Genomic DNA, 72,089 nt, shown 5'->3' with positions numbered 1-72,089 from the left:
TAAAAATTTATGCACCCAATGACAGGGCTGCAAGATACATAAAACAAACTTTCACAGAACTGAAAAGTGAGATAGACACCTCCACAATTATAGTAGGAGACTTCAACACACAACTCTCGGAGAAGGACAGAACTTCCAGTTAGAAGCTCAATAGAGACACAGAAGACCTAATTGCTACAATCAACCAACTTGACCTCATAGACTTACACAGAACACTCCACCCAACTGCTGCAAAGTATACTTTTTTTTCTAGCACACATGGAACACTCTCTAGAAGAGACCACATATTAGGTCATAAAACAAACCTTTGCAGAATCCAAAACATCAAAATATTACAATGCATCTTCTCAGAGCACAAGGCCATAAAAGTGGAAATCAGTAACAGAAAAATTAGGGAAAAGAAATCACATACTTCGAAACTGAATAATACCTTCCTGAAAAAAGACTGGGTTATAGAAGACATTAAGGAGGGAATAAAGAAATTCATAGAATGCAACGAGAATGAAAACACTTCCTATCAAAACCTCTGGGACACAGCAAAAGCAGTGCTCAGAGGTCAATTTATATCAATAAATGCACACATACAAAAAGAAGAAAGAGCCAAAATCAGAGAACTGTCCCTACAACTTGAACAAATAGAAAGTGAGCAACAAAAGAATCCATCAGGCACCAGAAGAAAACAAATAATAAAAATTGGGGCTGAACTAAATGAATTAGAGAACAGAAAAACAATTGAAAGAATTAACAAAGCCCAAAACTGATTCTTTGAAAAAATTAACAAAATTGATAAACCATTGGCCAAACTGACTAAAGAAATACAGGAAAGGAAAAAAAAAATAACCCGAATAAGAAACGAGATGCCCCACATCACAACAGACCCAACTGAAATTAAAAGAATCATATCAGATTATTACGAAAAAGTGTACTCTAAAATTTGCAAACCTTGAAGAAATGGATGAATTCCTAGAAAAACACTACCTACCTAAACTGACAATCAGAAGAACAACTAAATAGACCCATAACAAAAAAAGAGATTGAAACAGTAATCAAAAAACTCCCAACAAAAAAAAGCCCTGGCCTGGACGGCTTTACTGCAGAGTTCTACCAAACTTTCAGAGAAGAGTTAACACCACTACTACTAAACGTATTTCAAAGCATAGAAAATGACAGAATACTACCTAACTCATTCGATGAAGCCACCATATCCCTGATACCAAAACCAGGTAAAGACATCACAAAAAAAGAAAATTACAGACCTATATCTCTCCTGAACATAGATGTAAAAATCCTCAACAAAATTCTAGCCAGTGGAATTCAACACATATCAAAAATATAATCCACCACGACCAAGTGGGATTTATACCAGGTATGCAAGGTTGGTTTAATATTAGAAAAGCCATTAATGTAATCCACCACATCAATAAAACGAAGACAAAAACCACATGATCTTATCAATTGATGCAGAAAAGGCATTTGACAAAGTCCAACACCCATTCATGATAAAAATTCTCACCAAAATAGGAATTGAAGGAAAATTCCTCAACATAATAAAGGGTTATACAAAGCCAACAGCCAACATCACTCTAAATGGAGAGAGCCAGAAAGCATTTCCCTTGAGAATGGGAACCAGACAAGGATGCCCTTTATCACCGCTCTTATTCAACATTGTGCTAGGAGTCCTAGCGAGAGCAATTAGGCTAGACAAAGAAATAAGGGGCATCCGGATTGGCAAGGAGGAAGTAAAATTATCTCTATTTGCAGATGACATGATCTTATACACAGAAAACCCTAAGGAATCCTCCAGAAAACTACTGAAACTAATAGAAGAGTTTGGCAGAGTCTCAGGTTACAAGATAAACATACAAAAATCCCTTGGATTCCTCTACATCAACAAAAAGAACATCGAAGAGGAAATCATCAAATCAATACCATTCACAGTAGCCACCAAGAAGATAAAATACTTAGGAATAAATCTTACCAAAGATGTAAAAGACCTATACAAAGAAAATTGCAAAGTACTACTACAAGAAACTAAAAAGGACCTACTTAAGTGGAAAAACATACCTTGCTCATGGATAGGAAGACTTAACAGAGTAAAAATGTCTATTCTACCAAAAACCATCTATACGTACAATGCACTTCTGATCCAAATTCCAATGACATTTTTTAATGTGATGGAGAAACAAATCACCAACTTCATATGGAAGGGAAAGAAGCCCTGGAGAAGTAAAGCATTACTGAAAAAGAAGAAGAAAGTGGGAGGCCTCACTCTACCTGATTTTAGAACATATTATACAGCCACAGTAGTCAAAACAGCCTGGTACTGATACAACAACAGGCAGATAGACCAGTGGAACAGAATTGAGAACCCAGATATAAATCCATCCACATATGAGCAGCTGATATTTGACAAAGGACCAGTGTCAGTCAACTGGGAAAAAGATAGTATTTTTAACAAATGGTGCTGGCATAACTGGATATCCATTTGCAAAAAAATGAAACAGGACCCATACCTCACACCATGCACAAAAACTAACTCCAAGTGGATCAAAGACCTAAACATAAAGACTAAAATGATAAAGATCATGGAAGAAAAAGTAGGGACAACGTTAGGAGCCCTAATACAAAGCATAAACAGAATTCAAAACGTTACCAAAAATGACAAAGAGAAACCAGATAACTGGGAGCTCCTAAAAATCAAACACCTATGTTCATCTAAAGACTTCACCAAAAGAGTAAAAAGACCACCTACAGATTGGGAAAGAATTTTCAGCTATGACATCTCTGACCAGCGCCTGATCTCTAAAATCTATATGATTCTGTTAAAACTCAACCACAAAAAGACAAACAACCCAATCAAGAAGTGGGCAAAGGATATGAACACACACTTCACTAAAGAAGATATTCAGGCAACTAAGAGATACATGAGAAACTGCTCTCGATCATTAGCCATTAGAGAAATGCAAATTAAAACTACGATGAGATTCCATCTCACATCAGCAAGGCTGGCATTAATCCAAAAAACACAAAATAATAAATGTTGGAGAGGCTGCGGAGAGATTGGAACTCTCATACACTGCTGGTGGGAACGTAAAATGGTACAACCACTTCGGAAATCTATCTGGTGTTTTCTTAAAAAGTTAGAAATAGAACTACCATACAACCCAGAAATTCCACTCCTCGGAATATACCCTAGAGAAATAAGAGCCTTCACACAAACAGATATATGCACACCCATGTTTATTGCATCTCTGTTTACAATAGCAAAAAGCTGGAAGCAACCAAGGTGTCCATCAACGGATGAATAGTTAAAGAAATTATGGTATATTCACACAATGGAATACTACGCATCGATAAAGAACAGTGACGAATCTCTGAAACATTTCATAACATGGAGGAACCTGGAAGGCATTATGTTGAATGAAATTAGTCAGAGGCAAAAGGACAAATATTGTATAAGACCACTATTATAAGATCTTGAGAAATAGTATAAACTGAGAAGAACACAAACTTTTGTGGTTACGAGGGGGGGAGGGAGGGAGGGTGGGAGAGGGTTATTTACTGATTAGTTAGTAGAGAAGAACTACTTTAGGTGAAGGGAAGGACAATACTCAGTACACGGAAGGTCAGCTCAACTGGACTAGACCAAAAGCAAAGAAGTTTCTGGGATAAAGTGAATGCTTCGAAGGTCAGCGGAGCAAGGGTGGGGGTCTGGGGACTATGGCTTAAGGGGACTTCTAAGTCAATTGGCAAAATAGTTCTGTTATGAAAACATTCTGCATCCCACTATGAAATGTGGCATCTGGGGTCTTAAATGCTAACAAGCGTCCATCTAAGATGCATCAATTGGTCTCAACCCACCTGGATCAAAGGAGAATGAAGAACACTAAGGTCACATGATAACTATGAGCCCAAGAGACAGAAAGGGCCACATGAACCAGAGACTTACATCATCCTGAGACCAGAAGAACTAGATGGTGCCCAGCCACAACCAATGACTGCCCTGACAGGGAGCACGACACAGAACCCCTGAGGGAGCAGGACATCAGTGGGATGCAGACCCCAAATTCTCATAAAAAGACCAGACTTAATGGTCTGACTGAGACTAGAAGAATCCTGGTGGTCATGGTCCCCAAACCTTCTGTTGGGGAAGGGACTGGACAATCGTTTGGAGAGAGATGGTGATGAAGAGTGAGCTACTTGTATCAGGAGGACACTTGAGACCGTGTTTGCATCTCCTGTCTGGAGGGGAGATAGGAGGGTAGGGAGGGTTAGAAACTGGCAAAATTGTCATGAAATGAGAGACTGGAAGGAGGGAGTGGGCTGACTCATTAGGGGGAGAGTAAGTGGGAGTATGGAGTAAGGTGTATATAAGCTTATATGTGACAGACTGACTTGATTTGTAAACTTTCACTTAAAGCACAATAAAAATTATTAAAAAAAAAAAAAAGCTACCGTATGATCCAGCAATCTCACTCCTTGGAATATATCCTAGAAAAATATGAGCCTTTACACAAACAGGTATATGCACACTCATGTTCATTGCAGCACTGTTTACAATGGCAAAAAGATGGAAGCAACCAAGGTACCCATCAACAGATGGCATATGATATATTCACACAATGGAATACTACACATTGGTAAAGAACAGTGATGAATCTTTGAAACATTTCATAACATGGAGGAATCTGGAAGGCTTTATTTTGAGTGAAATTAGTCAGTTGCAGAAGGTTAAACATTGTATAAGACCACTATTATAAGAACTCAAGAAATAGTTTAAACAGAGAAGAAAATATTCTTTGATGGTTACCAGATGGGGGAGGATGGGAGGGTGGGAGAGGGGTATTCACTTATGAGATAGTAGACAAGAACTACTTTAGGTGAAGGGAAAGACAACATACATACAATACAGGCGAGGTCAGTACAACTGGACTAAACCAAAACAAAGATGTTTCCTGAATAAACTGAATGCTTCGAAGGCCAGCGTAACAGGGGCTTGGGGACCATGGTTTCAGGGGAAATCTAAGTCAATTGGCATAACAAAATCTACGAAGAAAACATTCTGCATCCCACATTGGAGGGTGGCGTCTGGGGTCTTAAATGCTAGTTAGCGGCCATCCAATATGCATCAATTGGTCTCAGCCCACCTGGACCAAAGAAGAATGAAGAACAACAAGCCCAAGAGACAGAAAGGGCCACATAAACCAGAGACTACATTGGCCTGAGTCCAGAAGAGCTAGATGGTGCCAGCTACACCTGATGACTGCCCTGATAGGGAACACAACAGAGAACCCTGGAGGGAGCAGGAGAGCAGTGGGATGCAGACCCCAAATTCTCATAAAAAACCAGAGTTAATGGTCTGGATGAGACTAGAAGGACCCCAGTAGTCATGGCTCCCATCCTTCTGTTGGCCCAGGACAAGAGCCATTCCCAATGCCAGCTCTTCAGACAGGGACTGGACTGGACAATGGGATGGAGAGGGATGCTGGTGAGGAGTGAGCTTCTTGGATCAGGTGGACACTTGAGAGTATGTTGTCATCTCCTGTTTGAAGGGGAGATGAGAGGGTAGAGGTGGTTAGAAGCTGGTGGAATGGACAGGAAATAGAGAATGGAGCGAGGGAGCAGGCTGTCCATAATGGGGAAAGCAATTGGGAGTATATAGCAAGGTGTATATATATATATATGTATATTTTTTTTTTTTTAGCAAGGTGTATATAAGTTTCCGTGTGAGAGACTGACTTGAATTGTAAACTTAAAGCACAATAAAAATTAAAAAAAAAAAAACCCGAAAAGAAAATACCATGGTTTGGGTGAGGTGCACCTTAGTCTTCAAGGTGACATCCTTGCTTTTCAACACATTAAAGAGGTCCTTTGTAACTTCATCCATCTCATTTTTTATTCAAGTTATTTGCTGCTTCTTCTGTTTTTCTTTTGTCAGTTTGGCCAGTGTTTGTCAAATATTTTGATATTTTGTAAGAACTAATTCTTGGCATGGTTGATTCTTTCAATTGTTTTTCTCTTCTCTATGTCACTTATTTCTGCTCTATGCCTTCGTGATTTTCTTTTTTTCTGGTGCCTGTGTGCTCTTTTTGCTGCTCTCTTTCTATTTGTTCATTTAACTTTGGCCCTTTCTTCTTTTTTGATTTTTGTATTTATTGCTATAAATTCACCTCTAACTACTGCTTTTGCTGTGTCTCAAAAGTTTGATAAAATGTTTCTTCATTGTTATTTATTCTCTGAATTTTTAAATTCTCTCCTTGGTTTTTTCTATTACCCAGTAGTTTTTAAGCAAAGTGTTGTTCAGTTTCCTGGATTTCTTTTTTTTGTTTTTTTTTTTCCCTTTGGTGTTTCTGTTATTGATTTTCTACTTTTATGTCATGATCAGAGAAGATGCTTTGTATTATTTCGATGTTCTGGATTTTGTTAATGCTTGCTTTGGAGCCTAAGATGTGGACTATTCTAGAGAATATTCCATGTGCATTAGGAAACAATGTATAATTTGCTGCTGTTGGGTGGAATGTTCTGTCTATGAGGTCAAATTGGTTGATTATGGCGTTTAGAACTTCTATGTCTTTTTTTTAGTTTTTTTTCTAGATATTCTGTCCTTCACCAAATGTGGTTTGTTGAAGTCTCCTACTGTTATTGTAGAACTCTCTATTTCTCTTTTCAATGCTATTGGGGTTTGTTTTATGTATATTGGAGCTATGTCATTGGATATGTATGTATTTATTATGTTTATGTCTTCCTGGTATATTGATCCTTTAATCACTACATGGTGTCATTCCATATCACTTATGGTGGAGTTTGCTTTAAAGTCTATTTTGTCATAGATTAATATTACCACTACTGACCCAGACCATGGTATGTTCAATCACATCATATGCATGTGAAAGCTGGACAATGAATAAGGAAGACCAAAGAAGAATTGACACCTTTGAATTGTGTTGGCAAAGAGTATTGAATATACCATGGACTGCCAAAAGAAAGAACAAATCTGTCTTAGAAGAAGTACAACCAGAATGCTCCTTAGAAGCAAGTATGGCGAGACTGCATCTTACATACTTTGGACATGCTGTCAGGAGGGATCAGTCCCTGGAGAAAGACATCATGCTTGGCATGAGTACAGGGTCAGCGGAAAAGAGGAAGACCCTCAACAAGGTGGATTGACACAGTGGTTGCAATGATGAGCTCAAGCATAACAGTGATTGTAAGGATGGCGCAGGGCCGGGCAGTGTTTTGTTCTGTTGTGCATAGGGTCACTATGTGTCGGGACCGACTCAAGGGCACCTAACAACAACATGAGTTTATTGCTGTTCTTTTTTTATATTTGTGTGTGTGCATATGTGTGTGTGTGTGGTGTTGATGATTTCTTTGTTCCATTTAATTTTCTGTGCTGAGTTCTTTTTGTTTCATTTTGATGACTAGGTTTGTTAAATTTCTTTGCAGTCTCTTTGAAATTTACCTTTATTTTTCTAAGTCAAACCAGTCCATTTCTTGATATTACCCCGACTTCCTCTCCACGTGGAAGTTCTTACTACACGGTTTATTCCCTCTTTTTTGTTTTGATATTGTTGTCATTTGCATATTGATGTCTCTGGTTCCCTGTTTTCAGCCTTTTAGCTTTTTTTTATTTTTGACAATATCCTATCTGGTTTGGTATCTCGTTGATCTGTCCTGTGTCTTAGTCTTGGATTGTTGTCTGATGTTGATTTCCTAACTGGAGGATTCCTTTTAATATTTCTTGTAATTTTGGCCTTGTTTTTACATATTCCTTTAATTTCTGTTTATCTGGGGATGACTTTAGTTCACCATTGTATTTGAGACACAATTTTGCTGAATATATAATTTTTGGCTGGCTTTTTTTTTTTTTTTCTTCAAGGCTTTGTATACTTCATCCAATTGTTCTTGCCTGCGTGGTTTCTGCTGGGTGATTAGACTTGGTCTTTTTTTTTTCCTTTGTAGTTGACTTTCCATTTTCCCTAGCTACTCTTGGGATTCTTTCTTTGTCTTTGGTATTGGTAAGTTTGATTATGATATCTTGGTGACTTCTTTTGTAATCTATCCTGTAAGGGGCTCATTGAGCTTCTTGGCTAGATATCTTCTGGTCTTTCATGATATTAGAGTTCTCTGCCAGCAAATCTTTGACAATTTTCTCTGTGTTTTCCATTATCCACCCCCCATTCTGGTACTTTGATCACTCCTATATTCTTCTTCTTGATGCCATACCACATAATTCTTAAGCATTCTTTATTTTTATTCATTTTTTTCTGATTTTTCCTCAAATTGGTGTCAAGAGATTTATCTTTAATTTCACCAATTCTGACTTCCATTGTCTCAATTCTTCTAAGACATTTTATTGAGTTTGTCTAATCCTGAAATTTTATTGTAAATCTTTTGGATTTCCAGTTGCTGTTTTGTATGGTTTCTAGTAGCCTGTTTATTCTGTCATTTGTTCTTGTATTGTTTTCCTTAGTTCTTCTAGTATTTTGTCTGTGTGTTCCTTGGTTTAGTCTGTTTTCCCTAATCTGGTTCTTGATCTTTTGGAGAACTCAGTATATTAGTATTTTTAATTCTTTATCAGGTTGTTCCATTGCTTTATCTTCCTTCAGAAGGTTTTCTGGTTCTTTATTTTTGTTTCTTCCTGGAGGCATCTTGTCCTGCTTCTTTATGTGTTTTGATATTGACTATTCTCTGAAGCATCAAAAAGTTATTATATTTATTTACTTATTGTATGTTTATTTACTGTGTCCTGAATTTTTGTTTTGTTTTGTCTTGATATATCCATGTAGGCTGGGCATGTGTGCTACTCTGATCATTAATCCAGCTATGTTGAAGCTCTCACTTCCTGTCTCTAGTTTGGTGGAACATTTACTAGGTGTGTGATCCTGGGATTCTGTTTACTGCTTTTGCAGGGCTACTGGGGATTCAGGCAGTGCTTTTAATGAGATGATGTATCTGTCCTGTTGGTCACCTGGCTGTGAGTGTGGGGGGTGTTCTCCCTAGTAGTTGGGTTGTGTGTTGTATGTGTCTTCCACTGCTTGCCATATGGTTGGGCAAAGGTGCCTGGGTTGTTGGTCACCAAGTTTGTGGTACAGAGATTGTCACCTACAGTCCTGGTCAGGGTTTCATGGGGTTGTTTGGAGCAGACACAGGTCTCTGGTTACAGTAGGGAGCAATGTAGGGGGCAAGGCAAGAGGCTGTTGGCTACCCCTGGACGTCCGAATGGACAGTTTACCCCTACCCGCTAGACTGCATAGTGAGGGGGGTGTAGTGCAGCTGGTCCTTGGGATCCCTGTGCCATTGGCTGGAGGGATTAGGTGGTACCACTTGTTCTTAGGCCCCCATTATGGGCATCGGGATGGAGTGGATGGTATTGCCGGCCCTCAGGCCCCTGATATGGGTGATTGATGTCCCTTCTAAGAGGGTGGGTGGTTTTGAATGCCACAGATCTGCAGCTCCCACTTGGCTGCTATAGGTGAAAATGTGCTTCAGCTGGAAGCCCTGCCCACTTTGTCCTAATGAGGGTATATTGTGCTGGGTTGGCCAGTAAGGCACTGGTGCATGTGATCGGTGGGGGTGAAGGTTGCTGCAAGTCTGTGGAGCCTCTATGTCAGTGGCTGGGCTAAGGGGCAGATGCTTCAGACTGGGCTGAGAGCTACAGGCTTAGGGGGTAGGGCAAGGTCGAACGTCACAAATCTGCAGCTCCCACTTGGCTGCTGCCAGTGAAAATGGGCTTCAGCTGGGAACTCTGTTTGCCTTATGCCAATGTGTACGTGTTGTGCCAACTCGGCTAGCAAGGCACTAATGCAGATAATTGGAGGGGGTGGAAGTTTCTGCAAGCCCATGGACCCCTTGTGCCAGTGACTGGGTGAAGAGGTAGGTGTCTCTGGACTAAGGCTGTTAGTTCTTGGCTTAGTGGGGATGGCAGTGTTGAATGCCACCAGACTAGTACTGGAGCAGGGAGAGGGACTGATGAGGATGAGGAGTGCTTTGTGGTGAGTGGGGCAGTGGTACATGTGATTGTTGGGAGTGTGCACTTAGATTTCACATGTCTGGTGTCAATCCTGTTTGATTCTGGAGGTGTGTGCAGAGTTTCTCTTGCCTATCTGCACCACATGAAGTGAGTCGGCTTGCTGCTGCTTGCCTCTATATGTCTGTGCTGTGCTGGTTCTGCTAGCAGGACACCAGCGATCTGTAATACCCTGTTTCCACTGTTTTTGAATTCTCTCTCCTTCTCCCTGACACTCAGTTTGATTCTTCAGCTTTTTCTTTTATATTTAGGGTTCCTAGATTAAGCATTTAGCTACTAATCAAAGGTTGGCAGTTCGAATCTACCAGCTGCTCTTTGGAAACCCTGCAGGGATGTTCTACTCTGTCCTATAGGGTCACTGTGAGTTGGAATCGACTCAACAGCAATGGGTTTGGTTTAGATTGTCACATATATCCACATGTTTTTTCATGTCTTTGTTGTAAGAGAGACGACAAGGAGTGTCTGATTATTCCTCTACCTTGGTCTCACCTCCTCTCATTGGACTTCTTAATCATATGCCCATTTTTTTAGCCTAATTATTCCTGTCTCCTCTTTTATGAGATGCCAGCCAGATGGAATTAGAACCCACCGTACTCCAGTTTGAGCTCATATTAACTGATGATGTCTCCAAACAAGGTCACATGCACAGGTAATAGGGATTAGGTATTCAACATATTATTTTGGGAAACCCAATTTGATCCATAATAGCAAAATATATTGGAAATCTCCAATGGAAAATGATATAGCACAGGTGGAATAATAATTTATATTGTAAGAAACAGAAATATACAAAAAAACTTATTTAAAAGAAACAAAAGTCTCTCTGGTAAGTTGTAGGCCACAAACTTCGCTCTTACTAACTTTCGTCTTATAATTTTGATGCACTATACATTTTTTTTTTTATACATTATTTAAGCATTTTTACAAGGCTATCAGGATTTTAGGGTTATATTTGCATTGTTTTCTTCTAAACAATGAAAAAAATATTGTGCTAATCTGAAAAATATAAAAGAACTACAAATTTTAAGAAAGATAATAACACTCCAAAATTAACAGGTTTCAGAGAATTTTGCCTGTTGTAAAAGGTATTGTTAAAAGCCTTAGAGTCTCACATTTCAGAAGTGATGAAGGCAGCTAGTTATTAAAGTTTAATAAAGACAGCATGATTTGGGAAATGGGAGAAACATAATGAAGTTAAGAAATTTTACCAGAGTAAAGCTGCTTGGATATCTCAATGTAAATTAAAAATAAGGCTGGGAGTACTTTCCTTTTTTGTACAGGTAATATTTCTCTCACTATATACCTCGTCTGTCTAAATGACTCGCCAACTAAACATTGGCCCTATTATAGTGATACACTTGAAATGGCAATGCAAATTCTCTTTCACATCCTATGTTTTTATTACAAAGATAAAAATAAATGCCAAATCTTTCAATTCTTAGCATAACCATTCAGTCACTAGTTGACAAAAGTTATTTATTTTTATAAGTACCTTTAAAGTTAACTACACCAAAATATGGATCTCCTGGCTAGCTCAAGTGGTTAACATAATTTGCTGAAAAGTTGGAGTGTCGAGTCCACCCACAGGCACTAGGAAGAAAGGCTCGGTGACCTACTTACCCAAAATCATCCACTCAAGCCCTATGAATAACAGCTCTGCTCTGACACACACATGGGGTTGTCACGCATCAGAATAAAATCAATAGCAACTGATTTTATACTAAAATATATACACCTACTTCTCACTTAACTACATGTTTAGATTCCAAATATCAGGTCATTATGTAAACATGAGAAATATGAGGAAATGAAGGGTGACCACACAGATTACAAAATTACATCATTTTTTTACATAACTGCTGAATTACATTATTACATAAATGCCAAACCACTGAGAATCATGGCCCAGCCAAAATGACACATAACCTTAACCATGCACCTTGGTGTTCATAACTGCCACACATACATCATTAATGTGCAAAGCAGTCAGATAGTAGATTTTTTACTATTGTTGTAAATGTGAAATGCCAGATAATGAAAGAGTTGATAAATGAGGCATAGGTGGAAAATGTAAAAGTAAGGGAAAATAAAATGTTGCTGTATGAAAGAAAGAATAATGAAAATAGTGCCCCCGAGTAAGCTCTTGTTGTTGTTAGGTGGTGTCGAGTCAGTTCCGACTCATAGCAACACTAAGCACAACAGAATGAAACACTGCCAGGTCCTGAGCCATCCTTACAATTGTTATGCTTGAGCTTATTGTTCCAGCCACTGTGTCAATCCACCTTATTGAGGGTCATCCTCTTTTCCGCTGACTCTGTACTCTGCCAAGCAGATCCAGGGACTGATCCCTCCTGACAACATGTCCAAAGTATGTAAGACACAGTCTCACCATTCTTGCTTCTAAGGAGCATTCTGGTTGTACTTCTAAGACAGATTTGTTCGTTCTTTTGGCAGTCCATGGTGTATTCAATATTCTTCGCCAACACCACAATTCAAAGGCGTCATTTCTTCTTCGGTCTTTCTTATTCATTGTCCAGCTTTCAAATGCATATGATGCGATTGAAAATACCATGGCTTGGGTCCGGCACACCTTAGTCTTCAAGGTGACATCTTTGCTCTTCAACATTTTCTAGAGGTCCTTTGCAGCAGATTTACCCAATGCAATGTGTCTTTTGATTTCTTGACTGCTGCTTCCATGGCTGTTGATTGTGGATCCAAGTAAAATGAAATCCTTGAAAACTTCAATCTTTTCTCCATTTACCATGATGTTGCTCATTGGTCCAGTTGTGAGCATTTTTGTTTTCTTTATGTTGAGGTGCAATCCATACTGAAGGCTGTGGTCTTTGATCTTCATTAGTAAGTGCTTCAAGTCCTCTTCACTTTCAGCAAGCAAGGTTGTGTCATCTGCATAATGCAGGTTGTTAATGAGCCTTCCTCCAATCTTGATGCCCCGTTCTTCTTCATATAGTCCAGCTTCTCGTATTATTTGCTCAGCATACAGATTGAATAGGTATGGTGAAAGAATACAGCCCTGACGCACACCTTTCCTGACTTTAAACCAATCAGTATCCCCTTGTTCTGTCCGAACAACTGCCCATTGATCTATGTAAAGGTTCCTCGAGAGCACAAGTAAGTGTTCTGGAATTCCCATTCTTCTCAATGTTATCCATAATTTGTTATGATCCACACAGAGAATGCCTTTGCATTCCATTTTCAGTCCATTTCAGCTCACTAATGCCTAGGATATCTATGTTTATGCGTTCCATTTCATTTTTGACGATTTCCAGTTTTCCTAGATTCTTACTTCGTACATTCCAGGTTACCATTATTAATGGATGTTTGCAGCTGTTTCTTCTCATTTTGAGTCGTGCCACATCAGCGAATGGAGGTTTCAAAGGCTTTACTCCATCCACGTCATTAAGGTCGACTCTACTTTGAGGAGGCAGCTTTTCCCCAGTCATCTTTTGAGTGCCTTCCAAACTGGGGGGCTCATCTTCCAGCAGTATATCAGACAATGTTCCGCTGCTATTCATAAGGTTTTCACTGGCTAATGCTGTTCAGAACTAGGCTGCTGGGTCCTTCTGTTTAGTCTGTCCTAGTCTGGAAGATCAGCTGAAACCTGTCCTCCATGGGTGACCCTGCTGGTATTGAATACCAGTGGCATAGCTTCCAGCATCACAGCAACATGGAAGCCCCCACAGTACGACAAACTGACAGACACCTAGGGGGAGTAAGCTCTAACAACATGAATGTTTTTGTAATAATTAAATATTTAGTTCTATTTAAAATCACCAAAAAAAAAGAAACCAAAGCCATTTCCATCGAGTTGATTCCAACTCATAGCAACCCTATATGACAGAGTAGAACTGCCTGATAGAGTTTCCAAGGAGCGCCTGGCAGATTTGAACTGCAGACTCTTTGGTTAACAGCTGTAGCGCTTAGCCACTATGCCACCAGGGTTTCCATTAAAATGAAGGTATAGATAATATTATTACCATTTCTCCAACACAAATTCAACCTAGAATAAAATTATATCATTAGAATCATGACACTGCTTTAGCATTTGTACTTTTACACAGTATTCAGTACTGCCTTTTCAAAACGATAATATACCAAAATCAATTTGGCTTTATTATGGGACTGCAAGATTTCTTTAAATATTTAAAAAATCAGTCACAATAATTTTCCCTTAAACAGACTAAAGAGGGAAAATTTGAAAACATCCAAATAGATGCAAAATAATTATTTGATTAAATTAAACACCTCTTCATGTTAAAACAATTTAAAGAAGAAGAAAAAGTCCTTTTAGCACACTGAGGAGAGACGTATCTGTTGAACGGTAGCTACACAAACTTCAGCGAACATTATAAACAAGAATAATACGGCTGGAGTTTTAAAGGATTGAGGGAAAAAGTATTTAAGAAGAAAAGAAAAAAAAAAAGTAAAATACTCTACCCAATGCCGTCGAGTCGCTTCCGACTCTCAGCGACCCTGTAGGACAGAGTAGAGCTGCCCCATAGAGTTTCCAAGGAGCGCCTGGCGGATTTGAACTGCCGACCCTTTCGTTAGCAGCCGTAGCACTATAGTTTGTGATTTTGTATGTATGAGACACCAATAAAATTACATGTTACATTTATACTGTAATTAACAAGCAAATTTAATAAGTTAATTGGGTAAAAAGATAAATAATCATAAATTGTAGTTTCATATTCAGGAACAAATGATAAAGAAATCTTCATATGCTACTTACCAAATAATATGTCTAGCTTCAGATAGTGTATATACTGAGGGAATAATCTAACAAAATGTGTCATTCCTCAACACACGAAACTGCACTGTTGTCCTTAGGTGCTGTCAGGTCGGGTCAGATTCACAGTGATCCTGTGTACATCAGAACAAGTCACTGCCGGGTTCTGGGCCATCCTCACAATTGTGCCTGTGTTTGAGCCCATTGTTGCAGCCACTGTGTCACTCCATCCTGTCAATTCCTCCTTTTTGATGACCTCTACTTTGCCAAGTATGATGTGCTTATCCAGTGACTGGTCCCGTCTGATAACATGTCCACAGTACGTGAAACAAAGTCTTACCACCCACGCATCTAAGGAGCATTCTGGCTGTACTTCTTCCAAGACAGTTTTGTTCGTTCTTCTGACAGTCCATGGTATAGTCGATACTCTTCAGCAAAACTGTAATTCAAAGGCATCAATTCTGCTTTGGTCTCCCTTATTCATTGCCAGCTTTTGTATACATATGAGGTGGTTGAAAATATCATGGCTTGGGTCAAACACACCTTAGTTTTCAAAGTGACATCTTTATTTTTAAAACTTGTAATAGGTCTTTTGCAGCAGATTTGCCCAATGCAATATGTGCTTTGATTTCTTGACTGCAGCTTCCATGGGTATTGACCGTGGATCCAAGTAAAATGAAATCCTTGACAACTATAATTTTTTCTCCATTTTTCATGATGATGCTTATTGGTCCAGTTGTGAGGATTTTTTCTTTTCTTTATGTTGAGATGTAATCCATTCTGAAGGCTGTGGTCTTTGATCATCATTAAGTGCTTCAAGCCCTCTTCACTTTGAACAAGCAAAATTGTGCCATATGCATATTGCAGGTTGTTAATGAGTCTTCCTCTAATTCTGATGCTGTGTTCTTCTTCATATAGTCCAGCTTCTTAGATTATTTGCTCAGCATACAGATTGAATAAGTATGGTGAAAGGATACAACCCTGACACACACCTTTTCTGATTTTAAACATGCAATATCCCCTTATTCTGTCCGAATGACTGACCCTTGGTCTATGTGCAGGTTCTGCATGGGCACAATTAAGCATTCTTGGATTCATATAAAACTATATAACACTATAGATAAATGAAAGACTGTATCATGTTCATGGAAGAAGATTACATTGTATAAATACATGATTCCACCCAAATATATATTTAGATTCAACGCCAGTATGATCAATATCTCTGCAGATGTTTTATCTCAAGTTTGCCAATCTGATTCTGAAAAAAAAGAGAAAAAGAAAATACAAAAGTTCAAGTATAGCTAACATCTTTGAAGATGAAATACAAAGTTGGAAGATTGTTAATAGGAGTCATCAGTCCTACGAATGGCAGTAGTTAAGAGCTGTTTCATAGGTGAAAAATGAAATAGAAAATTGAAGCAAAATTGGAAGTCCAGAAACGGATCAATTATATTAACTTACCTGAGGAGGCCTGGTAGTGCAGTGGTTAAGCATTTGGCTGCTACCTGAAAAGGTCAGCAGTTCAAACCCACCAGCTGCTCGGCAGAAAAAAGATGTGGCAGTCTGCTCCCATAAAGATTACAAGGATCCTTATGAGTTGGAATCAACTCAGCGGCAGGGTTGTGTTTTTTCACATGATTGATGAGAAAGGTGATACTGAAATGAAGTGGTGCAAAAATAGGTCAACTAGGGTTAACGGGGTATTCAGAGTAGAAAAAATATATAAATCTAGACCCGTATTTTACATCATACATAAAATTTTATCTAAGATACATTGCACACCAAGACATAAAAGGTAAAACAATACAACTTTTAAAATAAACAATAGGAGAAAACCTTCAGCATATTGATGACAAAAGTTTCATGAACATAAAACAAAAGACATAACTAAGAAAGTGATAATATAAAATACAAAGTAGGAAAATATATCTGCAATACTTACTGTGAACAGTCATTTTCCCAAATTCACCAAAAAACATTAAAATAAGTTCGACTTGATTAGTCAACAAAGAAATACAATTTAAAATCACTCCATGCAATTTATAGACCTGTCTGAGCTTTGTCTGAAAAGTGGCTTTGGGAGTGCTTTCAGTTCTGGATTAGCAGAGCGTCTGGCAGACATAGTCTCTGTGTTTCCTCCAGTCTCTGCTTTTTTGTGTGTGTGAATTTCAGCACTTTTCTACATTTTTCTCTTGTTCTGTCCAGGGCTCTTTGTTGTGCTCCCTGTCAGAGTGGTTGGTGGTGGTAGCCAGGCACCATCTAGTCTTTTTGGGTTCAGTCTAGTGGAGCCTCTGGTTCATGTGGTCCTTCAGTCTTTTGCACTAATATGTTCCTCATGTCTTCAGTTTTCTTCATTCTCCTTTGCTCTGGACAGGATGGCACCAATAGTTGTATCTTAGATGGTCTCACGCAAGCTTTTAAGACCCCAAAAGCTACTCACCAAAGTAGGATAGAGAATGTTTTCTCTATAAAGTATCTTATGCCAGTTGACCTAGATGATCTCTGAGGCTATGGTCCCCAACCCCCAGCACCAGATACTCAGTCCCTCAATGTGTTTGGATGTGTGTAGGAAACTTCTATGCTTTTGCTTTGGTCCAGTCATGCTGATTTCCCCTATATTGTGTGTTGTCTTTCCCTTCACCAAAGTTGACACTTGTCTACTATCTAGTTAATGATTTCCCCCTTTCCTCCCTCCCCACCCTCCTAATCATCAAATAATTTTTTTTTGTCGTTCTGTGTGTAAACCTTTTCTTGGGTTCTTATAATAGCGGTCTTATACAATATTTGTCCTTTTGTGACTGACTTACCTCGTTCAGTATAATGCCCTTCAGATTCATTCATGTTGTGAGATGTTTCGAGGATTCATCATTGTTCTTTAACACTGCATGATATTGCATTGTGTGTGTGTACCATAATTTGTTTATCTATTCATCTGTCAATGGACATTTAGGTTGTTTCCATCTCTTTGCTATTGTGAATAGTGCTGCATGAGTGTGCATATGTCTATTCATATGATGGCTCTTATTTCTCTAGGATATATTCCCAGGAGTGAGATTGCTGGATCATATGGTATTTTTATATCCAAATTTGTAAGGAGGTGCCATATCATTTTCCAAAATGGTTGTACTATCTTACATTCCCACCACCACTGCGTAAGTGTTCCTATCTCCCTGCATCCTTTCTAATATTCGTTATTTCATGCTTTTCGCATTAGTGCCAGTATTGTCAGGATGAATTGGTATCTCATTGTAGTTTTGATTTTCATTTCTCTAATGGCTGTTGGGTTACTATGAGTCAGAAATGACTTGATGAAAGCAGGTTTGGCTTTTGTTTTTTTTTTTTTTTATTTTTTTTATTTTTTTTTTAATTTTTATTAAGCTTCAAGTGAACATTTACCATTCCAATCAGTCTGTCACATGTAGGTTTACATACATCTTACTCCCTTCTCCCACTTGCTCTCCCCCTATTGAGTCAGCCCTTACAGTCTCTCGTTTCGTGCCAATTTTACCTTCTTCCATCTCTCTCTATCTTCCCATTCCCCCTCCAGTCAAGAGTTGCCAACACACTCTCCCGTGTCCACCTGATTTAATTAGCTCGCTCTTCATCAGTATCTCTCTCCCCCCCACTGACCAGTCCTTTTCATGCCTGATGATTTGTCTTCGGGGTTGGTTCCTGTCCTGTGCCATCAGAAGTTCTGGGGAGCATTGTCTCTGGGATTCCTCTAGTCGCAATCATACCATTAGGTGTGGTCTTTTAATGAGAATTTGGGGTCTGTATCCCATTGGTCTCCTGCTCCCTCAGGAGTTGTCTCTTGTGCTCCCTGACAGGGCAGACATCGATTGTGGCCGGGCACCAACTTGTTCTTCTGGTCTCAGGATATTGTAGGTCTCTGGTTCAAGTGGCCCTTTCTGTCTCTTGGGTTCTTAGTTGTCGTGTGACCTTGGTGTTCTTCCTTTGCCTTTGCTCCCGGTGGGTTGAGACCAATTAATGTATTTTAGATGGCTGCTTGTTGGCATTTAGGACCCCAGGTGCCACAATTCAAAGTGGGATGCAGAGTGTTTTCATAATAGAATTGTTTTGCCCATTGATTTAGAAGTCCTCTCAAACCAAGTTCCCCAGACCCCAGCCCCTGCTTCGCTATCCTTTGAAGCTTTCATTTTATCTCGGAAACCTCTTTACTTTTAATCCTGTCCAATTAGGCTGACCTTCCTTGTTTTGAGTGTTGTCTTTCCCTTCACCCAAAGCAGTTCCCATCTACAGATTGATCAATAAAAAGCCCTCTCCCTCCCTCCCTCCCTCCCTCCCCCCTTTGTAACCACAAAAGTATGTGTTCTTTTCCGTTTTTTCTATTCCTCAAGATCTTATAATAGTGGTCTTATACAATATTTGTCCTTTTGCAACTGACTCATTTCGCTCAGCATAATGCCTTCCAGATTCCTCCATGTTATGAAATGTTTCAGAGATTCGTCACTGTTCTTTATCGATGCGTAGTATTCCATTGTGTGAATATACCACAATTTATTTACCCATTCGTCCGTTGATGGACATCTTGGTTGCTTCCAGCTTTTTGCTATTGTAAACAGAGCTGCAATAAACATGGGTGTGCATATATCTGTTTGTGTGAAGGGTCTTGTATTTTTAGGGTATATTCCGAGGAGTGGGATTTCTGGTTTGTATGGTAGTTCTATTTCTAACTGTTTAAGATAACGCCAGATGGATTTCCACAGTGGTTGTACCATTTTACAATCCCACCAGCAGTGTATGAGAGTTCCAGTCTCTCCGCAGCCTCTCCAACATTTATTATTTTGTGATTTTTGAATTAATGCCAGTCTAGTTGGTGTCAGATGGAATCTCATCGTAGTTTTAATTTGCATTTCTCTAATGACTAATGATCGAGAGCATTTTCTCATGTATCTGTTGGCTGCCTGAATATCTTCTTTAGTGAAATGTGTGTTCATATCCTTTGCCCACTTCTTGATTGGGTTGTTTGTCTTTTTGTGGTTGAGTTTTGACAGAATCATGTAGATTTTAGAGATCAGGCGCTGGTCTGAGATGTCATAGCTGAATATTCTTTCCCAGTCTGTAGGTGGTCTTTTTACTCTTTTGGTGAAGTCTTTAGATGAGCATAGGTGTTTGATTTTTAGAAGCTCCCAGTTATCGGGTTTCTCTTCATCATTTTTGGTAATGTTTTGTATTCTGTTTATGCCCTGTATTAGGGCTCCTAGGGTAGATCCTATTTTTTCTTCCAAGATTTTTATCGTTTTAGTCTTTATGTTTAGGTCTTTGATCCACTTGGAGTTAGTTTTTGTGCATGGTGTGAGGTATGGGTCCTGTTTCATTCTTTTGCAAATGGATATCCAGGTATGCCAGCACCATTTGTTAAAAAGACTATTATTTCCCCAATTGACTGACACTGGTCCTTTGTCAAATATCAGCTGCTCATACGTGGATGGATTTATATCTGGATTCTCAATTCTGTTCCATTGGTCTATGTGCCTGTTGTTGTACCAGTACCAGGCTGTTTTGACTACTGTAGCTATATAATAGGTTCTGAAATCAGGTAGGGTGAGGCCTCCCACTTTCTTCTTCTTTTTCAGTAATGTTTTGCTTATCCGGGGATTCTTTCCTTTCCATATGAAGTTAGTGATTTGTTTCTCTATTCCCTTAAAGTATGACATTGGTATTTGGATTGGAAGTGCGTTGTATGTATAAATGGCTTTTGGTAGAACAGACATTTTTACTATGTTGAGTCTTCCTATCCATGAGCAGGGTATGTTTTTCCATTTAAGCGTGTCCTTTTGAATTTCTTGTAGCAGAGTTTTATAGTTTTCTTTGTATAGGTCTTTTACTTCCTTGGTAAGATTTATTCCTAAGTATTTTATCTTCTTGGGGGCTACTGTGAATGGTATTGATTTGGTTATTTCCTCTTCGGTGTTCTTTTTGTTGATGTAGAGGAATCCAAGTGATTTTTGTATGTTTATTTTATATCCTGAGACTCTTCCAAACTCTTCTATTAGTTTCAGTAGTTTTCTGGAGGATTTCTTAGGGTTTTCCATGTATACGATCATGTCATCTGCAAATAGTGATAGCTTTACTTCCTCCTTACCAATCTGAATACCCTTTATTTCTTTGTCTAGCCTAATTGCCCTGGCTAGGACTTCAAGTACGATGTTGAATAAGAGCGGTGATAAAGGGCATCCTTGTCTGGTTCCCGTTCTCAAGGGAAATGCTTTCAGGTTCTCTCCATTTAGAGTGATATTGGCCGTTGGCTTTGCATATATGCCCTTTATTATGTTGAGGAATTTTCCTTCAATTCCTATTTTGGTGAGAGTTTTTATCATAAATGGGTGTTGGACTTTGTCAAATGCCTTTTCTGCATCAATTGATAAGATCATGTGGTTTTTGTCTTTTGTTTTATTTATGTGATGGATTACATTAATGGTTTTTCTGATATTAAACCAGCCTTGCATACCTGGTATAAATCCCACTTGATCAGGGTGAATTATTTTTTTGATGTGTTGTTGGATTCTATTGGCTAGAATTTTATTAAGGATTTTTGCATCTATGTTCATGAGGGATATAGGTCTAAAATTTTCTTTTTTTGTAATGTCTTTACCTGGTTTTGGTATCAGGGAGATGGTGGCTTCATAGAATGAGTTGGGTAGTATTCCGTCTTTTTCTATACTTTGAAATACCTTCAATAGTAATGGTGTTAAGTCTTCTCTGAAGGTTTGGTAGAACTCTGCAGTGAAGCCATCTGGGCCAGGACTTTTTTTTGTTGGGAGTTTTTTGATTACCATTTCAATCTCTTTTTTTGTTATGGGTCTATTTAGTTGTTCTACTTCTGTATGTGTTAGTTTAGGTAAGTAGTGTTGTTCCAAGAATTTATCCATTTCTTCTAGGTTTTCAAATTTGTTAGAGTACAATTTTATGTAGTAATCTGATATGATTCTTTTGATTTCATTTGGTTCTGTTGTGATGTGGTCCTTCTCGTTTCTTATTCGGGTTATTTGTTTCCTTTCCTGTTTTTCTTTAGTCAGTCTAGCCAATGGTTTATCAATTTTGTTAATTTTTTCAAAGAACCAGCTTTTGGCTTTGTTAATTCTTTCAATTGTTTTTCTGTTCTCTAATTCATTTAGTTCAGCTCTAATTTTTATTATTTGTTTTCTTCGGGTGCCTGATGGATTCTTTTGTTGCTCACTTTCTATTTGCTCAAGTTGTCGGGACAGTTCTCTGATTTTGTCTCTTTCTTCTTTTTGTATGTGTGCATTTATCGATATAAATTGGCCTCTGAGCACTGCTTTTGCTGTGTCCCAGAGGTTTTGATAGGAAGTATTTTCATTCTCGTTGTTTTCTAAGAATTTCCTTATTCCCTCCTTGATGTCTTCTATAACCCAGTCTTTTTTCAGGAGGGTATTGTTCATTTTCCAAGTATTTGATTTCTTTTCCCTAGTTTTTCTGTTATTGATTTCTAGCTTCATTGCCTTGTGGTCTGAGAAGATGCTTTGTAATATTTCGATGTTTTGGATTCTGCAAAGATTTGTTTTATGCCCTAATATGTGGTCTATTCTAGAGAATGTTCCATGTGCGCTAGAAAAAAAAGTATATTTTGCAGCAGTTGGGTGGAGAGTTCTGTATAAGTCAATGAGGTCAAGTTGGTTGATTGTTGTAAGTAGGTCTTCCGTGTCTCTGTTGAGCTTCTTACTGGATGTCCTGTCCTTCTCCGAAAGTGGTGTGTTGAAGTCTCCTACTATATATGTGGAGGTGTCTATCTCACTTTTCAATTCTGTTAAAATTTGATTTATGTATCTTGCAGCCCTGTCATTAGGTGCGTAAATATTTAATATGGTTATGTCTTCCTGATCAATTGTCCCTTTTATCATTATATAGTGTCCTTCTTTATCCTTTGTGGCGGATTTAAGTCTAAAGTCTATTTTGTCAGAAATTAATATTGCTACTCCTCTTCTTTTTTGCTTATTGTTTGCTTGATATACTTTTTTCCATCCTTTGAGTTTTAGTTTGTTTGTGTCTCTAAGTCTAAGGTGTGTCTCTTGTAGGCAGCATATAGATGGATCGTGTTTTTTTATCCAGTCCGTGACTCTCTGTCTCTTTATTGGTGCATTTAGTCCATTTACATTCAGGGTAATTATAGATAAGTAAGTTTTTAGTGCTGTCATTTTGATGCCTTTTTATGTGTGTTGTTGGCCATTTCATTTTTCCACATGCTTTTTTGTGCTGAGACGTTTTTCTTAGTAGCTTGTGAGATCCTCATTTTCATAATGTTTAACTTTGTGTTTATTGAGTCGTTACGTTTTTCTTGGCTTTTTTCTTGAGTTATGGAATTGATATTCCTTTTTGTGGTTACCTTTTTATTTACCCCTATTTTTCTAAGTAAAACCCTAACTTGTATCCTTCTATTTCGCCTTGTATCACTCTCCATCTGGCAGTTCAATGCCTCCTATATTTAGTCCCTCTTTTTGATTATTTTGATCGTTTAGCTATTGATTTCCATGATTTCCTGTTGTGTGTATTATTTTGTTTATTTATTTATTTTTTAGAATTAGTCTTAATTTGTTTGTTTTTGTGCTTTCTCTGTTTGAGTTGCGTTGATATCAGGACGTTCTGTTTTGTGACCTTGTATTGTGCTGGTACCTGATATTATTGGTCATCAGGCCAAACAATCTCCTTTAGCATTTCTTGCAGTCTTGGTTTAGTTTTTGCAAATTCTCTAAACTTGTGTTTATCTGTAAATATCTTAAATTCTCCTTCATATTTCAGAGAGAGTTTTGCTGGATATATGATCCTTGGTTGGCAGTTTTTCTCGTTTAGTGCTCTGTATATGTCGTCCCATTCCCTTCTTGCCTGCATAGTTTCTGCTGAGTAGTCTGAACTTATTCTTATTGATTCTCCCTTGAAGGAAACCTTTCTTTTCTCCCTGGCTGCTTTTAAAATTTTCTGTTTGTCTTTGGTTTTGGCAAGTTTGATGATGATATGTCTTGGTGTTTTTCTTTTTGGATCAATCTTAAATGGGGTTCGATGAGCATCTTGGATAGATATCCTTTCTTCTTTCATGATGTCAGGGAAGTTTTGTGTCAGGAGTTCTTCAACTATTTTCTCTGTGTTTTCTGTCCCCCCTCCCTGTTCTGGGACTCCAATCACTCGCAAGTTATCCTTCTTGATAGAGTCCCACATGATTCTTAGGGTTTCTTCATTTTTTTTAATTCTTTTATCTGATTTTTTTCCAGCTATGTTGGTGTTGTTTCCCTGGTCCTCCAGAAGTCCCAGTCTACATTCTAATTGCTCGAGTCTGCTCCTCTGACTTTCTATTGCGTTGTCAAATTCTGTAATTTTATTGTTAATCTTTTGGATTTCTACATGCTGTCTCTCTATGGATTCTTGCAACTTGTTAATTTTTCCACTATGTTCTTGAATAATCTTTTTGAGTTCTTCAACAGTTTTATCAGTGTGTTCCTTGGCTTTTTCTGCATTTATCCTAATTTCATTCGTGATATCTTTAAGCATTTTGTAAATTAGTTTTTTATATTCTGTATCTGATAATTCCAGGATTGTATCTTCATTTGGGAAAGATTTTGATTCTTTTGTTTGGGGGGTTGGAGAAGCTGTCATGGTCTGTTTCTTTATGTGGTTTGATATGGACTGCTGTCTCCGAGCCATCACTGGGAAACTAGATTTTCCAAGTAGTCAGCTAAAAAAAAATGCAGTCAGATCCCTATCTGAATTCTCTCTCTGGCTCCGGGTATTCGGATGTTAATGGGGTCGCCTGGGGAGGGTGGGGGAGGGATCTGAGAGCTAGGAGTGTAGCACCACAGAATATAGAGCTGAACACCACGTTCACGCTCCGCCCCCGTTTGCCAAAATCCGGGCTGGACGGGTCCCTGGCTAGGACACTGCTTTCCTTGCTCGGAAACCAGTCCCTTCCTCCTGGGGACTTCCTCCGGTGCGCGGCACCGCTCGTGGGCACTGGGTGGGCGTTTCCCGCACGAACGGGTGGGCCCGCCCCCAGGGTCTATTCAGGCGATTATAATTAGATCCCGCGGTCACGCCCCGCCTGTGCGCGCGCCCAAATCCCAGCGGGATGACTTCCGGGTTGAGACGCTGCTTTCCCTGTTCGGGAACCAGTCACTTCCTCCCCGGGACTTCTCCTTCCGGAGCGCCACACCTCTCGTGCGAACTGGGTTGGCGTCACCTGCACGGCCAGGTGGGCCCGCCCCCTGGGTCAATTCAGGGCAATAAAAATGGACTCCGTGCTCACGCCCCGCTCGTGCGCGCGCCCAAGCCCCAGCAGGACGGAACCCCGTCTGGGACGCTACTTTCTGTGCTTCGGGACCAATCAGTTCCTCCGCACGGCCAGGTGGGCCCGCCCCCTGGGTCAATTCAGGGCGATAAAAATGGACTCCGCGCTCACGGCCCGCTCGTGCGCGCGCCCAAGCCCCAGCAGGGCGGCACTTTGTCTGGGATGCTACTTTCTGCGCTTTGGGACCAATCAGTTCCTCCCGGGGACTTCTCCTTCCAGTGTGCCGCACCTCTCGCGCAAACTGGGAGGGCGTCACTCGCACGACCAGGTGTTCCCGCCCTCTGGGTCAATTCAGGGTAATAAAAATGGACCCCGCGCTCATGCCCCGCCCGCGCGCGCGCGCGTGCCCAGATCGCAGCGGAATGGCTCCCCGTCTGGGATGCTGCTTTCCCTGTTGTGAGACCAGACACCTCCGGGGATTTCTCCCTCTGGTGTGCCGTGCCACACGCGCGGACTGGGTGCGCGTCCTCCCGCACGAACGCGTGTGCCCCGCCCTGGGGTCACTCCAGGGAAACACAGCTGACCCCCCCCCCCGCGCGCGCCCCGTCGGCTTCTCGCCTAACTCCCGGCGGACAGCAGGGCACCCCAGCTGGGACGCTGTTCTCCCCCCTCTCAGATCAGTCACTGCCTCCCGGGTGTTTCTCCCTCCGGCTGCGCCCCTACGCCGCCCGCGCCAAGCTGCTAGGCTTCCTCCCGGGATGGGTTCGGGGGGGAAGGGGTGGGCCCCCTTTCTGTGCCGTCTGCCCCCCTGGGCTCTGCCCCAGATCGAGCTCCGAAGGTCACCTGCCTGGTGCGCTGGCTCCTAGTTCTGAAAACAGTCGCTGTCTGCCCGTATTTGTTCGTCCTCCGTCTCTAAGTCTGTGCTTGTTGTTCAGAGTTCATAGATTGTTATGTATGTGATCGATTCCCTTGTTTTTCCGAGTCTTTGTTGCAAGAGGGATCCGCGGGAGCGTCCACCTAGTCCGCCATCTTGGCCCCCCTCCCGGCTTTTGTTTTAATGGCTAATGTTTATGAGCATTTCCTCATGTTTATCTCTAAACATGTTTATCTCTAGGACGCATAAATGTCTTCTTTAGTAAAGTGTCTGTTCATATCTTTTATGCATTTTTTAATTGGATTGTTTGTCTTTTTATTATTGAGGTGAAGTATTTTGTAGATTTTAGAGATTAGACCCTTGTCGGATATGTAGTAGTCAAAAGAAAAAAAAAATTTTTTTCCCCCCAGCCTGTAGGTCCTCTTTTTACTCTTTTGGTGAAATCCTTTGATGTGCATAAGTGTTTAATTTTTAGGAACTCACAGTTATCTAGTTTCTCTTCTGGTGTTTGCATTATTAGTTATGGTTTGTATACTATTTATGCCATGTATTAAAGCTCCTAGTGTTGTCCTTATTTTTTCTTCCATAACCTTTATCATTTTAGGTTTTATGTTTATTGATCCATTTTGACTTAGTATTTGTATATGGTGTTAGGTATGAGTCTTTTTTTCATTTTTTTTACAGATAGACATCCAGTTATGGCAGCATCATTTGTTAAAAAGATTGTCATTTTCCCATTTGAAAAACTTTGGCCTTTTGTCCAATATCAACTGCTCATAGATGAATGGACTTAAGTCTGGTTCCTCAATTCTGTTCCATTGGTCTACGTGTCTATTGTTTTACCAGTACCAGGCCATTTTGGCTACCATGGCTGTATAATAGGCTCTAAAATCAGGTAGTGTGAGGCCTCACATTTTGTTGTTATTCTTCAGTAATGCTTTCCTTACCCGGGCCTCTTCCCTTTCCATATAAAATTGGTGATTTGTTTTTCTATCTCATTAAAGAATTCTGTAAGAACTTGGATCTGGATTGCATTGTGTCTGTAGATCACTTTGGGTAGTATTGTCATTTTCACAATGTTGAATCTACCTATCCGTGAGCATAGTATGTTTTCCACTTATGTAGGTCTCTTTTGGCTTCTTAAAGGAGTGTTTTGTAGCTCTCTTTGTATAGCACTTTTATGCCCCTGGTTAGATTCATTCCTAAGCACTTCATCCTCTTGGAGGCTATTATAAATGGTATTGATTTGGTGATTTCCTTTTCAAAGTTCTCTTCGTTGGTGTAGAGGAATCCAACTGATTTTTGTGTATTAATCTTATATCCTGCTACTTTGCTGAAAACTTCTACTAGCTCCTGTAGCTTGTTTGTAGATTCTTCGGGGTTTTCTGTGTATCACATCATATCATCTCTAATGAGGATAGCTTTACCACTTTGTTACTAATTTGGATGCCCTTTGTTTCTTTTTCTAGCCTTCTGGCTCCTAGCTAGGATTTCCAGCACAATGTTGGATATGAGTGGTGATAAAAGGCATCCTTGTCTGTTTCCTGTTTTCAGAGAGAATGCTTTTAGTCCCTCTCAGTTTAGAACGATGTTGGCTGTTGGTTTTGTTTAAATGCCGTTCACTAGGTTGCAAAATTTCCCTCCTATTTTGCTGGGAGTTTTTACCAGGAATGGGTGTTTGTCAAATGCCTTTTCTGCATTGATTCAGATGGTCTGGTGATTCTTTGTTTTATTTATATGACGAATTACGTTGATTGATTTTCTGATGTTGAACCACCCCTGCATACCTAGTATGAATCCTCATGACATATTATTTTTTAATATGTTGTTGAATTCTATTGGCTAGAATTTTGATGAGAATTTTTGCATCTGTTTTCACAAGGGATGTTGGTCTCTAGTTTTCTTTTTTTGTGATCTCTTTTCCTTGCTTTGTTCTCAGGGTCATGCTGACTTCATAGAATGAGTTTGGGAGTATTCTTTCCTTTTCTATGCTCTGAAGCAGCTTGAATAGTATTGGTGTTAGCTTTTCTCTGAAAATTTGTTAGAGTTCTCCAGTGAAGCCACATGGGCCAGGGCTCTTTTTTAGGGGGAGATTTTTTTTATTACCTCGTCAATATCATCTTTTGTTATGGTTCTGTTTAGTTATTCTACCTCGGTTTGTGTTAGTTTATGTAGGTAGTGTGTTTCTAGAAATTTGTCAATTTCCACTAGGTTTTCAAATTTGTTGCAGTACAGTTTTCCTTAGTATTCTGATATGATCCTTTTTATTTCAGTTGGGTCTGTTGTGATATCTCCTGTCTCATTCCGTATTTGACTTTCTTTGCTTCCTCTCCTATTTTTCCTTTGTTGGTTTGTCCTGTGGTTTGTCAATTTTGTTGATCTGTTGAAAAAAACTTTTGGTCTTATTGATCTTTTCAATTGTTTTTATATTCTCCATGTCATTTATTTCTGCTCTAATCTTCATTATTTCTTTTTTTCTGGTGCCTGTATGCTCCTTTTGCTGCTGTCTTCCTATTTGTTCGACTTGTAGGGTTAATATTTTCATTTTAGCCCTTTTTTTCTTTTTGGATGTGTGTAATTATTGCTATAAATTGACCTCGAAGCACACTGCTTTTCCTGTGTCCCAAAGGTTTTGGTAAGGTTTTCATTCTCATTTTATTCTATGAATTTTTTATTCCAAACCCTGTTTCTTCTATTGCCTAATATTTTTTAAGCAAGGTGTTATTCAGTTTCTATGTATTTGTTTTTTTTTTTCCTTGCTGTTTCTGTTATTGGTTTCTACCTTCATAATATTATGATCAGAGATTATGCTTTGTACTACTTAAATATTCTGGATTTAAGGCTTGCTTCATTCCCTAAAATGTGGTCTATTCCGGAGTATATTCCATGTGCCTTGGTAGAGAATGTATAATTTGCTGCCTTTGGGTGAAATGCTGTGTATATGTCTATGAGGTCAAGTTGGTCAACTGTGACATTTAGATCTTCCATATCTTTATTGAGTTTCTTTCTAGATGTTCTGTCCTTTGCCGAAAGTGGTGTGTTGAAACCTCCTACTATTATTGTGGGACTATTTCTGTTTTCCATGCCAATAGATTTTCTTTTATGTATTTTTGAGTCTTGGTATTGGATATGCATATGTTTATTATGATTACGTCCTCCTGGTGTATTGACACTTTGATCATTGTATAGTGTCTTTCATTATACTTTTTGGTGAGTTTTGCTTTAAAGTCTATTTTGTTAGATATTAATATTGCCATTCCTGCTCTTTTTTGGTTATTATTTGCTTGATATGTATTTTTTCCATCCTTTCATTTTTAGTTTGTTCATATCTTTGTGTCTAAGGAGTGTCTCTTGTAGACAACATATAGGTGAATTTTTTTTTTATTTTTTTAATTCCTTCTTCCACTCTCTGTCTCTTTAATGATGTGTTCAGGACATTTATATTCAGTGTAGTTATTGATAGGTATGAGTTTACTGTTGTCATTTTTTTTTTGGTGGTGTTTACGTTTTCTTCTGCTTAATTTTCTGTGCTGAGTTCTTTTTGTTTATGTGTTTTCATCTTTTTCCTTATTGTTGATTTTTTGTTTGCTGAGTATTTTTGTTTTTCTTCTTTTTTATTTTGATGACTAGGTTTGTTAACTTCCTTTATGATTACCTTGAAATTTACCTTTATTTTTCTAAGTTTAAACCAGTCTTTGTTTCTTGATATTGCCTCGACTCCCTTTCCATATGGAAGTTCTGTGAATACACTGTTACTCCCCCTTTTTTGTTTTGATGTTGTCACCATTTACATATTGACTTCCCTGGTTCCCTCTTTTCAGTGTTTTAGTTTTGACTTTTGTGACTTCCTTATCTGGGTTGATAACTGATTGATCTGTCTTGTGTTCTAGTCTTGATTTTTTGTCTGATATTGTTGGTTCTCTAGCCGAAGGACTCCCTTTAATATTTCTTGGAATTTAGGCCTGGTTTTTTACATAATCCCTTAATTTCTATCTATCCGAAATGACCTAATTTTGCCATTATAGTTGAGAGACAACTTTGCTGGATATATGATTCTTGGCTGGCAATTTTTTTTTTTTTCCCTCATGTCTTTATGTATGTCATTCCGTTCCCTTATTTCCTGCATGATTTCTGCTGAGTAATCAGAACTTAGCCCTGTTTCTCTTTTGTAGGTGACTTTTTGTCTATCCCTAGCTGCTCTCAGGATTCTTTCTTTGTTTTAGTTTTGACAAGTTTGGTTATGATATGTCTTGGTGACTTTCTTCTGCTGGTCTCTCCTGTGTGGTGTTTATTGAGCTTCCTGGATAGAAATTTTCTTGTCTTTCTTGATATTAGGGAAGTTTTCTGCCAAGAAATCTTTGACAATTCTCTCTGTGTTTTCCATTATACCCAACCTCTTCTGGTACTTCAATCACTCATAGATTTTTTTCTCTTGATATTAGCTCATTTAATTCTTAGGATTTTTTCATTCTTTTTTTTTTTTTTTTCTTTCAGATTTTCCTCAAACAAGTTGGTGTCAAGGGTTTTTCTTAACTCTCACTAATTCTGACTTCCATTGTCTCAATTCTGCTCTTCTTTTGAGTTGTCTATTTCTAAAATTTTATTGTAAATCTTTTGGATTTCTAGTTGCTGTTTCTGTGTTGCTTTTAGCAGCCTGTTCATTTTGTCATTTTGTTCTTGTATTGTTTTCCTGAATTCTTCTACTGCTTTGTCTATGTGTTCCTTGCTTTGGTCTGTGTTTTGCCTGATTTCCTTCTAGATCTCTTGGGATGCTCTGTATATTAGCATTTTTAATTATTTATCAAGTAGTTCCATTTCTTATCTTCCTTCAGGAGCTTTTCTGGTTCCTTATTTTGGTTGCTTGTTGGAGTCATCTTGTCCTACTTCTTTATGCACTTGGATATTGACTTTTCTCTGAGGCATCTACAAGTTATTATATTTATTTATTGTATTTTTGTTTACTACATCCTGAGTTTTTTTTAATTTATTTTTTGATATGTATGGGTAGGCTGGACATATGTGCTGCTCTGGTTGTTAATCTTGCATCATTGAAGCTCTCACCTCCTCTCTCCAGGTGGTCTGAGCAGCCACTAGGTATGTGAGCCCAGGTGTCCCTTCACTGTCCTTGCAGGGGTGCTGATGATTTAAGTGTTTTTTTCTGGTGAGGTGATGAATCTGCACACCTGGCCATGGGTGCAGGGGGTATTCTTCCTGATCATTGGGTTGGGTGTTGCCTGTGTGCTCTGCCACTTACTGTTTGATCATGGCGCAGATGGTTGGTCACCATGTGTGTAGTGCAGAGACTCTCACCTATAGTCTTGGATGACAAGGTCTGTGTGGGGGTGTTCAGAGCAGGCACAGGTCTCTGGATTCAGTAGACAGCAATGTGTGGGGCAAGGCAGGGGCCTCTCGGCTGCCCCTGGGTACCTGAATGGATGGCATGCCCCATCTGCTAAAAAGCATAGTAGGGGGGGTGAGGGCAGTGCAACTGGTCTTTGGGTGCCCAGTGCCATTTTCTGGTGAGATTGGGGGTCACTACTAATCCTCAAGCACCTGTCATGGGTAGCTGCATGAAGTTGATGGTACTACTGTTCCTCAGGCACCTGGTGTGTGTGGGTGAGTCCCCTTTTTAGGGGTGGGATGGTGTCAAATGCCATAAATCTGAAACTCCAACTTGGCTGCTGTCAGTGAAAATGGGCTTCAAGTGAAGGTTAAGGGCACCGCAAGTCTGAGAATCTGCTGTGCCAGTGGCTGGGTGAAGGAGCAGATATCCCCATACAGGGCTATGAGTTCTTGGCTTAGGATTGGTGTGGGAGTGTGAAGAGAGATGGTCGAGGAAAAGGGAGTGTTCCTCAGCCATGAGGCTCTGGTCGGGGGAAGGGTTATGATGCCTGCTTGGTGGTTTGGAACTCGTATTTAACTTTCACAGGTCTGGAGTTGCTCCTGTTTTGTTCTGGAGGTGTGTACAGATTTGCTGCAGCTTCACTGCACCAGGTGAGGGGAGTTTCAGCTTGGGATGTTGCTGCTTGCTTCAGTCTGTGTAGGATGCTGGTGATCCCATGATCCATAATTCCCCATTTCCACTGTTTTTAATTGTCTCTCCTTCCACCTGTCGCTCAGTCCAGTTCTTCAGCTTTGTCTTTGACGGTTAGATTGTCATATATGTCCTATTCACTTGATTTTTCCAGTCTTTGTTGTAAGAGGGACAACAGGGAGCATCCTACTCTTCCACCATCTTGGCCCCACCTCCTCATGGAAATGTTGTTTCTTGATCTAGGTGTTGATTACATGGTGCATTCACTTTGTAAAAATACATTAATCTGTACACTTAAATTTGTGTTCTTCAATACAAAGAATTTGCTCAAAAATAGAACCCTTCTTTGGTGTATTTTAATTTCTGGTTAATATAAAGTCCTGTAGTTGCAATGACTTATTATGATGTTATTTCATAGTGTAACTTCTGAGGTTGTAGAAAATGTGTGTTAATTGAAGCTGAGGAGTACTGCCAGGTTTGACTGCTATAGGACATCCTGGAGTTTCATTAAAGGTAGATCACCCAAATATGTTTAGTATCTTCAGTTTCAAAAACTATCATTGCTAATTACAAGAAGGCTGAATTCTCATCTTCTATCTCACAAAAATTATCACTTGTTTTTCATATATAGATGCTCACTAAATGAAGAGAATTTTATTTGAACTCAATTTTATTGAACTCAATTTAGGGACCTTCACTATTGTTCTCCTCAGACTATGTCTATCAAGTAAACCATTAAGATATGTGATGCAATAAACAAGAGTCAATCAGCTCTCTGGAACAATTTTCTGGGCTTAAGAATAATTACTCTCTTCTTACAAATACTCAATATGCAATTTTTAAAAATGATATTAATAAATATACCTTCCTATTGTTATTTTTTATAGTTGGGAAAAAAAAAAAAAAAACAGTTAACAAGTATTTGACTGCTAACTGAAAGGTTGGGGATTTGAACCTACCAGCCAATATACAGGAGAAAAATGTGTCAGTCTGCTTCTGCAAAAATTACAGCCTAGGAAACCCTATGGGACAGTTCTACCCTATCCTAGAGGGTCCTTATGGGTTGAGTATGTATGTATGTATGGATATAATATATTTAACTATCACTCTGGGTATAGAGTTCTTCCTCAGGTCATACTGAGTCTAGTGAAACTTCAATAGTTAAAAATACTTATCCCTGAATAATATTGATATTGAGTATATTACCACTTTTCTCTGTACTGGATTTTTGCTAGATTCCAGTCATGTATTTAATCAAACATTAAAGTAAAAATGAAGAGAAGACAAGAATAAAAAGTGACAAGGAAGCATGTATTAAAAAAATATTCCCGTTAAAGTGGGTGTTTACATCCATTCAAGGAAATAATAACACTGTAGCAGACACATAAATAATTCAGTCAACTTACAAAGATTTGAGAAGGTTTTCATCCTAATGACATTGTTTCATTCTTACCAAAATTAATTCAATTAAATCCACATGAATCAATTGTAGGTACCCAAACTGAAATGCGATGATTGCTTTAAATGATTTCCAATACATCAAATATTATTATATTAGGATATGACAGTTATTCTGTGCTTCATTGGGTTACATAATACCATTTTGAATATAACCCCATATTCTATCTAATGTAAAATGATGAATCAGGAAATAAAATGACATGGACTCATTTTCTTGTAGGTCTTAAATTAGATTTCTCTGTCCACACAAAAGGAAGCAAGAAAGCCAAAATGGCTTCCAGGAGAACTGTCTAATTCATGTCAATGTGTAATCATCAACTACTGTCCCTAGTTGATTACAGGCAGAAGCATCAGATTTCTCTGTAAGAAATGACATGAATGAGATAGCTTTTATGGGAACAGCATTTATCTGGCTTTCTATTAGTTTGTTCTGATTGTGATACTGTCATAAACATTCTGTCAAATTTCGAGAAATCTGAATATTGCATATATCATATGAAAACACCATTGACACTGGCTGTGGTTCCATTATAATATATATTAACTGAGGGAAAAAAATCAATGGAAATGTATAAAAAGACTATAGCAATATTTGGATAACTGAGTTGAATGTGGCGGAGCATATATTCTACAATTTTATGAACACAGGAAATAGAAAACTAAATTTTTTTTTGCTATTTAAAGAGAAGAGAATATGTTTTATACAGTTTAAAACTCATGGTGGTATCATGGATACTGAATATTAAATTATATTCCAATATGACAGGATTTAAAATCTCATCAATAGAAAAATGTTAATTTTTAATTATCTAAGTAGGGACAGGAGGCATCTTAAAGTGCATATATCTAAATATGTTATAGATAATTTTTTTTGAAAGTTGTGTCAATGAATTTCTGGTGCTGAAATATTAAAAGCCTTCACTTAAACAAAACACTACATTTAATAAGTGAAAAAATAAGTTGGGACCAACATACTTTAATTCAGCTAATCCTATGCATTTCTCATATACACCTTCTCACGCTGCACATCATTGTGTGTTAAGGTTCTATCAACCTACAAATGTGACGAAAATAGATGGATATTATCAAAAAGTTACTTGCAGAGACCATAGACAATGGTGACAAAAATGCCATGATTGTATCAACCTCTATATAGTTTACCTAGAAGGTAGAAATAACACTGAACATTAGATTAACAAGATTTTTGGTACAAGTTGAAAAAGCAAAAAGAAATTTAAACCATTTATCATGATCTTTATGCTATAAAACTTGAATGCATATCTTTAACAACTTCCCTAATGATTTACAAATCATCATGTCAAAGTGTTTCATATACTTGTCATCAGAGAAGGTATTTATGGATTTCAATCCCTAAAATATGTTTTAAGAATATCTAAGTGTAATTAAAGACCAAAAGAAACAGGTGTACCACATGTATATAATAAGAAGTGATACACCAGTGTCTATCTTCTAGTTGGAATATGCTTTATATAATATAATTATGCTGACAATTAAATAGCCAATATTTAATTATGCACCTATTAGCCAGAAAAATTAATACTATTTTTAGCATATAGAATGCTGTTAGCCCCAGTGTTTTGACTGTTCTCCAAGACAGATAATGCATTCTGTCCAGAAAAATCCCTGCTGTGGCTTCAAACTGATAATTTTTTCTTCACTGCACTGAAATATAACTGATGGAGAACCTACAATGACCAACCTAAGGATAACTTTGCTGGGGATGGTTAAGGCTAATGTCCTGCTTTTTGCCTTAAACAGGTGGTTCTTTTGAATAAAAGACATTGGGAAAAATTGAAGCACTTATTATAACTATTTTATTGAAATTGATATTTTGCTATAATGCTTAATAAAGATGTTGAAAAAAAAGTAACAAGAGGCTTCTACAATACATTATCACAGGAGATTCAATTTTTCTTAATATTTTTGTGTTGTCTTAAAGGCATATTAACCTGCAGAACTGCCAAGAGTTAACTCCTCTCGAAGTTTTTTTCTTTTGAAGTTGCATTAAACTTTGAAACTGATGGGCTCATCAGTTTGTTGATTCAAGTGATTTCATCCATCATCTATGTGAAGCCATCAGGGAGATATAACAGGTTTGCAGAAAAATGCATCCATGTTGAAAATCTTAAACATATAGACACACTGCCTACCTTTTTACTCGTATGCCCTATGCAGAGAGACAGAATAATGGTTCTTCTGCACATCAGTTTAGCAAAGGAAATTAGCCATGAAAAACAACTTGCTTATTATTGTGTCTCAGATATTTCATTTGCTACTTATATAGGAAGATTTTTTCTCCTGTTCTTCCTCAAGTGTGTTGATTTTTCATTTTTGTCTAATATTATCACATGTACTCCTCATTTATTGAGTATCTCATTATCCGACATTTTGCATTTATGGCAATACTAAAAAATCTACTGTTCAACAATTTTGCGCGTTAATGACGTATGTCTAGCAGAAACAAATGCCAAGGTGCGAGGTGAGAGTAATACTGGCTGTGGATTTTAAGGTGATGATTCTCAGTGGTTTGGCAGCTATGTAATGATGTAATTTGGCAGGTATGTAATAATGTAGTCATTTTCCCTTTTGGGGTCTGATGTGATCATTCTCCATTTTTGCATAGTGCCAATTTTCACATAATGACCGGTCTTTGGAAGCTAACCATGCCAGTAAGTGAGGAGTGGGTGTACTTTCCCTCTCTTTCTCTTTTTCTCATTCTGCTTTCGTCCCAGTCATTGGCATCTAAAAAGAAAGCTTAGATATACTTTTGATTATTTCTTTACCTAGTTGGTTTGCATTTATCATTTCAAGGAGACTCTCAACAAGCTTGATAAGTCATAGTACTTATGTATAAGGTTCCAAAACAAATATTTTTAGCTATTTCCCAGAAATTGTTCTTTCTCTTAGGACTTTATAAACAGGCACTTAGATTAAGCTCCATGAAATTATGACTACAATAATAAACTAAGTCCAAGTTTTAGAGTCAAAATGAATCCAACATATTTAACTGTAAACCAAAAACCAACCCACTGCTATCGAGCCGATTTCGACTCATAGCAACCCTATAGGACAGGGTAGAACTGCCCTATAGAGTTTCTAAGGAGCACCTGGTGGATTTGAACTGTGGACCTTTTGGATAGCTGCTGTAGCTCTTAGCCACTATGCCACCAGGGTTTCCATTTAATTGTAAACATACCAAAATCTCTAATTTATAAAAATAACATGAAAAAATATTGCAACTGATTAATGTGAACCAGAAGTGAAACTATATATTCTATACAACTATTAAAACTATTATTTCCAACTGAAACCAGTATTTCATTTTGAAACTTGCTAAAAAAAAAAAAGTTCTGTTCAATTTAACATAATTATTGATTACATATTAAAATCCAGGGGTAGTTTATAGGTCAATAATAAAAAAAAGTTTTATGTATAAGTTCATTCATGTTGGAAATGTTCCAATGTTATAAAACTAAGCCTATATTTTAATATTCATTAATATTATATATATATGATTATTTTATATATATAATCAATTGGAGCCCTGGTGGTGCAGTGGCTAAGAGCTCGGCTGCACACCAAAAGGTCGGCAGTTCAAATTCACCAAGCGCCACTGCTTGGAAACTCTATGGGGCAGTTCTGTTGTGTCCTATAGGGTCACTATGAGTTGGAATTGACTCAACAGCAATAGTTTTATATATAACTGAGATACATATGTATCTATATATCTATAAATCTATAAATCTATATATCTTCGTATATGATGTCATTTTTGTGTGCTGTCTAAAAAAAAAAAATTTTTTTTTTTTTTTGTCTAGTCTATTCGGATACGATGCTACCGTATAGGACAGAGTAGAACTGTGCCATAGGGTTTCTTAGGTTCTCATCTTTACAAAAGCAGATCTCCACCAGGTCTTTCCTCCTGTGAAGGGGCTACCAAGTTCAAATTGTCTACCTTTCAGTTAGCAGCCAAGCACTTAGCCATTGTGCCACCAGGGCTCCTCCGCTCTCTCTCTCTCTCTCTCACACACACACATCTTATATGTATCTCTTTATTTCATTCTCTATTGGTTTCAGTCCAATTTAATTTAACAAAAAATTGTGAATCAAGGTTTATTAATAAGGACAAATAACAGTTTAAAGAATATAAGCTGAGAAAAATAATTAAGGAATATAGATAAGCTTTTTCTTTCCTTTAAGCATCACAGTTTCTTTTTTTGCAAATGTATTATTCAAAATGTCATTGGAATACAAAGGAGAAATTGTAAAGGTTTTAATGAAAGATAAGTTAAAATGATTTTATACTAACAACAGTTGACAAATCAATAGAAGTTTTTATTTTATTTTTCCGTAGTAATGTTTCAATGCAGTATAAAACTTCTTGAGAGAGTAGGTTTTCTCTCTCAAAACATTTGCATTCAAATACTAAGAAATTTTTTTGTTGTTTGACCAAAGGCCAAAGAGGCAGAAAGGATGAAAAGGGCATTTGCTTTTGTGCCCTCTATATTAGGTGCTCTTATTCAAAAATATTAAAATATAATTGTCAATCAAATGATCTATGCATAGTCCATGGCAATTAAATATTTTTATAACCACTTTTAATCCATCTTGAATGAATCCCAATGTGTACTGAAATAAAGGTAAATATCTCTCCAAAAATCAGAAATATTATCTGTTCATCCTTTGTTATCCTATTTAGCTAAATTTTGTGACCATTCAGTTATATATGTGTACAACACCTATACAAAATGCTACAGTATAGAATCCCGGTGTATCATAACAAAAAGAGTGGGATAAACAGGAAGTATGTACAAGTTAGCAATCAATTATGATATTTTGTTGCCATGGAGGCTGTGGGATTTCTATATATTAGGAGATTGTTGTGAAAGAAAGAAAGTGTTGGAAGCATCTCTAATTCCTCTCCCTTTACGTAGGTGGAACTACAGAAAGAAATAGAAAAAAAGAAAGATAACTTAGTCAAATTCTTTGTAACAATGCTAATGAGAGCTTTGCAGATAAACACATAAGTGGTATTTAGTAGTAGTAGAAATTGGAAATCATCAAAAATGAAATGGAACATCAATATCCTAGGCATTAGTGAGCTGAAATGGACTAGTATTGGCCATTTTGAATTGGACAATCATATAGTTTACTATGCCAGGAATGATAACTTGAAGAGGAATGGCTTTGCATTCATCTTCAAAAAGAACATTTCAAGATCTATGCTGAAATACAATGCTGTCAATGATAGGATAATATCCATACACCTACAAGGAAGACAGGTTAATATGACTATTATTCAAATTTGTGTACCAACCACCAAGGCCAAAGATGAAGAAGTTGAAGATTTTTACCAACTTCTGTAATCTTAAATTGCTCTAACATGAAATCAGGATGCACTGATAATTACTAGTGGTTGGAACTCAAAAGCTGGAAATAAAGAAGAAGGATCGGTAGTTGAAAAACACCTCCTTGGTGGTAGAAACGAAGCTGGAGACTGCATGATAGAATTTTGTGTGATCAATGACTTCTTCACTGCAGATGCCTTTTTTCACCAACAAAACAGTGACTATACAGTGGACCTCACCAGATGGAATCCACAGGCATCAAATCGACTACATCTGTGGGAACTGACAATAGAAAAGGTCAATATTATCAGTCAGAACAAGGCCAGGGGCTGACTGTGGAACAGGCCATCAATTGCTCATATGCAAGTTCAAGTTGAAGATGACGAAAATTAGAGCAAGTCCATGAGAACCAAAGCATGACCTTACATATATCTCACCTGAATTTAGAGACCATCTGAAGAATAAATTTGACAAATTGGACACTAATGACTGAAGATCAGAAGAGTTGTGGAATGACACCAAGGACATCAGACATGAAGAAAGCAACAGGTCATTAAAAAGATGGGAAAGAAAGGACCAAGATGGATGTTTGAAGAGACTCTGAAACTTGCTCTTGAACCCCTAGTACTAAAGCAAAGGAAGAAATGATGAAGTAAGAGCTGAACAGAAGATTTCAAAGGGTGACTCAAGAACACAAAGTAAAGTATTAAAATGACATGTGCAAAAACCTAGAGATAGAAAAACAAAAGGAGAGAACATGCTCGGCATTTCTCAAGCTGAAAGAACTGAAGAAAAATTTAAAGCCTCGAGGTGCAATATTGAAGGATTCCATGGAGAAAATATTAAAGGATGCAGGAAGCATCAAAAGAAGATGGGAGGGGCGGAGCCAAGATGGTGGACTAGGCAGGCGCTACCTCGGATCCCTCTTACAACAAAGACACGGAAAAACAAGTGAATCGATCACATACATAACAATCTACAAACCCTGAACAACAAACACAGATTTAGAGACGGAGAACGAACTAATACGGGGAAGCAGCGATTGTTTCCAGAGCCTGGAGCCAGTGTACCAGTCAGGTATGGCACAAGCACGGAGACCTGCTCCACCCTCCTGAACTAACCCCGGGAGGGGGACCAGCCAGTTCCACGGGTGGCGTGGGACGCAGCCGGTAGGAGAAGTCCCCGGGAGGCAGTGACTGGTCTTGGAGCAGAAAGAGCAGCATCCGAGCCAGGGAACCGTCCCGCAGGGATTTGGACTGGACGCAGGCGGCTCCATTAACATCTGAATAGCCTGAGCCAGAGGGAGAACTCTGATAGGGATCTGACTGCATTTTTTTTTTAGCGGATTTTCTGGAAAAACTAGTTTCCCAGTGATGGCTCCGAGACAACAATCCATATCAAACCACTTAAAGAAGCAGACCGTGACAGCTTCTCCAACCCCCCAAACAAAAGAATCAAAACCTTTCCCAAATGAAGATACAATCTTGGAATTATCAGATACAGAATATAAAAAACTAATTTACAGAATGCTTAATGGTATCACAAATGAAATTAGGATAACTGCAGAAAAAGCCAAGGAACACACTGATAAAACTGTTGAAGAACTCAAAAAAAGATTATTCAAGAACATACTGGAAAAATTAATAAGTTGCAAGAATCCATAGAGAGACAACACGTAGAAATCCAAAAGATTAACAATAAAATAACAGAATTAGACAACGCACTAGGAAGTCAGAGGAGCAGACTCGAGCAATTAGAATGCAGACTGGGACTTCTGGAGGACCAGGGAATCAACACCAACATAGCTGAAAAAAAAAAAATCGGATAAAAGAATTAAAAAAAATGAAGAAACCCTAAGAATTATGTGGGACTCTATCAAGAAGGATAACCTGCGAGTGATTGGAGTCCCAGAACAGGGAAGGGGGACAGAAAACACAGAGAAAATAGTTGAAGAACTCCTGACAGAAAACTTCCCTGACATCATGAAAGACGAAAGGATATCTATCCAAGATGCTCATCGAACCCCATTTAAGACTGATACAAAAAGAAAAACACCAAGACATATTATCATCAAACTCACCAAAACCAAAGATAAACAGAAAATTTTAAAAGCAGCCAGGGAGAAAAGAAAGGTTTCCTTCAAGGGAGAATCAGTAAGAATATGTTCTGACTACTCAGCAGAAACCATGCAGGCAAGAAGGGAATGGGACGACATATACAGAACACTGAAGGAGAAAAACTGCCAGCCAAGGATCATATATCCAGCAAAACTCTCTCTGAAATATGAAGGCGAAATTAAGATATTTACAGACAAACACAAGTTTAGAGAATTTGCAAAAACCAAACCAAAGCTACAAGAAATACTAAAGGATATTGTTTGGTCAGAGAACCAATAATATCAGATATCAGCACAACACAAGGTCACAAAACAGAACGTCCTGATATCAACTCAAATAGGGAAATCACAAAAACAAACAAATTAAGATTAATTAAAAAAAAATACACATAACAGGGAATCATGGAAGTCAATAGGTAAAAGATCACAATAATCAAAAAGAGGGACTAAATACAGGAGACATTGAACTGCCATATGGAGAGTGATACAAGGCGATATAGAACAATACAAGTTAGGTTTTTACTTAGAAAAATAGGGGTAAATAATAAGGTAACCACAAAAAGGTATAACAACTCTATAACTCAAGATAAAAACCAAGGAAAACGTAACGACTCAACTAACATAAAGTCAAGCACTATGAAAATGAGGATCTCACAATTTACTAAGAAAAACGCCTCAGCACAAAAAAGTATGTGGAAAAATGAAATTGTCAACAACACACATAAAAAGGCATCAAAATGACAGCACTAAACACTTATTTATCTATAATTACCCTGAATGTAAATGGACTAAATGCACCAATAAAGAGACAGAGAGTCACAGACTGGATAAAGAAACACGATCCATCTATATGCTGCCTACAAGAGACACACCTCAGACTTAGAGACATAAACAAACTAAAACTCAAAGGATGGAAAAAAGTATATCAAGCAAACAATAAGCAAAAAAGAAGAGGAGTAGCAATATTAATTTCTGACAAAATAGATTTTAGACTTAAATCCACCACAAAGGATAAAGAAGGACACTATATAATGATAAAAGGGACAATTGATCAGGAAGACATAACCATATTAAATATTTACGCACCCAATGACAGGGCTGCAAGATACATAAATCAAATTTTAACAGAATTGAAAACCGAGATAGATACCTGCACAATTATAGTAGGAGACTTCAACACACCACTTTCGGAGAAGGACAGGACATCCAGTAAGAAGCTCAACAGACACACAGAAGATCTAATTACAACAATCAACCAACTTGACCTCATTGACTTTTACAGAACTCTCCACCCAACTGCTGCAAAATATACTTTTTGTCTAGCGCACATGGAACATTCTCTAGAATAGACCACGTATTAGGTCATAAAACAAACCTTTGCAGAGTCCAAAACATCGAAATATTACAAAGCATCTTCTCAGACCACAAGGCAATAAAACTAGAAATCAATAACAGAAAAACTAGGGAAAAGAAATCAAATACTTGGAAAATGAACAATACCCTCCTGAAAAAAAACTGGGTTATAGGAGACATCAAGGAGGGAATAAGGAAATTCATAGAAAGCAACGAGAATGAAAATACTTCCTATCAAAACCTCTGGGACACAGCAAAAGCAGTGCTCAGAGGCCAATTTATATCAATAAATGCACACATACAAAAAGAAGAAAGAGCCAAAATCAGAGAACTATCCCTACAACTTGAACAAATAGAAAGTGAGCAACAAAAGAATCCATCAGGCACCAGAAGAAAACAAATAATAAAAATTAGAGCTGAACTAAATGAATTAGAGAACAGAAAAACAATCGAAAGAATTAACAAAGCCAAAAGCTGGTTCTTTGAAAAAATGAACAAAATTGATAAACCATTGGCTAGACTGACTAAAGAAATACAGGAAAGGAAACAAATAACCCGAATAAGAAATGAGAAGGACCACATCACAACAGAACCAAATGAAATTAAAAGAATCATTTCAGATTATTATGAAAAATTGTACTCTAACAAATTTGAAAACCTAGAAGAAATGGATGAATTCCTGGGAAAACACTACCTACCTAAACTAACACATTCAGAAGTAGAACAACTAAATAGACCCATAACAAAAAAAGAGATTGAAACGGTAATCAAAAAACTCCCAACAAAAAAAAGCCCTGGCCCTGAAGGCTTCACTGCAGAGTTCTACCAAACTTTCAGAGAAGAGTTAACACCACTACTACTAAAGGTATTCCAAAGCATAGAAAATGACGGAATACTACCCAACTCATTCTATGAAGCCACCATCTCCCTGATACCAAAACCAGGTAAAGACATTACAAAAAAAGAAAATTATAGACCTATATCCCTCATGAACATTGATGCAAAAATCCTCAACAAAATTCTAGCCAATAGAATCCAACAACACATCAAAAAAATAATTCACCCTGATCAAGTGGGATTTATACCAGGTATGCAAGGCTGGTTTAATATCAGAAAAACCATTAATGTAATCCATCACATAAATAAAACAAAAGACAAAAACCACATGATCTTATCAATTGATGCAGAAAAGGCATTTGACAAAGTCCAACACCCATTTATGATAAAAACTCTTACCAAAATAGGAATTGAAGGAAAATTCCTCAACATAATAAAGGGCATCTATGCAAAGCCAACAGCCAATATCACTCTAAATGGAGAGAACCTGAAAGCATTTCCCTTGAGAACGGGAACCAGACAAGGATGCCCTTTATCACCGCTCTTATTCGACATCGTGTTGGAAGTCTTAGCCAGGGCAATTAGGCTAGACAAAGAAATAAAAGGTATCTGGATTGGCAAGGAAGAAGTCAAGTTATCACTATTTGCAGATGACATGATTATATACACAGAAAACCCTAAGGAATCCTCCAGAAAACTACTGAAACTAATAGAAGAGTTTGGCAGAGTCTCAGGTTATAAGATAAACATACAAAAATCACTTGGATTCCTCTACATCAACAAAAAGAACACCGAAGAGGAAATAACCAAATCAATACCATTCACAGTAGCCCCCAAGAAGATAAGATACTTAGGAATAAATCTTACCAAGGATGTAAAAGACCTATACAAAGAAAACTACAAAGCTCTACTACAAGAAATTCAAAAGGACATACTTAAGTGGAAAAACATACCCTGCTCATGGATAGGAAGACTTAACATAGTAAAAATATCTATTCTACCAAAAGCCATCTATACATTTAACGCACTTCCGATCCAAATTCCAATGTCATATTTTAAGGGGATAGAGAAACAAATCACCAATTTCATATGGAAGGGAAAGAAGCCCCGGATAAGCAAAGCACTACTGAAAAAGAAGAAGAAAGTGGGAGGCCTCACCTTACCTGACTTCAGAACCTATTATACAGCCACAGTAGTCAAAACAGCCTGGTATTGGTACAACAACAGACACATAGACCAATGGAACAGAATTGAGAACCCAGACATAGATCCATCCACGTATGAGCAGCTGATATTTGACAAAGGACCAGTGTCAATTAACTGGGGAAAAGATAGCCTTTTTAACAAATGGTGCTGGCATAACTGGATATCCATTTGCAAAAAAATGAAACAGGACCCATACATCACACCATGCACAAAAACTAACTCCAAGTGGATCAAAGACCTAAACATAAAGACTAAAACGATAAAGATCATGGAAGAAAAAATTGGGACAACCCTAGGAGCCCTAATACAAGGTATAAACAGAATACAAAACATTACCAAAAATGATGAAGAGAAACCCGATAACTGGGAGCTCCTAAAAATCAAACACCTATGCTCATCTAAAGACTTCACCAAAAGAGTAAAAAGGCCACCTACAGATTGGGAAAGAATTTTCAGCTATGACATCTCCGACCAGTGCCTGATCTCTAAAATCTACATGATTCTGTCAAAACTCAACCACAAAAAGACAAACAACCCAATGAAGAAGTGGGCAAAGGATATGAACACACATTTCACTAAAGAAGATATTCAGGCAGCCAACAGATACATGAGAAAATGCTCTTGATCATTAGCCATTAGAGAAATGCAAATTAAAACTACGATGAGATTCCATCTCACACCAGCAAGGCTGGCATTAATCCAAAAAACACAAAATAATAAATGTTGGATAGGCTGCGGAGAGATTGGAACTCTCATACACTGCTGGTGGGAATGTAAAATGGTACAACCACTTTGGAAATCTATCTGGCGTTATCTTAAACAGTTAGAAATAGAACTACCATACAACCCAGAAATCCCACTCCTCGGAATATACCCTAGAGATACAAGAGCCTTCATACAAACAGATATATGCACACCCATGTTTATTGCAGCTCTGTTTACAATAGCAAAAAGTTGGAAGCAACCACGGTGTCCATCAACGGATGAATGGGTAAAAAAATTGTGGTATATTCACACAGTGGAATACTACACATCGATAAAGAACAGTGACGAATCTCTGAAACATTTCATAACATGGAGGAACCTGGAAGGCATTATGCTGAGCGAAATTAGTCAGAGGCAAAAGGACAAATATTGTATAAGACCACTATTATAAGATCTTGAGAAATAGTAAACCTGAGAAGAACACATACTTTTGTGGTTACGAGGGGGGGAGGGAGGGAGGGTGGGAGAGAGTTTTTTATTGATTAATCAGTAGATAAGAACTGCTTTAGGTGAAGGGAAAGACAACACTCAATACATGGAAGGTCAGCTCAATTGGACTGGACCAAAAGCAAAGAAGTTTCCGGGATAAAATGAATGCTTCAAAGGTCAGCGGAGCAAGTGCGGGGGTCTGGGGAACATGGTTCGCGGGGACTTCTAAGTCAATTGGCAAAATAATTCTATTATGAAATCATTCTGCATCCCACTTTGAAATGTGGCGTCTGGGGTCTTAAATGCTAACAAGCGGCCATCTAAGGTGCAGCAATTGATCTCAACCCACCTGGAGCAAAGGAAAATGAAGAACACCAAGCCCACACGACAACTAAGAGCCCAAGAGACAGAAAGGGCCACGTGAACCAGAGACCTACATCATCCTGAGACCAGAAGAACTAGTTGGTGCCCCGCCACAATCGATGACTGCCCTGGCAGGGAGCACAGCAGAGGACCCCTGAGGGAGCAGGAGATCAGTGGGATGCAGACCCCAAATTCTCATAAAAAGACCAAACTTAATGGTCTGACTGAGACTGGAGGAATCCCGGTGGCCATGCTCCCCAGACCTTCTGTTGACACAGGACAGGAACCATCCCCGAAGACAACTCATCAGACATGAAAGGGACTGGTCAGCGGGTGGGAGAGAGACGCTGATGAAGAGTGAGCTAATTATATTAGGTGGACACTTGAGATTGTGTTGGCAACTCTTGTCTGGAGGGGGGATGGGAGGATAGAGAGAGAGGGAAGCAGGCAAATTTGTCAAGAAAGGAGAGACTGAAAGGGCTGACTCAAGAGGGGGAGAGTAAGTGAGAGTAGGGAGTGAGATGTATGTAAACTTATATGTGACAGACTGATTGGATTTGTAAACGTTCACTTGAAGTTTAATAAAAGTTATTAAAAAAAAAAAAAAAAAAGACCATACTTAATGGTCTGACTGAGACTAGAGGAATCCCGGCGGCCATGGTCCCCAGACCTTCTGTTGGCACAGGACAGGAACCATCCCCGAAGACAACTCATCAGACATGAAAGGGACTGGACAGTGGGTGGGAGAGAGATGCTGATGAAGAGTGAGCTAATTATATCAGGTAGACACTTGAGATTGTGTTGGCATCTCCTGTCTGGAGGGGGGATGGGAGGATAGAGAGAGTGGGAAGCTGGCAAAATTGTCATGAAAGGAGAGACTGGAAGGGCTGACTCATTAGGGGGAGAGCAAGTGGGAGTACGGAGTAAGATGTATGTAAAGTTATATGTGACAGACTGACTTGATTTGTAAACATTCACTTGAAGCTCAATAAAAGTTAATAAAAAAATAAATAAATAAGGAAAAAATAAATCTTGGCAGAAACAAACAAACAAACAAACAAAAGAAGATGGGAGGAATACACAGAGTCACTATACCAAAAAGAATTGGTCAACTTTCAGTCATTTCAGGAGGTAGCATATGATCAGGAACTGATGGTACCGAAGAAAGAAGTCCAAGCTGCACTGAAGGCACTGATGAAAAACAAGGCTCCAGGAATTGACAGAATACCATTTGAGACGTTTTAACAAACAGATGCAGCCCTGGGAATGCTTGCTTATCTATGCCATGAAATTTGGAAGTGAGGTACCTGACCAACCAGCTGGTAGAGGTACATATTTATGCCTATTCCCAAGAAAGGTGATCCAACTGAATGTGGAAATTATCAAACAATATCATTAGTATCACAAGTGAGTAAAATTCTGCTGAAGATCATTCAAAAGCAGCTGCAGCAGTATATTAGCAGACAACTGCTAGAAATTCAAGCCAGATTCAGAAGAGGATGTGGAACCAGGGATATCACTGCTGATCTCAGATGGATCCTGGCTGAAAGCAGAGAATACCGCCAAGATGTTTACCTCTGTTGTATTGACTATGTAAAGCCATTCGACTGTGTGGATGATAGCAAATTATAGATAACATTGTGAAGAATGGGAATTCCAGAACACTTAATTGTGCTCATGAGGAACCTGTACATAGATCAAGAGGCAGCCATTCGAACAGAACAAGAGGATACTAAGTGGTTTAAAGTCAGGAAAAGTGTGTATGCTGAGCAAATAATCTGAGAACCTGAACTACATGAAGAAGAATGGGGCATCAGAATTGGAGGAAGGCTCATCAATAACCTGCTATATGCAGATGACACAATCTTGCTGAAAGTGAAGAGGACTTGAAGCATTTACTGATAAAGATCAAAGCCCACAGACTTAAGTATGGATTACAACTCAACATAAAGAAAAAAAAATTTCTCACAACTGGACCATTAAGAAACATCACGATAAACAGCAAAAAGATTGAAGTTGTCAAGGATTTTGTTTTACTTGGATTCACAATCAACACCAATGGAAGCAGCAGCCAAGAAATCAAAAGGTGTATTGCATTGGGCAAATCTGCTTGAAAAGACCTCTTTAAAGTGCAGAAAAGCAAAGATGTCACCTTGAAGACTAAGGTGTGCCTGACTGAAGCTGTGGTGTTTTGGATCATCTCATATGTATATGAAATCTGGATGATGAATAAGGAAGACCAAAGAAGAATTAACGCCTTCGAATTACAGCGTTGGAGAAGGATATTGAATATACCATGGACTCCCAAAAGAACGAACAAATCTTTCTTGGAGGAAGTACAACCAAAATGCTCCTTAGAAGCAAGGATGGCAAGACTGTGTCTTACATACTTTGGACATGTTGTCAGGAGGAATCAATCCCTGGAGAATGGCACCATGGTTGGTAAAGTAGAGGGTCAGTGAAAAACAGGGAGACCCTCAACAAGATGGATTGACACAGTGGCTGCAACAATGGGGTTAAGCGTAACGATGATTGTGAGGATGAAGCAGGACTGGACAGTGTTTCGTTCTGTCGTACATGGGGTCATTATGAGTCAGATTAGGGATCATATATGTTAAAAGTGAACCAGAGTTCATTGTGATGAAGTAGAAATGATCTAGGCATTGCTGCTGGCAGTTCGGGACTCCTTCATGCTTACCTGTGTCTCACAATCACTGTCTCTTTGAAATTTTGAAAGCATTTGTGCATTTTGGTTCTGGATAAGAACTCTAATTACTGTGGGGTTTCACAATCCCATTTTAAGTGTTGTCTTAGATTTGCAATCTGGTCTGAAGGAAGGGATTACAGTATTTGTTTTGACCCTATTTGAGCAAAACAATTATGCTGCATTTACATAAATTTTACATATATTTTTAGGATTTTTTTTTTTTAATAAGATCATTAGTGTATATTATGAAGATTTTAATACCCCAAGTTTATCTACTGCTTGGCACTACCACTGTAGTGTAAATAGTGTAAATGTCTAATAAATAAGCATCCCTAATGCATACATAAGTATATATAAAGTACTTTGAAAGTTCAGATGATTCTAGATTGATAGTCATTTTCTAGTTTATCAACTCATTTTGCCATGTTTACTAGTTTAATAAGTCATTAGAAGGCTCTATGAAGGATATTCAGCAAATAAATGACATATACGCATGTGAATTTTAGGTAAATACACTCCACCTCAGACTTAGTGGGTAAACTGAAGAAGGATATAAGCAAGTGCATAAGTACCTGGTGGGGAGTGGTCAGCACATTGCACTCACTGAGGGGAGAATTGATATGGGATTTATATAAAGGATAGGAATAAAAGGTACAGAGATATTATGGATGGATTAGCAATATGTTGTATGTGAGGATTATAAAAAAGGGATAAATTTAGGATAAATGTAGGTATTCATTTTTCACAAGTAATATCGGTAGACAAGACAGAATGGAGTTATAGGAAAAGTCCTAGGATGCCATATTTGTTATTTATTTACTTACTTTATTACTTAGTTATATGTGTAGAAAATTGGTAGTGGAGAGGCTACAATTATCTTCTCCCTGTCAGCCTGCACCTGTGGCCTCATGGGGAGTTCCATGCAAATGATTGAATGAGGAAGAGAAAATTAGGGCACAATATGCAGGCAACACTTGAAAGTGGACAACAGGAGCACTGCAGTCCTTTTCTGGGACATTCCCAAAGGAAGTGGTGAAAGTAATGAAAGAAAATCATCCCAGTGGGCACATTCAAGCAGTGTGTTTATTGTTCATTTTGCTTAGAAGGAAAAATGGCTAGGCATCTGATTATATACCAATTCATGGACTGTGGCCAATGATATGACTAGATGGTCAGGGATTTGGAAGGAACATGTTTGGAAAACAGATAATAAGGAGAAGTAGGGAACATGTACGTGGATAGACCCTTCTGAATGGACAAAATACATGAAAATATTTGTGTCCCATATGAATGTCCACCAATGGATGACCTCAGCAGAGGAGGATTTTAATAATCAAGTTGATGGGATGATGTCGTCTGTAGGTAGCAGTCAGCCTCTTTCCCCAGCTACATCTGTCATTGTTCAATGGGCTCATGAACAAAATGGCCTCAATGGTAGAGGTGGAGGTTATGCATGGACTTAGCAACATGGACTTCTACTCACTGAGGCCAACTTGACTACAGCTACTGTGAGTGCTCAGTCTGCTAGCAGCAATGGCCAACATTGCATCCCTGATATGGTAACATTTCTCAAGGTGATCAGTTAGACATCTGTTAGCAAGGTGATTACATTGGACTACTTCCATCATGAAAAGTGCAGTGTTTTGTTTTTGATCATAGACACTTACTTTGGATTTAGATTTACCTTCTCTTCATGCAATATTTCTGCAAAACTACCATCTGTGGGCTTACAGAATACCTTATTCACTGTCATGATATTCCAAACAGTATTGTCTCAGATCAAGGAACTCACTTTATAGAAAATGAAGTGCATAAGTGAGCCTATGCTCATAGACCAGTCTTACTATGTTCCCCCATCATCCTGAAACAGCTGGCTTGATAGAACAGTGGAATGGCCTTTTAAAGCTCAGTTATGGTGCTAGCTAGGTAGCAATACCTTGTAGGTCTGGGGTAGTGTTTTCAGGAGGCTGTATATGCTCCAAATCAGTGTCTAATATATGGTACAGATTCTCCCATTGTCAGGGTTCACAGATTCAAGAATCAAGAGATGAAAATGGGAGTGGCACTGCTCACTGTTACCCCTTTATCATACTTATTTCTATGTTTAACTTTGATCTTTCACTTCATACTCTATGCTTTGGAAGTGACTAGCATAATTGCCATCTTTTTTCTTACAAAATCAGAGAAAATTTAAGAACAGGTGTATTTCTCATAGCTAGGCAACATGGACAATGTAGCTAGAAAATGAAATCACTTGTATTTTTGGCTTAACTAAGTGCAAGTAAGTAATGTAATTTTATTTTAATATAACCATCAGTTGAATATCATAAAAAAGATTAAATCGAAGGAAAAAAAAATAAGCCTAACATGACAACACAAACAATTGGGGATGAAGTGTGGGTTATTTGTTTCTATTGTCTACACCATGTACTATCTCTGTTACAATGGAATCATCAGTACGGACAAGTAGTCAGGGACAACTTGTATTAAATAAGCTTATATATGGTGATTGCATGGCCATGATTTAAAAGAAAAAACCAGCAAGTGTATACTCATAAGAAAGAACTCAAGAAATTCATGCTGTTCAAATGTTGAAGGCACAGTTTTAGCCAGTGACGATCTTACTATCTATTTGGTGAATCAAGAGTAATCTGACAGAGTGGACAGAAAAGTGCTATTTTGTAATGTTAGCAACTGTTGTTAGGTGCCGTTGAGTCCGTTCCGCCTCATAGCGCTCCTATGTACAACAGAAAGAAATGCTGTCCAATCCTGTGCCATCCTCACTATCCTTATGCTTGAACCCATTGTTGCAGCCACTGTGTCAATCCATCTCATTGAGGATCTTCCACCTTTTTGCTGACCCTCTACTTTACCAAGCATGATATCCTTCTCCAGGGACTCACCCCTCATGATGACATGTCCAAAGTATGTCAGACAAAGTCCCACCATCTTTGCATCTAAGGAGCATTCTGGATACACTTCCTCCAAGACAGATTTATTTGTTCTTCTGACAGTCCATGGTATATTCAGTATTCTTCGCCAACACCATAATTCAAAGGCACCAATCCTTCTTCAGTCTTCCTTATTCTTTGTCCAGCTTTTGGATGCATATGAGCCGAATGAAAACACCATGGCTTGGGTCAGGCACACCTTAGTTCTCAAAGTGACATCTTAGCTTTCTAATACTTTAAAGAGGTCTTTTGCAGCAGATTTGCCAAGTGCAATGTATCATTTGATTTCTTGACTGCTGCTGCCAGGAATGTTGATTGTGTATCTGAGTAAAATAAAAGCATTGACAACATCAGTCTTTTCTCTGCTTATCATAAAGTTGCCTATTGATCCAGTTGCGAGGACTTTTGTTTTCTTTATGTTGAGATGTAATAAATACTGAAGATTTTAGTCTTTGCTCTTCATCAGTAAGTGCTTCAAGTTGTCTTCACTTTCAGCAAGTAAGGTTGTGTCATCTGCATAATGAAAGTTGTTATCAAATCTTCCTCCAAACTTGATGTCATGGTCTTCTTCAGATAGTCTTATCTCTTGGATTATTTGCTCAACATGCAGATTGTGTAAGTATGGTGAAAAGGTATAAGCATTACACGCACTTTTCCTGACTTTAAACCACACAGTATCCCCTTGTTCTGTTTTAACCACTGCTTCTTGGTCTAAGTACATGTTTCTCATGAGTGCAATTAAGTGTTGTGGAAATCCCATGCTTTGCAATGTTATCCCTAATTTATTATGATCCTCACAGTCAAATGCCTTTACATAGTCAGAAAATACAGGTAAATATCCTTCTGGTAGTCTCTGCTTTCGGTCAGGATCCTTCTGACATTTGGAATGATATCCCTCATTCCACATGCTCTTCCGAATCTGGCTTAAATTTCTGGAAGTTCCCAGCTGATGTACTGCTACAACCACTTTTGAATGATCTTCAGCAGAATTTTACTTGTGTGTAATATTAATGATATTAATCAATAGTTTCTGCATTCAGTTGCATCATCTTTCTTTGGAATGGGCACAAATATGGATCTTTTCTAGTCGGTTGACCAGGTAGCTATCTTCCAAATTTCTTGGCATAGATGAGTGAGTACTTCCAGCGTTGCAATCTGTTTGTTGAAATAGCTCCACTGGTATTCCATAAATCCCTGGAGGCTTGTTTTTCACCAACGTCTTCAGTGAAGCTTGGACTTCTTTCAGTAGCGTCAGTTCTTGATCATATGGTACCTCCTGAAGTGGTTGAATGTTGACCAATTCTTTTTGGTACAGTGACTGTGTATTCCTTCCATGTTAGCAACTAGTGGTATAGAAGTCAAATGTTTCTACCATAGTCACTATTGAAGGGAAGAATGGGGATTGACTTTAAAGGATGATTGGGATATAAGTGGCAGAAACATGGAAAGAACCACACTGTCCTAGAGAGAACAATCAAAAGGGCATAGAGACATGCATATTCTATAAAACACACAAAGTTAGTATCTTAGGCTTTGTGGGCAACATATGACCTTCGGGGAATATTTTTCTTCTTTTTTTACAACTATGTAACATTCCTAGATGAAGGGCTATATGTAAACAGATGGTGGGCCAGATTTGGCCTGTGGGTTATTGTGTACAAATTCTAGTTTAGGATGGCTATGTGGAATTCTGCCTGACTGGACTGGGTCTTTAATACTACAGGATAATGGGATGGAAGATTTGAGAGAAAAGATGAGGCCAGTTTATTATACAGAATAAAGTACTGGATTTGGTTTAAATTTTCTTTTTGTCTAATTATAAGAGTATTTACACTCCAATTAATTTCTTACATCTTTAGCATTAAGCCAAATTTTTCTTCTCATTTGACCTGAAGAAATCAAACGAAGGCTGTTTAATTTAACATGAACATTAAATCAGGTTTTAGTTTATCTCTTATTGGGTGGACAAATCTTTTTTTATTTTTATTGCTTCTGAAGGTACATCTTCTTTTACTGAAACCCAATGATTGCTGGTGTTAATATGTTGACCTTGGAAGTTCTGATGCACAAGCTAAATGAGGCCCATATGTGGTAGTTTTCTTTGGAGATGATGCATATTTTTGTACTTGTGAAATCAGGGGGATTGTTATTGAAACCCAAATCCTAAGTTTTCTATTTGCTCACAGCTGGTGTGTGCCTGGGCTCCGGGCCGCACTCAGCATAGGGTTAGTAGTCAGAGTTCCCTGGGAGAATTTCAGAGGCTTTGAAAGTTCCTGTATTCTCACATTTTTACTGTCTGTACTTGTGAACTCCCTAGACAGGGGCTTATGTTTGCATGAATATATGTGATATAAAATCTGTGTATTACAATGATGAAATGCTTTGTTCTCACTTGGGCTTTTCATCCTGCTAGATTAATCTCATAAAGAATATTATCTGAGTATAAACTTTGAAATATTAAGAAAATATGGAAAAAAGGCAGAAAAACTATCTGAAGGGAAAATACTTATAATAAAATTTCTTTTATGCAGATTTGGATAATAATGAGATGAGAAATACATAAGATTATGCTTATGACATTCCTTAGTAAAGAAAGTGAAATAGAGTGGTAGGGGATCATAGTTGGTAGAAGGGAGACAAGTATATTATTAATTGACATCAAGTTGTAATGTATTAATAAAAGGGCTTAGTGAACTAATGGAAAAAAACATCCAGAGAGTTTTCATTTTAGACAGTCAGTCACTAAGTGGGGTGTGTGTTCCTAAATGGAGAATGAAGGAGAAATCAGAAAGCAGAAAAAAAGATTAAAACAATGAACTGTGAACAGGGTTAAGGTTGTTTAGAAATGCATTTTAAACCTACAAAGTTTAAGACTCAGTTAAAACAAGGATGGTTGCCTCCGAATCATAAATACTTACCAGAGACAGAATCTTCCACCATATTCTAGATTAACGGTGACTGTGAGAAATAAGGAGCCCTGGTGGCACAGAGGTTAAATTCTCAGCTTCTAATCGAGAGGTCGGCAGTTTGAACCCACCAGCTCCACAGAAGGAAGACGTGGCAGTTTGTGCCTATGAAGGTTAAAAACAAAAAAACAGTGCCGTCAAGTCGATTCCGACTCATAGCGACCCTATAGGACAGAGTAGAACTGCCCCTTTGGAAATCCCGTGGAGCCGTTCAACTCTGTGCTACAGGGTCACTACGAGTTGAAATTGACTCAACTACAATGAGTAGCGATAGTAGTGGCGGTGTGAGCAATCCAATCCGAGGTGGTTTTCTAGGTAGTTTATCAGAACTGTCATATTGCATTCCTAAACTGCTGGGTGTATAAACCGCTTATATTATGTTTGTTTATTATTTTTATAACACATATATATATTACTTATCATTTTACCCAAATATTTTGTATTTTTAAAAGTTAGTGAGATATAAAATGGAAGTGAATATGATCTGAAAGTGATAATCACAGAAATGCAGTGTCAAACCCAAACCCATTGCTGTCGAGTCGATTCTGACTCATAGTGACCTTATAGGACAGAGTACAACTGCCCCGTAGAGTTTCCAAGGAGCGCCTGGTGGATTTGAATGGCTGACCGTTTGGTTAACAGCTGTAGCTCTTAACCACTATGCCACCAGGGTTTCCAGTAAAAATAAGATTAAAAAAAAATTGAGATACCAGGTGTATAGAAATTTGTTGAAGAAAATGAAATCAGTGAAATATGTGGAAATTAGGTTCATATTATATAAAGATAGATGGTGAATTTCTTATTTAGAAATTTAACTTATGAGGCATAGTAGTTTTTAAAAAGTTATATAATTTCTTGAAGCCCAAAGGGTAATAAACTTTCTTCCATCCCAATATGTATATATGTTTTATTTTCTGATCACTCAAGTTGTCTAGATGTAAAAGAAAGTTCCCCAGATTGGGAGTCAGGGATCTTGGAGCCCATGTCCCACTTTGAGACCAGCAATATAATATGTATATGTATATATATAATGTATCCATACTTTTATTTATTAATCATTAAATAGCTAATATATATTTTCCATTCTGTTTAATAGTCATATATACTGGGAAGAGTATTACCTGTGGATTGAAATAATTCACTGCACTTTGGAGGGAATAGATTCAAATAAAAAATCATAATATAGTTTGACATATTAATAGGAAAATGTGCAGAATAGATGAAGACTGATTATCTCTTAGTTTGGAGGACTCCACAGGAAAGATATAACCAATCGAATGTCATTTGAGCTATCTTAAGAGTCACGGCATTTTGCCAGACAAAAAAGTTTTCTGCAATAGTAAACTCCTTCAAGTTTGAGATTAATTGAGCTTCTGATATCCAAGCTGTTGGTTAATGAACAACCAAAAAAAAAAAACTAAGCAAAATTATAGAAATAGAAATATTCCCAGTTGCATTCTGATTTGGTATAATATTCAGTATCGATAAAATTATAGGCATTTGATTAATTAATATACAAATTTATTATGTTGAGTCCTGTCTGATGGAAAATGGAGAGTGTAGAACAAGGTCATTATAGTCGAACAACTTTCAAGTTTTTGTTATGGTTTGTTGTACTAGTTATTTGCATTGATGAAAGTATACAAAGAAAAAAAGAGTGACAGAATTTTAGACAGTATGGGGAAATCATTTTTTAGATTATTTGTTGTAGAACATCAACAAGATTTACAAATTCTATCAGCAATTCCACTTTAATCCCCACCATGCACAAACACAAACCCACTAAAAAGAAGAAAAAAAAAAAACTCTGAAATTTGAAAATGTAGGATTTGTGAATAACTTTTACTAATCTTTCAAATATCTATCTATCTATTTATTTATCTATCTGTCATCTATTTGGAATTATTTTAATTTAAAAATACTTCATGAAATCTATTATCTGTGAAGATCTTTGTATTATAAGCAATATTCAAGTTTGGCATTAATTTTGATAAATAAAAACATTTGAAGATGTATTTATTTCCTTTCTAGCTCAGCGCTAGCAATCTCATCAAGCAGTGCCAGCCTTTAAGAGTTCATTTCTGATCTCTTCTGTTTGTCATGAAGCTTTCACATGGCAGCAGTCAACACTGCAAAATTTCATAGGCCTTAGATTGGTCCTCATATGAACTTTAGAATTTATGGATAACCATAAAACCAAAAACAAAACCCTTTGCTGTAGAGTTGATTCCAATTCACAGAGACCCTATAGGACAAAATTGAACTGTCCCATAGGGTTCCCAAGGAGGAGCTTGTGGATTTGAACTGCTGACCTTTTGGTTAGCAGCCAAGCTCTTAACCACTGCACCACCAGGGCTCCTATGGATAACCATAGAAACCATAGGGATACTAAAATACACTTAGGCAGATAAATGAGAGGACACAATTATATTTGGAATTTTTTTTTTCATTCCTACTTTGAAGGCCTAATTTTCTCTCTTCTTTTTAGTTTCCTTTTTCTTGTAATTGTTAAAATATAAAAAAGAAAATATTAAGGGATTTTTAATTTTTTTTTTCTTTTTGCTATGGTGACTATGGTGACTAATATCTAGGACATATAAAGAAAGGAAAACAAGCTAAGAAAAAGAAACAGAAAAGGAGCAAGGAAGGGGAGAAAAAAAATAAGAAAAAAAAATATATGTTAAGAAGGAATTTAGCCAAAGCTTTGTCTGGGAGTGGTGTCATATTTTAGATATGAATGAAAGTATCTTCCTTTAGCAACTTGACACAGGAAATAAATTCATCTCCTTTAGTGAAATGATGACTTTATCAACTGTTATACTTTTGATGAATGTATTTTCAGTTTGATACTAAAATGCAATCTTGAACTTTTCACAGCAAGATTTGCATTTCAAAACAGGGGTAGGAGAAAACTGAAGGTCAAAGGAGAAATTTCCCGTGCTAGAACTTGTTTTTGCAAACTATGCCAATATCCACATAATTACCAGTGTTCAACCTCAATGGAGAGGACACAACAGAAGAAAAAAAAAAGAGAGAGCAAGATGCTTATCCATAGTCCCACATGCAAACTACTGTACGAAAAAATTTCTTCCCATCGCACCACAACATTTTCAATCAAAATTAGTCGTGATAATAATTCTTAAAACAATAACTTCATATCAGAATATGTTTGGATGATTAAATATTCAATGCCATTTTTAATGTTTTTGCTTACCATTAATAGAGTTTGTAATAATTACTAGAAAATCATATATTAAGGTTTTTATTTTAAATAGGAGAGAAAAAACCTATTAAATTCAAGTGTATGGCATTAAGGATGCGATTGCTATGTTTCCCAGAGGGTCCACTGGGAGAAATCAAGTACAGATATATTTCATACATTGCAATAGGGTCAGTATTCTATTTCCAATATTAATCTATTTAAAGAAATATTCCCACAACACACATTATAATGTTTTTTTGTGAGATAAAATCCTTCAGATTTTATCATATCAGTGTCCATTCCTCATCCTTAAATTCTCAGTCCTTTACTAAGACAGTACCGTTGTGTAACAGAAAGATCAATGACTAAGAGTCATGAAGCTTGGGTTCTAATACAAATACTACCACTAATTTACCATACGACTTTGAATGGCTTATTTGAAATCTTTGTTTCCTTTTATCTAAATTGAAAGTTTTGGACTGCCCTAGCCCAAAATCAACTGTAATACTTGTCTTTGTAGAAGCTGACAGTGTAATAATGAAAGTCTTAAGCTATTTTCAGTATTTCCAAGTCTCCTAGGTTCAGAAAAATAATGTCTCAGTATATTAACCCAGAGTTTTTCCAACTTAATGTGATTTCTGATCATAGGATTTTGTTATTTGATTAATCAATTTGGAAAATGAGTATTTATGGATGCTACTTCTTTGGTGGATAAACATTTTTGAAAATATGGAAAATCTGTGGGGTATGGCAATAAAAGTGTTCCTCTGAAGTACTAAAACATGTTTGTATGTTAAAACACTTTGTAAGAAATGTCCTGTGATTCAAAGATATTCTTTTGTTTTACTTTGACGTGTCTTAATTTCCAGGTGTTTGGTATCCTACATCAAATTTGTCCCTTTGTGAATTATATACTATTAGTTATAGTTAAAAATCAATAGTATGATTATTTTACTTGTTTAGAATTTTCTCACGATCTCAGGATTTATTTCCTTTATAAACTAATTAACGTGGCTGATATCTTATATATTGATATTTTATATTTATATATTCAATTATTTGTAAGCATACTAAGCAGATCATCTGTATCTCTTACCAAGAAATATTTCTTTCACTCTAATGTGATGGCCAGGAAAGTTTTTCTTTTTTTTTTTTCTTTAAGTAAAATCAGCAAATGTTTATTCTTACCAAAATATTCTTGCTTCAAGTTGATGGTATTTTATCATTTTAGAGGCTTTAAAAGTGACTGTGGATGCATAAAATATAAGTCTCTAATTTCCAAATCATTTCTTACTTAGGTATTTGTGTATTTCCCGACATTCTAAAGTTAAATGCTAAAAGTATTAAGTGGAGAAACATTTCTATTGACTGTAATATATCTTAAAGCTTGAGGTAAAGTGAAAAAAATAACAAAATTCATCAATACTCAGTCATTACTTATAGTTGCCTCTGTCTCAGTATGGAATATTTTAAAATCATAAATCTTTAATAGTGCAATTTCAAATATATTTATTTAATTTTTGGACTGACCAGATGGCATTTTAATATCTTACTACAAGTGGTATTAATTTTATTTATTTTTATTTAATTGCTGTATGTGATTAATGTATTTCATTTCTTAAAAATCAAAGTACAAAGTTCTTACTTTGACATATATCTTTAACTTGGTTTTCAATAAAAAAATAATCTGTGAAATTCAGTAAGGCATTTTTTATTACTCCAGGAGGCTATTTAAACACCAAAAAAAAACCAAACCCAGTGCTGTCGAGTTGATTTCGACTCATAGCGACCCTATAGGATGGAGTAGAACGACCTTGTAGAGTTTCCAAGGACCTCCTGGCAGGTTTGAACTGCCAACCCTTTGGTTAGTAGCCGTAGCACTTAACCACTACGCCACCAGGGTTTCCGGAGGCAATTTAGTGTGGTAAATTATATCATAGGCTTTGAGTCAGACAAATTTGGATTTTTACTTTAATTTTGCTAATTAAAACCTGTGAGAACCTGAGCAGTTTATATAACAGTTTTAATTTTCCAGTCCTCAAGTATAGAATGGAAATGATGGCATCTAATCCACAGGTTTCTGTGAGTATTAAATGAGAATATTTGTAAAGCAATTATCAAAATCCTGACATTTAGTGATCACTAAACAGAGTGCATCAATTACCAATATTTATTTTTCTTAGATGGAAGTAAGACAAGGACTGTTTACCTTGTGAGATAGCATGGTAGCACAATTAGATTGGAATGAATCCATTTCTACTTCATTCACCTAACTCTGACTTATTGAGAATTATTTTTGCTTTGCTTTACTACAATAGCACTTTGATTATATGTCTACTTTACAGAATACACTATATTACAATTAATCCTTGCAATTTTACTCTCCATAGACAGTATCCTTTCACTCAATGTGCATTCATGCCTCTTTGACTAGTGACTGAAACAAAGTGCGTACTGAGGAAATGAATGTGTGAGTGTGAGGTTGAGCAGTGAATAGCGGACCATAAACTTCAAGAAACCTAGGAGAAGTAGTGTCTAGCATAGAATGGGCAGCAGAAATAAAGAGCTCCTTTTGAATTGTTATGCTTGAAAAAAGGCAGACGACAGTGCAGAAAAACAGTGCAGGCAAAGGGAAATTCATGCCTCTAAGTATTTGAAATAAAAGGGTAATTTTAAACGTTAAGATCAAAGACATGACCATTTAAGAAATGGGAGCAAATTAGATTTTTGAAAGAGAAAGTTATTTAAGGAGAGAAAAGAGATACAAAGAAATTTTTTAAAGAATCATACATTTAAGGTATGAGAAACAGAAAGGGAGTGAATGAGAGAGTAAGAGAAGGACTACATTGATTAGAAAGAGGAAAAGAAGCTAATGCAGTGTGACTCATACAACGCAAGAGAACATCTCAAGAAGAGATGTGTCAACTCTCTGACATGAGACATAGACTTCCAGTAAAATAAAAACTTAAAAGAAACAAAAAGATTTGGCAAATAGAAAATTATAACTGATCCTTGGCTGAGTAAATTCAGTGGAATGTTCCTGGGCACAACATATTGCTATAAGCTGAAGGAAAAGTGGAAAATAAGGAAGAGGAGTGAGTAAATATACACTTTGCTTAAAGTATGGTGGTGAAATGAAAGGAGAAATTACTCCAATAGAAAAATAAAATTGGATGTTTGATAGACTATATATATGGGGAACACAAGAAAGAAATAGAATTTTCTTATTGAAAAGGAGTGAGTTAAGGTAAAATGGAATGGAAATTAATTGCAAGGCAACAATGTAAAAAAAAAAAAGAATAGATGGAATTTGAGCACTTCTTGGGAATTTAATATTGAATAGTAGCAGGGACGTAAGTTTTGCTAGAAATTATATGCAAAAAAAAAAAAATTTTTTTTTATGGTCATGAATTGGCCCCTGTAGTACAGTGGTAAAGTGTTTGGCTGCTAGCCAAAATGCCGGCAATTTAAATCCACCAGCCACTCCTTGAAAACCCTATGGAGCAGCTCTCCTCTGTCCTATAGAGTCACTATCAGTTGGAATCGACTCAACAGCAATGGGATGGTCATGAGTCAGAATTGATTTGATGGCTGTGGGTTTGGTTTTTTGGTTTATGCTCACAATATGTTAAATTAGTAGTAAGTTATTAGGGAAATTCATAATAGAATTATTTATTGGTCTTTGGGACATTAAAAAGTGAAGCAGATTATTATGTACTTTGAGTATTGAAAATAGATATTGAGAACTATCTCTATAACAATTGAAATCAGCAGTTAGAAGCCATTGAATGTCATGATTTGCAGGAGGTATTGAGAAGCCTAGATTAAAAGAGTAAGACCCTGAAAAATCCTGAATTCCTTATCTATAAAATGTGAATAATAGAGGGTAGAGCCAAGATGATGGACTAGTCAGATGCAGCTTACTGTTGCCTTATAGTAAAGACCTGAAAAACTAAATGAAGAAAAGGCAGATAACAATCCTGGAACCCTGAACATCAAAAGAGAAGGCTAAAGATTTGAAATAAACATCAACTGGAAGGATAAATTAAACCAATGGAGGAGTTTTACCAACTAGCCCAGCTCAACCTGACCATATTAAGACACAGACAGGAGTGACCCTGGGGGACAAAGACACAGAAACAACCCCATGGCAGTCCCATAAGAGACAGAGAAATTATATGGAAATACTTGGATATAAGCAAGAGCAGAGAAAGAGCCCAGAACCAGAACCAGATATCCACAAGGTCCTCGACCTCAGGATTGAGTGGCACCCATGAGACCGTGGAGACACAGAGGGGCAGTGAAAGGCCTCATACCCAAATGGATCCAGGATGCATTGCACCCTCCTCACAGTTGGTTGGAAGCAGGTCCAGAATGCTGGCTGCAGCGGACATGAAAGGCCTGGGCACCCACATCTGCTATCTAGAGTAGTGCACTTCTGTATCCCCACTCTCCTGATTGGAAGGGATGGAGGACCCCATACCCAGGACACCCCATCTAAATGGGTACTAGAACATGAGTCCCCTCACCCCCACCCAGCACTACCTACCACCACCCCCTCTTCACCTGACAAGTAGTGATGGGTGCCTCCCTGCACACAGGCCTGCCTGCCACCTACACCCCACAAGGCTCGCAAAGCAGTGGAGACCACGTGCACCCTTGCAAATGTCTGCCCTATGCCAGTGCCTGGCCGAGCCCGAAGATGAGCAGTGGAAGTGAGATTGCATGCATGCCCTCCCACTGCTCCCTCTCCTCTCCCAGCATCTGGAGAGAGAGGCTGGTGGCACATCTATGCATGTGCCCGCTGTTCCTTCCCTCACATGTGTTCATCCACCACTCCCTGACCCCTTGGCCCAGTGAGAGGTGCTGGTGCCACCATTGAGCACACACCTGCTTGATGTTCCTTCCCTTTTCCCCCTGCCCAGTAAAAGATGCCAGAGTCACATCCGTGCATTCCCACCCGCCACTCCCTCCTCCTCCACCTGCCTGGTGAGCATCACAGGTGGTGCAGTCCTGCAAATAAGTGCTTCCTCACTGCTTACTCACCTTGGCCTAGCGAGAGACATGGGTGGTGCAACTGCACATGTACCTGTCCACCACACCTTCCCCCTTCCCCTTCTGCCATGAGGTGCCAATGGTGTGACCTTAAGTACACACACTCATCACTCTCTTCCCCCACCCCTTACATGGTGAGGGGTGCTGGAGGCATAACTGCAGCAATGCCCACCCACTGTTCTGCCCTCCACTCGCCTGGCATGAGGTAGATCCAGAGTGACCATGTGCGAGCCCACCCATGACCCATCCAACCACAACTCATCCACTGTCACATGGCAAGTAGCAACAACCTTGCCGCTGCTCACACAACATACTCACCACACTTGCCACCCTACCTACCTGGTGTGGACCATTCCTAACTCCTGCACCACCAGATTGATGATGGACAGTAGCCAGCCACCACCCAGGCTGTCCTCAGCTGCCCAGCAAGACCGGTGAACAGAGACCTGTGCTTACATATCCAGTCACTGCCACATCCACAAGGAGACAGGTAGAAAGCCGTCAAGTGCTGCCAGCATACCAACCAGAGCAGCATACCAGCACCACCTGCCCAGACACATCAAAACAAAACAGGTTGTAGTAAACAAATATACAATTAACAAATAAGTATAATAATGCACTAATGCCTCAGAGACAACAGACAATATCAAATTGCCTAAAGAAGCAGGAAAAAATTGCTTAAGCAAAGGACAATAAAATACCAGAAAACCTCACTGTGGAAGAAGAGGTAATCGTTCTTCAGCATAAGGAATTAAAGACTTATATATAGATCCCTCCATCAAGAAAGAGAACAAGAAAAGCACAGACAAAACACTAGAAGAATTCAGGAAAACAATACAAGAACAAAATGACAAAATAGACAATTACAAAACATACAAAAACAGCAATCTGAAATCTAGAGGATTAACAATAAAATTTCAGAGACAACTCAGTGGAAGAACATAGGAGTAAAACTGAAGCAATGGAAAGTTGAATCAGTGAAATAGAGGACAAATTCCTTGACATTAACTTGTATGAGGAAAAATCAGAAAAAAGTGTGAAGTAAAGTTAAAAAAGCCTAAGAATTATGTGGGACACTATCAAGAAGAATAATTTATGTGTGATCAGAATTCCAGTACAGGAGGAGACAATAAAAATCACAGAGAGAATATTTAAAAATTTGCTGACAGAAAGCTTCTTTAATATCATGAAAGATGAGAAGATATCCATTCAAGAAGCACAACAAACCCCATGTAGGATAGATTGCAAAAGAAAATCACAAAGACATGTTATGAACAAACTCTCCAAAATAAAAAATAAAGAAAGGCTCATGGGAGCAACTAGGGAAAAATGAAACATCACCTACAAAGGGGAAGCAATAAAAATAAACTCTGACTTCTCAGCGGAAGCCATGCAGGCAAGAAGGCAATGGAATGAAATACATAAAACCCAGAAAAAAATAAATGCCAGCAAGGAAATATATGTCCAGCAAAACTGTCCCTCCAATGCAATGGTGATATTAGGACATTTCCAGATAAACAGAAGATAACAGAATTTGTAAAAACCAGATCAACTTTATAAGAAAAATTAAAAGGATTCCTATGGACAGAGAGGAGCCCTGGTGGTGTAGTTCTTAAAAGCTCAGCTGAAAACCAAAAGGTTGGCAGTTTGAATCCACCAGCTGCTCCTTGGAAATCCTTTGGGGCAGTTCTACTCTGTCCTGTAGGATTGCTATGAGGAGGAATCAGCTTGACAGCAATGAGTCTGTTTGTTTTATTTTTTTTAAAGGGCAGAGAAGCGACAACAGTCTAAGGTTAAGACATGTCAGCATCATACAGACACCAACCCAGGTGACGAATTCTCAAAACGGAAATAATGCTAACGGGCTGAAATCAGGGAACTGAGATGTCCATCTGTAAATAATGACAACTTCAAAACAAAAAAGGAGGAATAGATGGTGTAGTTATAGAACTTCCATATGAAGAAGAAGTAAAGGAGATGTCAAGAAATAAAAGATTGCTTTAAACTTAGGAAAATAAAGGTGAATTTTAGGCTAATCACCTTAAGAAAATAACCAAACTTACTCAGCAAAATACAAAAGAAGAAAACCATAAAGACTCAATAAACACAAAATCAACAATGAAGGAAATTAAAAGAAAATCCACAAACAGGAAAAAAAAAATAAAGTGGAACAAAGAAACTTCCAACACTGCACACACACACACACACAAAGCATAAGATGTCAGCACTGAAATCCTACCTATTGATAATTACACTCAATGTAAATGGTTTAAATATACCAGTAAATAGACAGAGTGGCAGAATGGATTGAAAAACATGACCCATCAACCTGCTGTCTACAAAAGACATATCTTAGACACAAAGTTAGAAAAAAATACATCAAGCAAACATAAACCAAAAAAAGCAGGAGTAGTATCATTGATTGAATTGTGTCCCCCCAAAATATGTGTCAACTTGGTTAGGCTATGACTCCCAGTATTGTGTGATTGTCTTCCACTTTGTGATTGTAAGTTTATGTTAAAGAGGATTAGGGTGGGATTGTAACACCCTTACTAAGGTCACATCCCTGATCCAGTGTAAAGAGGGTTTCCCTGGAGTGTGGCCTCACCACCTTTTACCTTACAAAAGATAAAAGGAAAGGGAAGCAAGCACAGAGTGGGCCCACATACCAGCAAGAGAGAAGCACCAGGAGCAGAGCACATCCTTTGGGCCCGGGGTTCCTGCACAGAGAAGGTCCTAGTCCAGGGCAAGACTGATGAGAAGGACCGTTCTCCAGAGCCAAGAGACAGAGAAAGCCTTCCTCTGGATCTGGCACCCTGAATTTGGACTTCTAGCCTACTAGATTGTGATAGAATAAATTTCAGTTTATTAAGGTCATCCACTTGTGGTATTTCTGTTACAGCAGCATTAGATAACTAAGGCAGAATTTGGTACTGAGTGGGGTGCTGCTGTAACAGATACTTAAAATGTGGAAGCAGTTTTGAAACTGTGAATGGATAGAGGACCAGCAGCGGCAGAGAACCAGAAGCAGCAGAACTAGGAGACCAGCAACAGACAGTGCTGGAGCTGACCCTTGGAGAAAGAGAGCTGAATTTCTTTGCACAGGAGGCTTCCTGGTGGAATGGGGTGGCTCTGAGCACTTATTGGTGGAGTTAAGCTTGCTGACCCATGGAGCAAGAGAGCTGACTGCCTTCTGGACAAAGTTTACTGGCAGAGTGGGGTGCCTTCAGACACTTATCAGTGGAGTTACAGAGCTTTAGAACACTTGCCCCAATAGGCAGATGAGGGCATGAGGCCTGAGGGGCCGAGAGGCCAAGAAACCAGGAAGCAGAAAGCTGAAGAGACAAGGAACACAGGAAGCCGAGTTGCCTCAATCTCAAAAGGTATGGCCTCGATCTCTGGGGTTTCAAACAGTGAAGTTGCCACTCAGATGGATTAGGAGAATAAAAAAAATAGTATGCCTAAACTCGAGGGAGCAGAGTTACTGTCCCAGGGGGCCTGGAAGGTGGAGCTGAAGCTTACAGCCAAGGGGTCTCCACTCAGAATCCTGAGAGTGTGGCCAATACCTAGAGTCTGGAGGGCAGGACCATTGTGTAAATGGTCTCAGAGAACAGAGATTATTTGCAAAGCCCTGATAGCTAATGTAATGTGTTCTGCCGATTTGCTTGGTGCCTGTTATCCCTTCTTTCCTTGCAATTTCTCCCATTTGTAATGGAAATGTCTAGTTTGTGCTTGTTCTGCCATTGTACTTTGGAAGCAGATAGCTTGTGTTCTAGATTTCACAGATAAAGAGGAATTTTTTTTTGGATTTTTGACTTGGAATTGATTTAAAACTTTCTATGATGTGATGGGCTGAATGTGTCTTACATATAGCAAGGACATGAATTTTGGGGAGCCAAAGGGTGAAATGTCAAGAATTGAATTGTGTCCCCCCAAAATATGTGTCAACTTGGTTAGGCCATGATTCCCAGTATTGTGTGCTTATCCTCTAATTTGTGAATGTAAGTTTATGTTAAAGCAGGTTAGGGTGGGATTGTAACACCTTTACTAAGGGCACATCCCTGATTCAATGTAAAGGAAGTTTCCCTGGAGAGTGGCTTACACCACATTTTATCTTACAAAAGATAAAAGGAAAGGGAAGCAAGCAGAGAGTAGGGACATTATACCATCAAGAAAGAAGCACTGGGAGCAGAGCATGTTGTTTGGACCTGGGGTTCCTGTGCAAAGAACCTCCCAGTCCAGGAGAAGACTGAGAAGGATCTTCCTCCAGAGCCAACACAGAAAGCCTCCCCTGGAGCTGAAGCCCTGAATTTGGACTTCTAGCCTACAAGAGAATAAACTTCTGTTTGTTAAAGCCATCCACTTGTGGTATTTCTGTTAGAACAGCACTAGATAACTAAGACAAGTAGCAATATTAATCTCTGACAAGATAGACTTGAAAGCAAAATCCACCATAAAAGGCAAAGAAGGACATTATATAGTGATTTAAGGGTCAATCCACCAGGAGGATATAACACTCAGAGAAGGAATTCACCTGAACTAATTCTATGAAGCCAGCATAACCCTGATAACAAGGCCAGGCAAAGACATCACAAAAAAAGAAAATTACAGAGCAATATCTTGCATGAATATAGATGGAAAAATATCAATAAAATTCTAGTCAATAGAATTCAAAAACATATCAGAAATATAACGCATCATGACAAGTATACTTCATACCAGTTATGCAAGGACGGTTCAACATTAGAAAATCAATGTAATCCACAACACAAAATAAAACAAAAATAATGAACCAAAGAACCACATCATCATCTCAATCAACGCAGAAAACACATTTGATAAAGTCCAACACCCACACCTGGTAAAAACTCTTAGCAAAATAGGAATAGAAGGTGGATTCCTCAATATAATAAAAGGCATTTGCACAAAACCAACAGCCAACATTATTCTCAGTGGGGAGACTGAAAACATTGCCCTTGAAATTAGGATCTAAACAAGGATGCCCTGATAAACCACTCTTATTCAACATTGTACTGGAAGTCCTAGCTTACTCTTCCATGAATCAAAGGATATATGGGCACATGTTACATTTTTCTGCCCCTGGAAGCTTATTGGAAGGCATTTGAGCCACTTTAGTACATTCTGGCATCATGGTGGATACTGGTGCAACTGCCTAAAAACCAAAGAAGTTGGTCTGTGCCATATTTGAGCATTGATAGCCATTCATATGAGGGGATGGTTCCTGGAGAAGTGAGTTGTGACATTTTTGTGTCTTTTGGCTTCTGTACAAAGAGATAAGGCTTGCAAGTTTATTATTTCTTTTGTGTTATCAAGAAGGCATGGTTACTGGCATTTGGAAATATTCAAGTAAATGAGTTATTTTGGTGGTGAAAACAGTTTGTGATGCACTTCCTGGGTCATGGGACAGTTGTGATGTGTGTGATGTGCTTCATAGAACATGGTAATTAGATGGCCCTCTCTAAACCAAACTGATAGTAACTTTGTGCAGCAAGTGCAATGTTTATTATTTTATGTGTATTTTCCTATATTTTGGAAGTTATATAAGTTATTTTATGGCTAAAATATAGCTAAGGAGTGTGATGCACCATGGGATCAGTATGTCCCATGTGTGTGATATGCTTTGGGGAACATGGGACTAATATGTTCTGCTTTCAATTGACAGTACATTTTTTCAAATAATATAAAACTACCAGCAAACAATGATTCGGCATCCATTCCATTAGCAAAAACCATGGCATCACCAAAATTTTTCAAAAAAAATTCACCCATGAAAGGTCTAGAGCAATAAGACAGAAAAGGAAATAAAGAGCATTAAAATTGATAAGGAAAATGTAAAGTTATCCCTATTTGGAAATATGATCTTATACATGGAAAATCCCAAAGATACCACAAGAAAGCTCTTGGAACTAATAAAAGGATTCAGTGAAGTAGCAGGATACAAGATCAACATACAAAAATCAGTTGGATTCCTCTGCATCAACAAAGAAAATTTCAAAAAGGAAATCAGAAAAACAATGCCATTTATAATAGCCCCCAAAGATAAAACACCAATAAATCTAACCAGGGACCTAAAAGACCTATACAAAGAAAACCAGAAAACATTATTACAAGAAATCAAAAGACACCTACGTAAATGGAAAAACATAACATGCTCATGAATAGGAAGACTTAATATTGTGAAAATGTCAATACTATACAAGGCACTCTATAGATATTATACAATCCCAAGTAAATCCCAACAAAATTCTTTAATGAGATGAAAACACTACTCACCAACTTTATAAGAAAAGAAGAGGCCCCAGATAGATAAAGCATTATCGCAGAAGAAGAACAAAGTTGGAGGCCTCATGCTACCTGATCTAAGAATCTACTATACAACTAAGGTAGTCAAAACAGCCTGGTGCTGGTAAAATGACAGACACATAGACAAATGGAACAGAATTGAGAATCCAGAGGTGAGTCCATCCACCTACAGACAACTCATCTTTGACAAAGGGCCAAAGTCCATCAAGTGACAAAGAGACAGTTTCTTTGACAAACGGTGCTGGCAAAACTGGATGTCTATCCATAGAAAAATGAAGCAGACCCATACCTCACACCATACACAAAAAGTAACTGAAAATAAATCAAAGACCTAACTTAATGCCCAACAACAGACGAATGGATAAACAAATTATGGTACATACACACAACGGAATATTACACAACTGTGTAACATACAACTATAGAAATCATGGAAGAAAAAATAGGGACAACATTAAGGGCCCTAACATATAGCATAAGTAAAACACCAAACTTAACTAAAAATGCACAAACAGTAGAAGTTGAGCTAGGTAAATGAAACCTCCTAAAATTTAAACACTTATGCTCATCAAATGATTTCTCCAAAAAAAGTAAAATCAGTACCTACAGAACGAGAATTTTTTTTTTACTACAATATATCCGACAAGGACCTAGTCTGTAAAATTTATAGAAAATGTCAACACCACCACAACAAAAAACAACCCAGTTTAAAAATGGGCAAAGGATATGGACATTTCAATGAAGAAGACATTCGAGTGGCTAAAAAAACAGTGAAGAAGTGCTCATAACCTTTAGCCTTGAGAAGCATGCAATTTTGATTGTACCATCTTACCCAGACAATAATGGCATTAATCAGAAAAAAAAAAGGAAACAGAAAATAACAAATGCTGGTGAGATTGTGGGGAGATTAGAACTCTTATACACCGCTGGTGGGAATTTAAAATGTTACAATGACTGTGGAAAATGGTATGGTGCTTCCTTAAAAAGCCAGGTTAGAAATAAAATAAGATTCAAAAAGGAGACCCTCGGGTTGGAAAGTATGCAAATTACGACTGGGAAGAGCTGCCTCCTCAAAGTAGATTTGACATTAATGACCTGGATGGACTAAAGCTTTTGGGACCTTCATTTACTGACGTGGCACAACTCAAAGTGAGAAGAAACAGCTGCAAATGTCTGTTAATAATCTGAATGTGGAATGTACAAACTATGAATCCAGGAAAATGGGAAGTTGTCAAAAATGAAAGGGAACATATAAAAATTGATATCCTAGGCATTAGTGAGTTGAGTCGGAATCGACTCGACGACACTGGGTTTTTTTGGGGGTAGTGAGTTAAATGGATTCATATTGGCCATTTGGAATAAGACAATCATACAGTTTTGGAATGACAAATTGAAAAGGAATGGAGTGGCGCTCATTTTCAAATAGAACATCTCAAGGTCTATCCTGAAGTACAATGGTGTCAGTGACAGGATAATATCTATACACCTACAAGGAAGACCAGTTAATACTACTATTATTCAAATCTATGCACCAACCACTAAGGCCAAAGATAAGAAATTGAAGATTTTTACCAACTTCTTCAGTCTGAAACTGATTAAACCTACAATCAAGATACACTGACAATTACCAGTGATTGGAATGCAAAAGTCGAAAACAAAGGTTTGGTAGTTGGAAAATATGGCTGGAGATCACATGACAGGATTTTGCAAGACCAATGACTCATTCATTGCCAATGCCTTTTTTCAGCAACAAACAGCAACTATACACATAGCCTATGCAAATGGAAGCACCATTGGAGGTGCCCATTCATCTATGACAAGAAATTTGGGAAAGAGCTAACTGGCCAACTGAATAGAAGACATCCATATTTGTGCCCATTTCAAAGGAATGTAGTCCAACAGAATGCAGAAATTATTGAACAATATCATTAATATAGCAGGCAAATAAAATTTGGCTGAGGATAATTAAAAAACAGTTGCAGCAGTATATCAACAGGGAACTGCCAGAAAAACAGCCAGATTAAGACAAAGATGTGGAACAAGGGATATCATTGCTGGTGCCAGAAATTCAAGCTGCTCACTCTGACCTTATTGGCACTCATCAAAAAACAAAAAATAATAAATGTTGGAGAGGTTGCGGGGAGATTGGAACTCTTATATACTGACGCTGGGAATGAAAAATGCTACAACCAGTATGGAAAACAATATGGCACCTCCTTAAAAAGCTAGAAATAGAAATATGACTCAGCAATCCCACTCCTAGGTATATATACTAATGAAAGAAGAGCTGTGACACGAATAGACATATATACACCCATGTTCATTGCAGCATTATTCACAATAGCAAAAAATGGAAACAACTTAATACTCAACAACAGATAAATGGATAAACAAATTATGGTACATACACACAATGGAATATTACACAAGAGTAAAGAACAATGACGAATCCTGAAAACATCTCACAAAAAGGATGAATCTGAAGGAAATTATGCTGAATGATAAAAGTCGATCACGCAAGGACAAATATTGTATAAGACCACTGTCACAAAAACCCAAGAAAAGTTTTACACACAGAAAAAAAAAAAAAAACAATATTTGATGGTTATGAAAGAGGGGAAGGGTGAAGACAGAAAACCACTAACTAGATACTAGACAAATGTTAATGTTAATAGAGGAAAAGACAGCGTGCATTAAAGGGGAAGTCAGTACAACTTGACAAAGGCAAAGTCATTGAAGCTTCCAAGACACATCCAAACACCTTGAGGGACCAAGTTATTGGGGCTAAAGGTTGGGGTCCATGGTCTAGGGGGACATCCAGGTCAAAGTTGGCATAAGATAGTTTATAAAGAAAATGTTCTATATCCTACTTTGGTGAGTAGTGTCTGGGGTCTTAAAAGCTTGTGAGTGGCCATGTAAGATACATCCATTAGTCCTATCCCATCTATAGTAAAGGAGAATGAAGAAAACCAATGACACAAGGAAAATATATGACCAAAGGACTAATGAACCACAGCCTCCACCAGCCTGAGCCCAGAAGAA

The sequence above is a fragment of the Loxodonta africana genome, chromosome 20, assembly GCF_030014295.1.
Source record: "Loxodonta africana isolate mLoxAfr1 chromosome 20, mLoxAfr1.hap2, whole genome shotgun sequence".
Classification (NCBI taxonomy): domain Eukaryota; kingdom Metazoa; phylum Chordata; class Mammalia; order Proboscidea; family Elephantidae; genus Loxodonta; species Loxodonta africana.
The sequence above is the reverse complement of the archived record's forward strand: the minus strand, read 5'-3'. Positions refer to the sequence as shown.